This window comes from Falco biarmicus, chromosome 5, assembly GCF_023638135.1.
Source record: "Falco biarmicus isolate bFalBia1 chromosome 5, bFalBia1.pri, whole genome shotgun sequence".
NCBI lineage: Eukaryota > Metazoa > Chordata > Aves > Falconiformes > Falconidae > Falco > Falco biarmicus.
The window spans coordinates 33,205,877-33,270,073 of NC_079292.1; the positions used below are offsets into that span (position 1 = coordinate 33,205,877).

Consider the following 64,197-nt stretch of genomic DNA (forward strand, 5'->3'; position numbering starts at 1 on the left):
TGTTGGGATTTGTATTGCCTCACCAACTGTTCTATAAAAGGGTTAGATTTTTTTTCAAACCCACACCAAATCGTATACACATGCACGAGCATAAGAACAACCGCATGTTGTAAGAGTTAAAGTTTTGTAACTCAGATTTAGGTAGGTTTACAGAGAAAATATGTTGGCGATTGTAAACAACGTTCATGTGTCTGATTCCCTGTTGTTTTGCAGGTCAGGCCTTATCCTGCTGAACACTTGTGGAAATCATTATTCTGGTTGTGCTTTCTGTGTTTGCATGGTGCTTTTCCTTCTTAAATAATACCCTTGATTTACTTCATAGAGTCTTGCAACAATCCGTACACATAATTCAGACAGGCTGAAGGAGCCGTGGCCCTCCAGCACTAACTTAGCTATGCCTATCTAGGCTATTAACAGGAGTTGTGTAATTAAATACTTCTCTGTGTGCATGTGTTTATGGATGTCCACGCAGTACTAACTCTTCACGCTTTCCTCTTAGCTCTGCCATGTTTTGTTGACCATTTCATGAAAGTAGGGGCAGCTGTAGGAGGAAAAAAAGTGTAAGTGTACCTGTGTCTGTGTGTGCTTCTGGTGTTTTGGATCTTTCAAGGAAGGAAAAAAAGGGAGTCGCTAATTATTCTTGTTGGATAGGCTTAACACAGCCCTTACCAATGAACAGCCCTCAGAGGCACCAGAGACCTGGACAGAGAGGGAACTGAACAAGCATTTTCTTCCTCTTTTCTTTAACAATAGTTTCCTGTGCTTTGAAATGCTCCCAGTTAGATCACATTTTTTTTTTCTCTAATAAATTATTTATTTAAAAAAGACCAAGCCAAAGTGGTCAGTGAGAGAAGTCTAGCTACTTTCTCCTTCTCCATGGGGACAGCAAGCTGGGTGCAGGATGTTTTTGGTCCTGTCATGTCCTTGACAAAAGGCTGCATGAAACACTACTAACCCTCCCAAACTCACACCTCCCTTGGCAAGTAAAGGGGAGTAGGAGGTGAAGCACCCACCCTGACACAACCCCAGGACAAGGTGGTAGCCACACATGCAGCCCAACCATTGGCTTTTAGCTCTAATCGCTCTACCTGTTCCTCTGTCCATGACTGGCTTTGGCTCCATCCGCCCCCAGAACATGTATGCCATGGACATGACCTCACCTACATTTACTAGTCCACCTGCTGACTCTGCCTCCTGGTGTACCACTAACAGTGCCAAGGTCCCTGATCTAGCAGACATAGTTTCTGTTCTCTGTTCTCTTCTGCTGTCATGCTCTATCCCAGAAACTGTGTGTAGGCATTGGCAAGGCTGACAGGGCCTTCAGCTGTGATGGGACATTTTACGATGCACAGGAGGATGGCTTCTTGCTGGCGTTGATGACTGCTGGTCAGGCTGGGATGGTGAAGGAGATCTTGGGAGGGAGGTTTCTTGCTGTGGGTGCCATTAGCTTCTGTTATACCTGAGGACAGAGGTTGGTCTCTTCTGTCAGCTGCTTGCTTCTGGGCTACACAAAGACCCTCCAATTCACCATGTGCCTTCCTGAAGCCCACAAGGTACCATCCAGGTGTCAGTAAACAGTACAGGGGGTATGTGGAGCACCAGGTAATGGAGAGATCCTTAGATCAAAGTATGACAGGTCAGGTCATTACAGTGAATAGGCCCCTGCCCTGCTTCTAAAGTGTACAGAGAAGGCCTGTCCACTGTCCGTCGGCTGGGGTTTAAGCACAACAGAAAGTCACTTTGCCTCTTTTCTAAATCAGGGCCAACTGAGTTCAGTTCACTGCCAGTTGTTCTTTTCCCAGCTGAATATTACCTTGAAACTAGAAAGTAAGTACGCTTTATATTTCTTTTTCTTTTCTAATAATGACCTGCAATCTGTAAGAATCTAAAGCCTTTGGTCAGCTACACTTGATGTAAACCCATGATTAAATTACAACCACATGCAATTTGCACAAAAATTATAATTGCGCTAAAACTGCACTATTAATTTAGCAATGCAGTGATCTTCCAGCTATACATGCACGCAGCTGAAATTCTGTGCTTGGAAACTGAACTGAGATCTTTATGAAGAAGGAAATTCTGAGGTATCCAGGATAGTCCAGGTTGTAAAATTCGTTCCCGCAGAGATGACTCTGGCTCCATCTAGTGATTCTACCTACAAATAAAGCACAAGTCCAGCCTGCCCTCAAACATCTGCAGATGATGTTTTCACAAAATGAGAGTTATAATCCTTTGCCAGCTTTAATCAGTGGACCTTGCGAATCAGATGAAAATTAAGCTTTGGGATTTGGATATCACATTATGTTTGTCTGGACAATACAAGCATTGCCTGTCCCTGCATAGATCTCAAGTGAAATTTAGCACAATGAGCTGGGTATGGGCAGAAAGCTGTACAGCCCAATGATTTTGAAAAAATCCCCATGTTTGCATCGCTCTTGCTCACTTCTCACCTGCTTACAGTTTAAAAAGGCTGAAAAAGTAAGACCTCAGATTCTTAGTTTTTCCCTAATGTACAATTCAGTCAGTGGCTAAAGGCTGATGGATTACAGACTATTACAGATATCCAAGATGCCTGGTAATCTGTGAAATCGCATTCAGTTTTGTCCTCAAATCGTCAGCTTCCCCACAATATGTTGTTATTTGTGTTGGGGAATCTGTTTGTCCTTGACTTACTGGGTTCAGCTGAACAAACAGGAGTGGATCTGCTGGGTTTTCTTGTTCTGTCCGCAGGGTTAGGCAGCTGCACGATCACTTGGCCTTCCAGACCTGTGAATAAACTAATATTCTGCCATACATTGCTACTTCTATTATGCAATCTCACCTCAGGGCAAAAAACAGATTAAATGAAAGGATGGTGGTGGTACTGCATTTCCACAACTATTATTTTGTAATAAACTATTTTGTACTTATTAAAAGCTAAAAAATCTCATAATTATTTTCTAACAATGAAGTTGTAAACAGCCTCACAATTAACAGGAGAGGTCATCAGGATGTATTTGGACTGCCAGTAGTTTTACTGCAGTTTTGGTTAGGAGAACTTGTACAGTGCTGCTTTAGTACAACTGTGCCCCTTAGCCTAATGGAGCAAAACCACACTGCGCTGCTTGCTGCGTTCTCTCAGCAAAGTACCTGGACGTCATGCAGACCAAAGCACAAGAGGTTGTTGGTGGATGTTCTTGCCCCTGCGGTGCCCACCTCCTGTGTCAGGATGGCCCTTTATCACACCTACTTTGCCATCAAGGACAGTCTGTTTCATTCCTTTCCCTCAGCCAAAGGATAAAGGGAAGTGTAAAGCACTCACCCTCACCAGAGGCTGGCTCCTCCTTTTGGTGATAGCTTTGCTGAAGGCTGTGAGACAGACAGTCTTAATGTTGTGATATAATGATCACTCAACAGTGATAATGCTGTGGAAGAGGGCAATCTCTTGAACCATATAAATACCTGAAGGGAGGGTGTAAAGCAGACGAGTCAGGCTCTTCTCAGTGGTGTCCAGTGACAGGACAAGAGGCAACGGGCACAAACTGGAACACAGGAGGTTCCCTCTGAACGTCAGGTAACTTTTTTTACTGCAAGGGTAAGAAAGCACTGGCACAGGTTGCCCTGTGGACTCCTGTGGAGTCTCCACCTCTGGAGATACTCAGAGGCTGCCTGGACATGGTCCTGCACAACCGTGTCTAAGTGGCCCTGCTTGAGCAGGGGTGTTAGACCAGATGACCTCCACAGGTCCCTTCCAGCTTCAACCATTCTGTGATTCCTTGATGGAGCCAAAGCTTCAGCAGGTTGTGTAGGACAAAGGATTTAGCACGGTAACAACACAGACACGGGAAGCTTGTTACAGAGTACAAGTACACGCCTAGCTGGACAGGATCTTCAGTTATCTTCCTTGCCCTTCATACATGATTTAAATTCCTTGATCTTAAATTACTGTAATTTGTCACATTTGTTTCTTTATTTTTAAATTCAAGGTGTTTGTAAAATGAAAAGGCTTTTTTCTGCTGTCCATCCTAAGCCTCTTTTCACAGGATAACACCAGAAATAGCTGGTGCATGGAAGCAGTACGAAAGTGTGAAAGTTCAAGAACTGCTAAAATACTATTGAAATATTACAGAATAATACTCAGGAGTCTCCCGAGAGAAGACACAGCAAGCCATTACAGTCCACATCCATGCAGTTTCTAAAAAGGGCATCTTGGAATTAACTACAAGGACAATTATTCTCAGGGATAGGAATTACTGTGTTAACTATGAATTTCTTCTGGGCTATGTCACAGCTACAAGTAGGAAAATTTGTTTTAATAACTGAATGTAAATGGGGAGGTTTTTTTTTTAAAAACGCAGCATCCTAAAACTATGCAATATTAACACTTTAAAATTTGAAAGAGCTTTATTGTAGTACAAGTTTTGTATTTCAGGTATAAGGAAACTTTTTTTTTTCCTTAAAGACATCTGAAATTTAGCCCCAGACTAAGCCTTTCAACCCTAACACAGCATCTAAATAATGAATTTATCTTCAGAGATGGTGAATATCAGCAACTTCCAGGTAAACCAACGGGAACAGCTGCTACTCAGGGACTTTCATACTGCACATTTTTCTGTGTAGGAGCCACCTGTTTATGAGTTTAGGAATCTAATATTAGGCTTCTAGATTTGAAAATGTAATCCAAGTTTTAAATAACAGAGGTTCTATTTGAAAAGTCTGTTCTATATTTTTAGTAAGATTTTAGTAATTTTACAATACAAACCTTACAGAAGAAATAGCATGCCTCACTTAAAATTAATCAACAATAAAAGTCTAGTTTATTTTCTTTGAGACTATTCCTAAAGTTGAATTCATAGAAACTTCCTTTAAGCTCAGTTTGAGTTCCAAACTTTAAGAAAATCACAGAATTTTACTTTGTGGGGTTTTTATTTGTTGATTTTACAATAACGGTGAAACATCATCTAATAATAATGAACTTTTCTACAATCATACTGGCATTCACTAGACAAGACCAAGATACAACAAGGAAAAAATCTGGTGAGAAAAATAGTTTCAGGTTCTTGTATAAACTTTATCTGTCTTTTGGAGAAAGTGAAATTAAAGCATACTAATGAAAGGCTTCACTTCTCAAATATAGACGAGTAAAATCTGTGTTGATTAAATGGACTTGAGCAAGTTTCAAGATAATATAAAGAAAAATCATTATTAAAACTTCAGAACAGGAAATATGCTATGCATAAGTAACAGTACAATTTAAAACAAGGAATAATCACCAGGTTTAGAGTTAGTAACAAAATAATAAATCTAAAGCATCACACTGAATGAGGAGCAATAGATGTCCTGCCTCATAAATACCAAGCTGTACTAACTTCATAAACATCAAGACTTCTAAAACACCATCTTTCTATAGTATTCTTACTTTATATATCTTATTCAGAATATTCTGTGACTCTAGGAACCAAGACTGAGTACATAATATGATGCTAGCTTTCTCTCAGCATCTGAATTAAGCAATTGTGATTCCAAATATTGGTTTAGTATGAATTGTAACAGTTGTTTAATTGAAACATACTTTTCTCCTTGAATTCCAGGAATATGAGTATGTCACAATTTTGGGAAATTTTTTATTTAAAAATAAGGCTCCAAACCTTACCAGGTACCATCTTTAGCTTAATATTTTCCCAATACAGGAAATTTCATTTTTTTGGGCATGTTAGCTCTCTCTAAGGTGCATAAAATAATATCAACAAAATTATTGTCAAATTAAGTTGTCTTTAAAGTCATGTTGGTATGACTTTTTTGCTTAACTCATTGGCTAGTGTCTTCAGAAGGTAGTAGGCATTTGAAACGCAGTTAGGTGGACATACCCATGCTTGTAAAGCATTTTTTGATAAAATAGCTACCAAAGCAAGAAACATCAGCAATGCTTTCAAAACTATGAGGGTGATACAAGCCTCATCACATACAATGCTGAACTCCCAAGGGGGGGGGTGTTTCACTCCACAAAACACAAATGTCTAAGTATGCAGTCTTAGTAAAGACACTGGGATCCTTCCATGCTTAAGTATCTCATCCAAGTGGTGCCGAAGTGTTTAAGTATAAACATCAGACTGCAGTACTTACCACTGCACATTTTCAGAAAGGCTCCTTATACGTATAACTGCTGAAAACGATAACGCAGATACCATCACCCTGGCTGCCTATATTACACTACCAGGTAATGGAAACACAGTACCCAGTCTGTGCTGCATCCATTCAGAAGATGAAGCAATGCTGTGTTTCACAGCCTAATCCTGGGCATCCAGGGGCAGATTTAGTTCTTTAAAGGACTGTGGGCTATTCGGTTGGTTTGTAACTCTACCCACACCCATAGTGGGCACTCCTCGTAATTTGCACCAAAACCTGTGATAATTTTTTCAGGATTCTAAGTCCATATTTACCTTATACACCCTATATCATTTATATTTATAAAAAAATAAGTACCCACCAGGCATACAGATGTAAGGGTTGGGGGTTGGTATAATGCTGTTGTACAAGACAGAGGGAGAAGAACACCCCAAAAGATTACCTGCAACTTACTTGCTACTATTCTGCTTTGAAGCATCTTTTATATACTTTGCCCACAGGTAGACTGTTGGCCTGAATTTTATCCCAGCAGCATATACGGTGGCATATTGCAACCACATGCCCTGACATGCAGTTAGATATATGTAGAATGGGGATCTTCTGATCCCAAGAATCGAACATAGGTTTTGAACTTACGAGAGAAAAGCAGGGAAGAGAATTGGTTTTTTACATAAATATATATATATATAAAAATAAGTATCTCAAAAAAAAAAAGTTACAGGGCAAGTAATACATCTTTTGGGTGATTGACCATATATACATGCACAGCATGGGCGATTCCAAACCATAGCCCATATGGTTATCTTAAAAAAGGTCTCAGAATCCAGAATAAGAAAGACTGAAGGACCAAGTATTGTTTCTAGAAGCTCTGGCAAGAACCTAATGCCTCATAAGGGTGTGAAAGCAGACCCACTTGGTGACTGTGCATGTTTCAATTGCAGAAATGCAATACAAGGAAGCTACAGATGTTGCCTGAGCTGCAATTCAGCAAGTCTTTCTTGGTATCAAAGGCTACCACTATAAGTGATAATTACACTATTACTTCACACAGTTCATAATCCATTGTGAAATCCTCTTTGAGAAAACTGATAGAACTCTCAGCCACAGATCCAGAGATGAAAGGCCTTGCCTTTTTCTCCAAGAAGCCCTATCTTGTCATTACATATAAGTAAATGTACTTATCTGTCAATCTACAGATTGCTTAACACCTAGCTTGTAGAGTGCTGCCTCATTAAGAAGGTGTAAGGAATGGGAAGAAAGGCACAAATTTACTTCTGGATAGAGAAAAAAGTCACAAGGAACACCAGGTGGCTTCTGAAGACTATGCTACTTAAATGAGATAAAATATATGGGAGACTATCGTTTCAGCTTTAGTTTCACTTGTCTTGCTGGTTTAGGCCACAGAAACTAGTCTGTCTCCATGAAAGGTGACAGTATTGTGTTTTATGTTTTGCTCTTTAAGAGTAACCATTTAATTTCATCATTACTACTGTTCCATTTGCTTCTAACAGCTAGTAAGCACTGAGCTGACATTTTCCATAGTTGTACAGGTGACCACCTTTCCCCCTACATGTGCCACTTCATATTTACTTGCAGTGATTTTCATTTACCACTTCATTGACTAGCCACTGAGATCCTCTAACATTGCAACTCCCACAGCTGCTTCAGGAGAAAGTGAGTCCTAAAACCGGCAGATACAGCCACCTATCAGCGACTGGATGTCACTTATCTTCCTAGAGAGGTGGCGGAGACCTGAAAGGTCATATTCATGGAAAGGTGCATTAATAAAAATGTAATCAGACATTATTGTATTCCCAGAAGCATAGAAGTATCACAGATTATAGTTTTTTCTTACAACAGGAGAACTGACAGGCACACGGAGGCAGTTTTTCCACATCTGTTAAAAGTTGTGGTACATCTCTTGTTCTGAGGATGCCATGATCTGCTGAACAGGAAAATACGGATATCCTGTCCCTGTCAATATCCAGGACCTCAATTACTTTTCTGGTGAGAAAAAGTGAAATGACAGAATTTGGAAAGACAGTACTTGACACTCATAAAATACAGGTACTACCTGTGAGACAGACTGATAGGAATATGAAAGAAGGTATCTTCTGTTTAAAGGCAGCTTATTCTTTTTAACAGTGTTGGGATAACCTTAACCACTACAAATCCTAATCTGAAACTGTAAATACAGCTGTTCTTTAAGATCTGAGTGTGTCACCATCAACTCACAACAGAAAACAATTATAAAGTCCTTTGCTCTAAAATAAGGGGAAATCACCAGCTCCAAAACCAGGACAGGTTTCCCCTCTCCTGCTAAAGGAGACTTAACATAAAGGTTCCTAAAAAGCAGTAAAACAGAAGCACAAATAAGAGCGACAGCCTCAACTGAACTGAATAAATCTTCTCAATTACATCTACAGTCCATTTATCTGTGAAGGTATTTGGTATTTCTAACCAATACCAATTTCTACCAATTGTAATATATTCATCCTGGTAATTTTCATATACAATTTCCAAATGTGTGAGAGAAAATTGAGCATGAAGATGAAGACTTTCAGCTGGGATATTTGACTCGCATGCATTAAACTAGCTTCCTTAGAAGTCAATGTGTGATTAATCAATGTCTCCTGTTAAAGACAAGTGAAATGAACAAACCTGAAACAAGAAAATAATTCAAAAAGAGTTTGGAATAGGAAGCAGAGCTGCCACATGGTAGTGTCTAAGAAGGCATTTTTAGGTGTCTCTGTTGAGACTTCCTTCATAGTACAGTGTGGAAATTATGTGATTCTAAAATGACTTGAGCTTCATAAATATGTGAATATTGACAAGTTTCAGAACAAGCAACCCTCAAATGGAGGTCCTCTGGTATGTCTCCATGGGACTGGTGAGTGCAAACTCTAACTGGTACTTAAAAAACACTAGCACTCAACCTGAGAAGCCAGTGATTCACTGGATTTACTGACTCCAGTTCAGATTGATTCCCTGCCTTCACCCAGCAGTGCTGTGAAGACTGCAGAAACTGTCAGATATCAGGAGTTTTTTGACATCATGTAAATGTCACAGCACCCTGCATTCACATAATACGCACATCAATAATTTGATAGTTGTGACTGATACAGTATGTTGTAAAGTAATAAATCACACAGTATGTATCTAATCTTCCCTTCAGGATTCACCAGGTTGTTTACATTTCTTGCCTTTAGCCATGATTATAAAAAATGTCTAGTTTGTACTTTTTGCCTACAGTGCAGCAAATGAAGAGCTAAAATAGAAAAAGAAACTAGGTAAATGAAAACAACTAGGTAAAAGAAAATGACTAGTTGGGAAAGTTCTCTAGGATGGTTGAGAAGTATGTCCAGTAAGCTTTGAGACATCCTATAAGACCCTTTCAAGGGCATTTCTAAGATTCTGCTTGCTACCATTCAAACAGAATACTAAGGACCATCTTGAGGCTCCTCTCAGAGCCAAAGGTTTCTTGGACATAACAGATGAAGAATCACCTCCCAAGAAGAAGGTAGGTAGAAGAGATGGGAAGAACAGCATGACGAACAGTCTGGTAGCAAGGTGTGGCAGCTCACTTTGAGTATGCGAATGATGACAGGACAGGGCACGTTCCAAAGTCCTGTATGCTTCTCTTTAAACCGGGGGAAAGATACTCTGGGCATCTCAGACATGGATGGTCCCAGCAGCAGACTTTCAGAGAAGGTCTATAAAAGGACTACACTTTAAAACTGCTACACTGAACAAAGTAATTTTGGTGAGGTGGTCCGGTGCATCCTCAATTCTGAAAAGAAACTGCTGTCTAGCAAGGGTAACTGAGCACTAAGGATCCAAATCTCAAGAAGGAGTCATGATGGTCAAGGCTGAAAAGGCTGTTGCAGTATCTGGAGTGTGGTGATGACTGGTGGCAAGGTTAAGGTGTGCCTGTTTTTCCAGAGAGTTTAGGAAGGGAAAAGGCTATTAGAAGATGGTCTGCCTGCTCTAACTCCGCTTGTTTCTGTGACAACACAGAGATCAGTGTTCTTGGTATCAAGCTGTGAACAGAAGAGCAATGGCATGTTAGACCTCAATTTAAACAGGTATTCAGCTTAGCTATTGGTTCTCCAGGATGTGCAGAACAGCACAGCAAACCAAAATGGTATGTTGTTACAGATTAGAAAAATCTCAAGTGACAAAGCTTCACAGACCACTGTTGATGTCAATCAGCCATTATTCTGCACTGGCAACTGGAAACATTTTCATTCAGATTTCAAAAAGAAAACAACAAAGTTCCATACCCCAGCAAGTTTCAAAATAACAACTCAAGTACAAGTCCAGTTTTGTGGTACAGGAAAAGAGGTGGGCAGGGCTCAATGAGTTTCTTAGTTGAGGCAACTCCCCAGCAGAGGCCCAGGTTTGCTAGGAGAAAAAAAAAACAGCTGTCATGCAAGCTTAGAAGCTATATATGTTTTTAAAATGACAAACAGATTGCATATGCATGTGCTTGATTATGGACTGTGCATCATTATGAGACAAAATATATTTCAAAACTATCTGCCTCTGTGCTTTCAAACTCCTGGTTTAGTAACAGCACTGGCTGGGGCCTGTGTTTTTTCAGAATATCAATGTAAATGTAAAATCACATGTTACAGTTAGCTTTTTCTTGCTTGATCATTTATTGTTTTCTAATGGTTAAATAACATTTGGTATAATCACAGCTATTAAATAGGCAAGAAATTATAATGTAATTTCATTTTACCCAGTTACACAGAAAGGAAAAGCAACTGATCTAATGACTGTGCTATTATTTCTATTGCTTCTAAGAAGAAAAAAAGAAACACCATGTAAAAAGCTAAAGTGCATTTAAAGAAATGTATAACACCACAAGAGGTAATTCCAGTTCTGACAGTAGTTGCCTGCAGCAATTTTCTCATTTCTTGTATTTCACATGAAAAAGAAAATAATGAAGGGGAGCACGAGCTAAATTTGGGATTTATTTCCTTAAGATAAGCACAGAACAATATTTATCAGTAAAGTTAACAGATTAAAAAACTGAACCAGTACACATGCTAATGCTTATGGCAGTCTCAACTGAATTAGTCATCATTTTCTCTGCTTGCATTTACAAGACTACCAATAAATAAAGAACCCCATTTACTTTCAGCTAAATCTCATTACAATTGCTTTTTTTTCTTTCTTTTTTTCTTAACATTTAAAGCCACAACTTACTCTGGCAAATAGTTGCAAAAAAAAAAATTGCTGCATTTTGTATATCTGCAACCTCCATACACAGACTAACTGCACAGCCTATTTTATATGAAGTCCCAAATAATATGGGGGGAAAAAAAAGTTTTAAAATACATTAAAAACTACACTCAACAGTAACCTAGTCAAAAATCTAGGTTTCAATTATTTTCAGAGACCCTATACGTTATTTTCATTTTGCACCATCTGATCTTTTTACACACTTAAAAAAATCACTGTTAAACAAGGTTTTTAAGATGAACTTTTAAATATTCACCTCTCAAGACGAAGTGACCTATGCTGCAAGTTTCCAGAATCTTCTACACAAGAATTTCAATAAAAGTCATTGACTTTATGATCCAGAGGTAAATTCCATGGAACAAAAGGGAAATCAGCAGCAACTACCCAACAGCTCCTTTTAGTTAATTTCAACATTTGTAACTCAGGTCTGCAAGAAGGGCTTCTCCTGTGTGCTAGAAGTGGTCTGACTGATTACTACTGTAAACTTAAGTCTGAAAGCTTTAGCACTACACATTTTCAAACTGGTGAGTGTTTTCTGCCATACTAAAGAGAAGATGGTTACTATCACAGTTTGGGCACCTGATTTTTCTTGGCAGGTTCTTCCTCTAGCTTCTGCATAAGACTAACCAAACAGTATTGAATTCAGGAAAAATGTTTAACTACACACCTAGAAAATACAGATAATCATAAATTTCACTTCTGGAAAACTTAAAGACATACGGGATTACTCTCAGTATCTCCCCAGTACAAAAAGCACAGGTCTCAGACTGACAAACTGATCTGAACATCCCCAGAAGTTCCATCTCTTCAATTATAACTGCAAGAAGCAGTCATGTTCAACACACAGACCCTTCTTTAAAAAGGATCTTAATGTTTATTGTGGTGTTACCTGAATCCCGCACTGACTAAGCATTTCAGAGGCCTTTATGTAACAGCTTCACATGTTTTTTTTGTGATTTCCATCATTTTGATATTACTGTATCATGGTTCTCTTATCAGGTTTACACAGCCTATCCATTTAGGATTTCTAGATTTTTTCCATTTTCAATTTTGTCTCTGAGCCTTCAAGACCATGATGGCTCCTGCATCATACATAGTCTCTGATTATCAATTTTGATGACCTATGTATTTTTATATGTTCATTGGTGTTTAACCTACGTACTGTGCTTGGTTTTCCCAGTGATTAGTTTCCTTTGTAATTCTGCCTGAAATACTGCCTGAAATGCTTGAACATTTTGATACTATGTAACTTAACAAGAGGAGCAAGTAATATTAATCAGGGGAAAGAAAGCTTAGAAGTGAACCTAACTCCAATAGAAATATGCAAAAACTTCCAGAATTCTACACAGACAAGGCTGAAGAGCAAATTTTAAAATGCTAGGAACTGCCTTGCTATGTAACTTTTCATAATTTATTGTGCCAGAGAAAAAAATGAAAACTACGTTCCTAAGATATTGCTTAGTTCAAATCTTCTATTTACTGCTCAATAAACAGTAAAACTTAAATCCTCCAGTCTTGCTTTTGAGTTTGTTACAGGCAGAACCATGGGCAGAAAACAAGAATGAACACTTGAGGGGAAGTAAGTGAGAAAAGATATAAAAAGAGGTGCAAAAAGACCCAAACAGAAAATGCTTTGTAAATGATCCCGGTAACTTTAAGTATTTTCATTTCACAATCCAGTCTACTCAAAAAGAACCTTGCAGCTACCATTGTGTCCTGTAACATTTTCACTGTTAAGTATACTGCACAGTATTTTCATCAGTAATTTTCAGAGCGAGCTGTCTATGCATCTTTAAATACCAAGATAAGAAACTAAAGAGTCACTTTTACTAGATAAGATCTACTTGACGTTAAAATTATCATCTGTTTTAGATCAGTGAAATATTACGTGTTTGCTCATAGATGAAACTAACTACTGCAAAGCTTAGTTTTTAAATGTGGGAACAAATAAATCCATTTAAAATATTAAGTGTTCGAAGAAAAGCTTTACTTTCTCAGCAGAGTTAAGTCTATCAGAACTACTACTGAGGAATCAGAAATATATCATAAACTCCCTCTGTTTTTGTTCATTTTTTTTCCCCTCTTCCTTTTTTACAAGATTTGTAAACAATATAATTTACTTTGGCTGGATTTTCTCCTTCTGTTAACAATTCTACTAAGGAGTACCCACACCATTTTGCAATTACTGTGATTATTTCAAACAGCATCTCCAAACTTACAGAATTCAGAACTGTGTGGCTTCACAGCTAGAGGACTTGAAATGCTGTCTTACATACTTCATGTAGTACTGATACAGTGAAATGACGAGTTGAGATTTCAGTAAGGCCACTACTGTGGACAAGAATGGATTATTACACAAGACAAAGAGGTGTTAACCAGTGCAGGGTTAACTGGCAGTACAGCCATTGCTTGAGATTACAAAAGATGGTAAGTTGTCAGTCACTACAAACCCTATGTACAACTCTATATTATTTACAGCCCCTACTGATTCATCTGGCAGGCACTATACAGGACACTTTACCAAAGATAACTTTTACCTGAATGCAATAACCGCAAACCTTAGTACATTTCTGCACTGCGAAAATACAGAATTTGACCTCATCATACCATGATTTAATGGCATCAACGACATAGAATGCCTGATGACTTCCAACCCAAATACTCTCTCTAACAGATGTGAAATTAGGATGGCACTGATGTTTCTTACTTAAGTACACATTATGTTCAAAAATGCATTTATTTGCCCGTGCCCCTGCAGTATTTGCCAAAGCTGTATCCCAAGTTTGCAAAACATGAAAGATGACATAATTATGCAATGTTACATTATGACCAGGTCTTAAATGATCAGATAAAACCAGTCAGGCAGTGAAATACAGACAGATATCATATGCTGAGGTTTCATAAAGAAATACTTTCCCTTATTTAGGCAAGTACCCATTTTATTTTCATTGACTTTTCCTGTTGCAGCACAGACACATGAACTAATTTCATTAGACATGTCTTTTTCCCCCTCTTTGCTGTTGAAAATTAACTTTGTAAGAGCACTTGCTAGCAACAGAAAAGATGTCTGAAATGCACTTTTATCTTCAGATAAGAAATTACTGTAATATTAATTAAACATGAAACTTTTTTCTCTTTTTTGATGAACAGGTCATTGATTTCTATTTGGTACATAAAAATTATATTAAAGTAAAACTGCACAGCTACTGTAGATTCAGATGTATAAATATTTTAATTACTTTTGGAGAGCCTCCAGAAACAAACACTTACTCCTTCTATGGCACAGCTTTAAATACACATATCAGAGCATTTTACAAAGACAGTTTCATGAGGTAAACATGCTAATATTTGGCCAGTAACTCACACCGCTACCTCCTACTTCTTTGCAGTCTGCCAATGTTAACAAAATTTCTGACTTCTGAACGTAAGCAATCTTTGGTGTGCATCTTCCAGTCATGATTGTTTTTCAGAAAGTTTCTGCTACCATCAAAGTACCTAGTTTTATGTCTTATGTAAAATATCCAGTGTTTTATTGCCTAGGTTTATTGGTGTTTGTACATTTCAGTTCACTCTTATTAGTCTCCGTGTGGATCTTACAATAACTCCACTGGCTGCCAATACTGCTTTCTCCCTAAGGCCTTTAGTTTTTTCTAATTATATTTCTACATGCACCCCTTTACTCTTTAATTTTTCCTGAGTTTCCTGTTACCGAGTGCTAAAACTGAGCGCAGTGTCTTTCCACAAGCTTCTTCACTTCCACAGTTACAGCCCCTTGTCTGCCATTCTGGCTTCAAACCCACTCAAGCAAACGGCACTCTTTGCCATCAGTATCCGAGTACACGTGCCTTTCCAAGCCATCCTCAGGGTACTCATCCTTCAGCTGCTCACTGCTCAACATCCACTTTTTCTGCATCTTCTTCAGTTTTGTTTACAGCCTTCCCTGCAATAATTTTCTAGTGCAGTTTGTTTTGGTTATGACAAGCAAAGACTTCTTCCTTGCCACCAGAAATCCCCTTCAGGCTCAGTACTGCATTTCATATCCCTGCTTTTGATGGAGAGACTAACTCTTCTGGATCAGCCCTACTGCCGGACCATTGCTTCCTCCTAAGGTGCCATTCCTTGGGTGAAATGTGAACACCTTCAGCTGGCCTGGTCACTGCCGCCTCACTCTGCGTGCCTGTTGCTGCTGGACTCACCTGCCTACAACCGACAGAACTCACTACAGTGTTTCCTATCAAATAAACACGACTATATTTGAACACAAACCAGTGATGCCACCCTGTCCGCCTCACCCAGGGACTACCAAAAGACCCCTGGCCAACTGCCCCATGCCTCTGGCAGGGCCCTGGCGCCACCCACGCAGCTCCAGGCCTGTCCCCAGCGGGCTGGCTGGCCTCTGGTGCGAGGCTGCTGCAGGCACACGCCGTGCTCGGCCAGGGTCATGCCCACGGTGCCTGGCAAGGCAGGGGCGGCCCAGCTGCAGCCCCCAGCACCGACACGGCCAGGGCCGCGGCCCGGGGCCTCGCATGAGGGGCCGCCGCCGCCCACCCCGTGGCCCTTCCAGAACCTTCCCGGCCGGGGCTCGGCCCGCCGGGCGGGGGAGCGGCGCAGCCGCCGGGCGGCGCTGTGCGGGCGGGCGGGGCTCGGCAGCCGCGCTGGGCGCCGCTCCTTGGCGCAGGACGGCGGTTGGGCGGCAGGGCCATGGTGCTGTCGGCGCCGCAGCAGGTGCTGGTCTCGGTGGTGCTGGTGCTCTGCGTCTTCGTCGTCATGCCCAGGATGTTCGGGGCGGGAGGAGGCGGGCGAGCCGGCCGCACTCCGCGGGGCGCCAAGGCCGGCCCCGGCCATTACGATCTCCGTCAGCACCGCAGAGGTAGGAGCCGTGGCGGTGCCCGAGCCCGCGCTGCGGTCGGGGTTCCGTGCTCGGGGCCGGCTCGGGGGGAGCCCCCGGGCACGGGAAGGGCCGGGCACGGGCTCGCCTCCCACCGGCGGCGGCGGCGGAACGCGGCCCGTGACGGGGGGGCCTCGGCACACGGCTCCGGGCCGGCGCCCACCGCCTCCCGTAGCCATCCATCCCCTCAGCCCGTTTATTTTACGCTTTTTTTTTGTTCTTTACTGTTATGATTTTTGTCTGTGTTGTCTTAAGAAAATAATTTCTAAATACAGGTTGAGCCCCTGGTGTTGGAAGCGTACCTTACCGGGGCAGTGTAACGAATAATGCCTGCAGGGGCACGGTTAGGTACTGTGAACCTCTGCAGGGATGAGGAGCCGAGAGGTGTCGGAGGAGAAAGCTCACTGCGCATGCTGGAGTTACAGTAGGGAAGCCCGGCGCTACTGTTAGTAAACAATGGCACGGGATCGTATGAGATTTCTCAGGCAGCCTTTTTGAAAAAATGCAGCATGCTTGCTTGGAAAAGATACCGCTGAATGGGTTAGAGAGCTTACTGCTTGTTAAGGCTTGAGTGGTATACATGTATGTTAAGCTGTGTCAGCATACCTCAGCTGAGGGTTTAGCTCAAGGTCCAAAGGTCCACTTCAGTTTTGGAAGATAACAGAATGCGTGTATTCTTGATGTAGCTCTGTGATTCATTGATGATGCCTTCCAAGGCATTGTAAACCGAGAGAGAGAGAGAGAGTTGCTGTAATCCTTCAAGTTCTGCCTGTGCTTTTCCCTGGGAGGCAGACAAAGTGAGGCTTGAGTTGCTACCGTGTTCTTCCCAGCTGCTAGTCTGTTTTGCTTGATTACTTTTAATTTATGTGGTAGCTATCATTCCCTGTAGATCAAATTCCTTTAAAACCAGACCTTAAAAAAAGCAGCACTTCAGATGCCTCTGATTCTACTGGTATATTGGCCCAGCACTGCGTAAAATAAGTTTCAGGCAAATTTACATGCTGTTCTCCTCTTTGGCCAGTATCTTTTCAGTTTCCTCTGTGGGATAAACTTGGTGCAGGACACTGGACTCCATTCGGATTCAGCATTCCTCCTCGGTGCCAGGAAGGTGGTGGTTCCTTTGATCACATTCTTACTTGTATGACTTGTGGGAATTTTTTCATCTGTGATATTAGGTGTTTTAGTAAGTCTTCTCATTACCATTAAAAACAAATAGAACTACAAGTAAGGAAAGAACAGTGAGTGCAAACTTAAAACTAGTAATCAGTGGGAAGCATTCTGAAAGGAGGAAAACTGTATGTAAGATAAGGTGTGATTAGTTAGACTAGCTAGTGCACTTTTATTAAGTCTAAACCTGCTTGTGTTGAAAGGAGAATGTCAGCCTGAACTTGCGTTAAATGATTAAGATAGCCTGAGTTCTGGTTGTATCAGGTAGGACGTTCAATTTTTTATGTAACTGTCCAGTTCTGTTTTGAGTTCCAGTGAGTAAGCATAGAGGTGAAAGGCCTGCTCAAATGTGCATGTTGTGAACTGGTCAGTTACACATGGAAGAACTTGCAGTTATGTCTGGCACAATTTGGCAGCAGAGCTGATAGTAAACGTTGCTACAGTCAGAGTCTGAAGTCATCCCTAGAAGTCCGGAAAACTTTTTTGGCTAACTCATGTTGGACAATTCTAAAACACTGTTCGAGATCTCTTATCACAAAGTATCAGCTTAGGTTAGTAGAATTAGATTCCTTTTTCTCTTGTATTTGGAAGAAGTTGTAGCCAAGCATTTGTTTCACTAGGGGTTGTAACATAGGTTAATTTTTTTCTTTACCTGATGGTGGCTGTCTCTTGCACACTTACATTACAGTAAATTCTTGAAATGTCAGTGTTTCAGTATTAATTGATAAGGAGTGATTTGCATAATGGTCTTCTATAGAATGTGAATCTTGTTTTACCCATACTCATTCTGATAAATTATGACGAACTAAATGTTCAAAGGGTTTTTTAAGTATTAAGTGTAGTCAGTCAGTTGCGAGACATCAGTGTGAAACTTCACAACCCCCCAGTCACCCTGTCTGTCTCTGCAAGCATATGCATACTTCAGCTGTTAGCACTGTTCCTCATCTGCATGTCCCATGAACCCCAGATTTAACTACCAAATAATCCAAGTCAAGCAATGACACTGGCTGGCAAATTGCATGCGAAAATGCTTCAGACTTCCAAGGTTGCATCTCTTGCTATTGTGTGTAATCTTTTCCTGCTAAATACTTGATTTGCAGAGTTACAGCACTTCTAAGCCTGTGGGAAATGCATGTAACACGGAATTTACTGTCAAAATAGTGAAAGCAGCAACACAGCATGCGTATTTCAACAAAAACTTTTTTTCCAGGTCTAGACAATTCAGTTTGTACTTAACTCCTTTCTTCGTTACACAGGAAAAATATTAATGTGTAACTGTTCTCAGCATTATCAATAATTTCTCTGAGTATGCTTTAATTTCAAGATTCATGATGTTTCTTGTTACATCTACCTTTCTGTAGTTTGCTGTGGGTTTGCCAATGTTGCTGCAAAGGAAGAAGCTTGAAACTTGTATCTTAAGAAAACATAGAAACTTGGTTTGAGAGTCTTTGCTACCTAGATTTAACTTTGCGTTCAATTCATGAAAGGGTGATTTTTAATTTTATTTTTTTAAAAACTTTATTTGGAGGCAGGGCTGCCCACACCATCTTATAAGAGTGATGAACAAAGATGATCACACAAGAAAAAAACAATTTAATTCCAGTTGTGAAACTAATTGCAGTCTTAATTTCCTTTCTTACTTTGGCTTCCTTCTCTCCATGTAATTCTTTAAGGTAGCCCTCGGACAGTTCATCAAGTTCACCTGAATCCAGAACAGTCTGACAGTAACACTTACCAGAGTATTCAGCAGATGAGAAATGCAATGGAGAAAGAGATCAAGAGTGAGAGAACAAGAGGAAACGGCAGAGAGTTAGTATTCACCCTCATGCCATTGTATGCTCTTGGAGTGGGAGTGTTTGCAGCATACAAATTTCTTAAGGTAAGCCACATGAAAATGATTATATTATGGAAATTAGAAGGAAATGTAACTGGGTTTTGTTTTGGGTTTTTTTGTGCCCCACCCCAATTCTGAGCCCAAGTATGTGGTTTTCCAAAAGCCATTTTTTGCCTGATTTGACTTTGAGTGTGAGCTCCAAAGTTAAAATTTCAGTATATCTGATTCTTCCTTATGAAGGCTTCTGACATAACCCTTTTTTGGACACTTAAGGAAGTGTCTAAGAATCTTATACTCACCCCCCCCCCCCCAACCACCCCCACCCCCACCCTCAAGTAAGAATCTGAGAACCTGAACAGTGCTGTTACCTGAGACTGTAACTTAGTCTCATCAATATTTCACTTATTTTTGTTCTTCAGAATGAGACTGAATATGGAAAGGAGGTGGATGATTCCTGCAGGATAATAGTCTTAGATAAGCAATTAGTTAGAGTAGTGAGTATACTCAACTTTTTATTTGGACTGTTCATTTAGTCATGCAGCTGCAACGTAGACTTTTATCCATGAAATGTGATACCTCTTCAGCCATTAGTAATTTAAAAAAGGAGGACACATAACCAGTTGGGTTTGGGTTTTTTTTTAAAATCAGTCTTGATATGTATTATTTATAGCAAGAGATATTACAACACTTAACAATGCTGATAGTGCAGCTGGAATATTTTTGCTTGCCTTCAGGGAAAAAAACCACCTTAAACCCAAACAGGACTGGAAACAGCATCTTCATATTCGTAGTCAGTTTCATATCATCTATATGTGAGGAAAAATACCACAGCTTAGCAAAATGAACATAGAGGCTGAACAGTTTGGTTTTAAAAATAAATTTAATTAGGTTGTAAATAGGATTTAAACATCATAAAACCAGTATTTCGGGTGTTGTAACTCTTTACACTTGCGCTTGTGGGATTGAAATGTAAATATTTTTATAATAGCATCTTTATTACTTTAAGAAAGAAGTTTTACCTCCTAGGTAATGGTAGGAGACTGGATCCAATAACCTAGAAGGTTCTTCGCATTAAATTCTGAAAACTGGAGTTGAAACAGCAACCACTTTTTTTTTAAAAAAACTTTTTACAGCTTTTATCAGTCATATGGTCATTGCTTAAGATCAGAAGTATTAGTTTAAGATAGGAAGAAGGCATGGCAGGAGAAAATGTTAAATTAATGGAGTGCATTTTTGTGGTTGCTGTTTACTTTCAGTAAATGTCTAAATGCATTTTTATTTTTAATACGCAAATAGTGGTGAAGTATTTTAACACAATTGTATTTATTAAAGATGAAGTCACATGAAGAAAGCCTTTCCAAAAAGGAAAAAAGTACAGAAGACAAGGCAAAGGAAACAGGTAAGATAGATGTCCATTCAGAGTGCATATGTTCACCAAAAATGTGTATTTCCTGCTGGAAGAAACCTACATTTTCATTGATGCAGTCCAGCTGGATGAGAGCGTGTAATGTAAGAACCTACAAAATACCCTACCTTGTTATTCTGTGTGTTTGAAACATTTAGAAGTTTGTTTGAAAACTCTGGATGGTAATAATTCTTTTAAACAGCTGTAGTAATACAGTGTGATACTCTGCCTTTTAATGTCTGATGTTTCTCTCACTTAAGACATGTTTAGTTTTCTTCAGTAGAATAGGATGTTTAAATAGGATATAATAATCTTTAGCCTAATAGGATATTTAAAAAGGACATAATGATCTGCTTTAGAATTGAACTGTATTGATAGTGGAACAGGGTGGATAAATGATTATAGAGACTGTTAAATTTCTAGGCCAAATTTGAGACTTGTCAAAACCATTAAATATTTATAGAAGAGACAGAATGAATGATAATGTCTTTTTCTTCATGATACAAAGTACTGTCTAATTCAGTCTGTTCTGCATGTGCCAAGAAGTGGGCTTTCCTTTTGAATAAAGAGTTATGGCACATTAGAGTTAAGCTGTTTTTCATACTTTTTTTGCCCCTTGTGTAGACACATTTTTAGTTAGTTAAACAACTAGTTAGCAGCCTCTTTTGGTGTCTCTGCACACCAGATCTGTAATCAGGTTCAGCAATGATTTGATATGTTGCCTACTCACCATCCTTCCTTGTTGCACTCTTTCTTTGAAGTTTCATAGTATTTTAGGAGGAGTTATTCCTCTCAGCTTTAGTGCATTAAGTGTTGAATATATTTGTGAGGTGTGACTGGGCAAATTCATGACAGTATATTAAATATAAATATGCTACTTATAGCTCAAGAAGTCTTGGAACTGCATAGTTTTTGAGGCTGAAAAGGTAAGAGCCACGTTCTTGCTCAGTGTCTACCAAGGTGTGATCTGTGTGGACACTGTTGGAGTGAGGTTATTGGACGAGAACGGTGTCTGGTCACACATAGTAAGGCTTCTGTTCTTATCCTTACCACTCCCTTTTCATACTCTAGAATTATGGAGGAAAAAACCTTCCTGTTTCTGAATCTGTCCAACCAAAACTTTAATACTCTTTTGGTATTGTAAATACTTCTTTTAATTTTTTTTTTACAATGTTCTGTCTTTCCTGCCTGCCTTCTCCCCTTCTCTGTTCCTCCCTGTGCCTCCTTCTGGTTTTTATTTCCTTTCTCTTTGGGTTTTTTTTTTTTTTTTTTTAGAGCATCAGCTTTTAGAACTGGAGCAGCATCTAGCACAGACAGAGAAAATGTTAAATTCTTTATTGACTCAGTTGGATCCACTGTCAAACTGGTGAGTGGTCATAAAACATCTCAGTATTGTTTTTCTTTAAAATTAAGTTCTCTAAAAATAGAGTTCTTAAAGTGTTCCTTATATATAGGTAAGGAACAGTGTTTAGGAACCTTCTTCAGTTACTGTTTCTGTAGCTTTTTGCAGATAACCTCTTTGCAATTTGTAATCTTTTCAATAGACACCTCCTGTCTCTTGTTTACCAAACATAAGTGCAAAAGCTGAGACTTGCCATCACATTACTGTGACTTAACAAGTTAAACTTGAATATTGGTCAAGGAGGCTAATACTGAATACTTAAGCTCAGTAGCATTTGAAAGGCATTGTGGGAATTAGATCATAGTAGAAAGTTTCTTTTGATATGATTAAAGACAAAACTAGTTATCAAGGTATAGCTGCTTATTTTTGTGTTTTGAAATTAACCTATTAAGTGATTGTGTGTGCTTCAGGGAAATAAAACTTCCCTGTTGTAGTGTAACGAGGCAGTAAGTAATATAACCTCCTTGTAGTTTTAAAGTTCTTTTCTTAAGAAGCTAGGGCCTTACTCACCTACTAGAAATAAAAATATCCATGCAGTCCATTTTTGTAGACTGAGGTCCTTCATGAAGCCTAGTTTAAAACATACAGAATTTCAGGATTGTTCCTTTAGTGTACTTCTGAACTTAATGTGTACTGAAACTATTAAGTAGCAAGTTCACTGACCAATTTGCCTAACAAATTTCTAGTAGCAATGGGGAGGAGTGAGAGTAAACATAATTGAAAAAAATGAGAAAAGCCTCTAAACTGTGAAGTTCTGTATTAGGTATTGTTGTACTAAAAATAAAATTACTTTGGATAATTTTTTCTTTTAGTAGTCATTACTCAGCTTTGGCTGTTGGGGCTCCACTGTTAGAATTCAGTGACTAGATTATTCAGCAGGTGTATGTGATGGGCTCCGCACTTCTCAAGAGACAGTTCTCAAAGAAAAGCTTGGCCTAAATGTGTTACTAACTTAACTATGGTATCTCTCCACGGAAGGAAATAACTGCAGTCTCGTGCATTATTGTCAAGCGCTCACTTTCAAGGTAATCTTTCAGCTGTTGACATCTGTCTTTTTCTCCTAGTGTTAATGCTTTAGCTTGTGAGCAGAAAGATGAAATAATGACACAGCTCCAATCAATTAGACGCCTGATGAAAGAAAGTGGATTGGATAAATCTGAAAACAAGATGAAAGGTACTTTGATTTCCTGCAGGACAGATAACTAAATAGTTTATATTTAAAAAAAATATAAACAGGTCTTACTATAATAATGTTCAGCTCTCGCATCTTAGGTAATGTGTGTGGAATTAATTTCATTCTGGTGGACTACCATTCTTCCTGTTTGAGGTGTATCTAATTTTAGAATTTTGATAGGTCTTTTTTTTTTTTTTTTTTTTTATAGAATTAAGTTCTGAAAGACGTTGAACTGGGATAGACCACACAGTCACATTCTGCTTTGTTAAAATGGGCTTCTTGAATGTGACTTCCTAAGCAGTCTGTTAGTATTGGACTAACTTTAGTCTGAGGATTCCCAGGTGGGGAGTTCTGAGGCTGTGGGTAATGCTTGCATGGCATAATAAACAGCAATATGTATATTAGTTTCAACTGGAGACTTCGAAGAGGTGCATAGTAGTCCAAGAAAGATCTTAAATGTTAAGAATGGTTCACTAGAAATTCGGGGAATTTTGCATTAGTTGAGTCTTAATGAAAGAGAGAAAACAATAAATATTCTACTTCTGAACTGACCCTAAAATTTGGAGCCTTTCTGGTAATTTAAATGTTAATTTTAATATTTTTTTTGTGTGAATTATAAGATTTCAGCCACATTTGTAATGAGAAACTTGAAGATCTCATTCAGTCATTTGCTGAACATTCTCAAGAGAAAGAAATGGATGACAGAGATGACAGTAATGATTTGCTTGAAGATGTTGATAGTGATTACAAAATAGAAGAGCATGAATTAAGTGATGAACGTGAAGTACATCAGTTTGAGCCAGATGTGATAGAAGATGAGCAAGAAATTATGAACAAAGATGCTGTTGAATCGGAAGAGATGGGATTGAGGAGACGTAATAGACATGAATGAAAACTGCATATGTAAAACTTTCAAAAGTTTATGAATTATTTTTTTTATAATGTTTTATGCACTTTAAACTGTTTTGAATGAAATTATGTGCACTGCTGTATGCTTTATAAAGAGGGGTGTGATACTGCCTGTGCTCCTATTTATGATGGTTCAGTAACTTCAGTGGCAGCAGAATTTTACTCAGGATGTTTACATATTTTTTCCTATTTATTTTTTTCCTATAAAAATATTTCTGTACTCTGTATATGATGCACTATAACTATATCTGATGCTTCACTGAAATATTAGAATATATTGTAATTGAGACTATAAAAGTTTGATAAATGTAATTAGTAAGCATGGTGCCACTTGAACTTTACCTTCCTTGAGTTCATTAAAGAGCATGCACTGATGAATTTGTGGAAGATTTTTCTCTAGGGAATTACAAGCAATATGGGTTAAGTCTTAGAGATGCATTCATAGTCAGGTTTCTTTATTTAGAGAGAGGAATTTAACCACAGATAGTATTTTGAAAAACTATAATGTCTGAGTTTGCCATCTCCTCAAGAATGATGTATAGTTTTGTATGCTAGTTTAAACCTTAATGCATTACACTGAATCACTTAATTTCTTTCATTGCCTGCCACTGGTTACACTCAGCAGCTGCCTAAAAATTGATTGATACCGATTAGTAGTATATCCTTTTTCATATTTATTTTAACAAAATAGCATCTGGCCTTTTGATTCATGGTAACACGCTTTCCAACATTGGTATTGACAGCCGTATTGCTATGTATCATTCACGAACCCAGGGCCTTGGAGGTTTTTTTTTTTTGAAACATTACACCAACTTGAGAGTGGCTTTTTTGGGTCAGTGTTGAGGAGAGCATTATTGTCCTTTTCCAGAATCACTTTTTGTCCATACCTTTATTTTCTACTAAATTTTTGTTCACTTAATGCACATGCCAATGGAACTGGCACCCTTTAATGACAGAAATTACAGTAGAGGTAGATCTGACAGTAAAATGCTGTTAAATTTCCTGTTTTATTTAATTTTTGCTTTTAAGTAGGCCAGTTATAATGTCTGAACTCTTTGTCATCTTCATTCTTACAGGAAAATAACACGTGGGTTTGTTTTTATGGAGGAAATGTACTGTAGTTAAAGGGACCAAACCTGTTACCGTGTCTGGAGTGGAATTGTTGGTTCTTGTGTAGAAACAGGGCATGTCTTTGGTTCTGAAAAGAGATCTCGCAGGCTGAGCAGTAGCAGCATGCATAAATACACCCTTGGCATCAGTGTATTGGTAGTTTCGCAGTAAGTGAGGTTTTGCCTAGCTTTGGGAAACTGATTGACCCAAGAACCGGGGTTTCTCAAGAGGTGACAGATTCTTCCCCCAGACTGACCAGAACCGGTACTGGGACACCGATTATTTTTTAGAAGTAACTGACTGGAACCGTTGAAAAAAGCCCTAACTGCATGACCTCCTAGCTAACTGGTAAGTCTAATGTAAGTTAGTTTCAGTTCACCTTACAGGCTCCGCTGCGCGGGCGCGCCGGCACGGGGGCGGGGGGCAGCTGGGCCGCGTGCGGTCACCGCGCGGTGCCTCTCGCCTCCCGCAGTCTTTGCGTGCTGGTGCTGCCTTGGTCCACAAAAGCGACCTCGGGGTAAGTATTTCCGTGCTCCTGGCCCAGCGCTACAAGCATTCCCCGTGAGCCCTTTTGCTGCCGTTTTGAAGTCCCTGATTTCAGCCGCCCCAGCGTGTTGAGGCCGCGGACCAGCGCAGCGCCCAGGTGCCCCGCTGTCCCCGCGGGCGGCTGCGGGGCCCGCACGGCGCCGGCGGCCGGGGCACGGCTGGCAGGCCGGGGGGGCGCAGCCGCACCGCGGGCAGGGCGTTTCCTCAGGAGCGGTGGGCAGGTCGCTCCCCCTCGCAGTCGAGACGGGAACCTGCGAACCTCGCGGCTCGGGCTGGCCCCTCCGCGCTGCTGTACCCGGCAAGGCCCCCCCGGCGGCGGCCCGCCGGCAGGCGAGGGCGGGGCGGTACCGCGGGGCGCAGGCGCGGGGGGCGGGCGGTGGGAGCGGTTACTATGGGGACGCGTAGGGGTGGGCCCTTCCCGGCGGCCCTGCGCGGCCCGGCGGTGAGACCGGCCCGGCGGTGAGACCGCTCGCGGTGAGACCTCTCCCGGGGAGACCCCTCCGGCGCCTGCCCTGCCCTGCGCTGCCAGGGCCTCGGGCCCTGCCCCAGTGCGCTCCCGGGAAAACCTATCGTTTCCGTGGAGCTGCCTGAGCCCAGAATGTTTATTTTGCCTCTTAACAGTGTTGTTTGTGGTAAAGTTATTTCGGCATGTTAACCGTTAAATACAACGATGCTCTCTTCCCCCTCTGCCTTCGGCTGGGAGAGTGCTGCGCTTCATAAGAGAGAGCCTTGAGGGGGTGCGGGGACAGGGGCGCCTCGTGTGACGCCCTGAGAAGGGGACACGGCTGGCGGCCACCCGGGCCTCGGCTGCGATTCTGCTTGGTAAGGGAGAGGGTACTTGGGAGTTAAAACCGGCGCGGTGGGTAGAAATGCGTTCAGCTTTTGTGGATGGTGGTTTGAAGGTGGAGTGTCTGACTTCTGGGAATGAAATGCTAGGCTTTGGGTTCAAAACTGGCAGGGTGGAAGGGGAAGGCAGCAGAGCCGGAGAGTAGCGTACTGGTAAAATGTTGCCCTGGAGCCTTCAGAGGCTGGCTGTGCACCAGGAGGGCCCTTTCGTGTTCCTGAAGATACCTGATCCCAGGGCATGGTGCAACTGCGAGCCAGGCGGCAGCTCTAAGTGAAGAGTAAAAAAGGTTTGGTGTTGTCAAGGGATGGCAACTTAGTAATACTGCTATGAGAAGGCACTGAGAAGCATTAAGAGAGAGAGGGAGTTAAACTTGAGGCAAAGATGTAAATTTGAACGGGAATCTGGTTAAGCATTAGTAAGGAAAGACTGAAATTAAGAGGTGGTGAAGAAGGGAAGCCAGTAACACGTCATAGCTTGCTGAAGTCAATACCCTAATTATTGGTGATAGACATGCCCTAATGCAATAATGGTTTTTTTTGCAGAGTACTTGTATGGAAAATGCGTGATTTTCTCAGTAGCCTTTTCTCTTCCAGTTTATTCTGAATGCTGTCATTGAATTTGCATGGATTTGGAAGTTAAAGGAGTCACTGCATCCCCTAGAAGGCAGGCTCAGCTGTCATCAAGGGGGAAGAAATGTCAGGTATGTTAACAGAAGGCTTGTGGTTGTTTTCCTTCCTTACTTTGACATTTTAACAAACATTTCAATTTTACTTCAGGAGGTTCTTAGTTTGAGGTTATAATTCCTTCTGTAGAGAACAAAACTTTTAGAGAACTTATTTTTGTCAGAAAGTGATAGTTTAGTATGACAGCTTCTCAGATGAAGGTGAGAATTTTCAATAAAAGCAGCTGCCTTAACTGATATTCTGGGTACTTAACTGGGATGTGGAGAACTTTGGAATGAACTAGTGCTTGCAATTAAGAGCAACAGAGGCTTCGAACCTGTATGATGTGCTGTTTCAGGCTGTGGGTAAAACAGGTAACAAGTGTGTCTATGTTTCTGTTTTGCAAGACAGCAATAAAGCAACCCCCAAAACATAATTTCAAAAGACATGATTTCTGGTTGGTTTGTAAAATCAATCTTGTTGCTCTGCATTCAGCATGAAGGGGAATTTCGTTTCCCAGGTGTTCCTAGTAGTCTACATATTGAGATAATGTAGGTGTGCAACCCTCACAAGATCACTGTAGCAGAAACTTTTCAGGCTAACTTTTGAAAGCCTGGTCGCTACAAGTATGATCTTGGATTCTGAGGGCCATTGTTTTTATTATAGCTGAGGTAGATATTAATATTGTTAATAACAGTTGATTTTCCTCACAGATACTGTGTACTTTATGAAGTAAAGTTAATTGGTAATCTTCCCTCGTCCCCCAAGTACCCATTTAACTTCCTTTTTTGTTGAATGACCCCATTAGGAATTCTTGGACTTTGGCTGCCAAGTTGCAGTTTTCCTTTTTTGTTTGATTTGGAATCAAAAAGGACATTTTGTAAATGATATCACATCGATGTTACAATGCTTCCTTTTAACCAGTCTCTTGATAAGGAAATACCTGTGTACAAGAACAATTGGGGCATTTAGTGTAGGTTTTAAAAGAAAAGCCCATTTTTCTCTAATCTTTCATCCCTTTTCTTCACCAATTCACGTACCCCTCAGTTTCCAAATTCATACTGCCTAGTCCATGTGATCCTTGGTGGCTTACAAAAATAAATCTTAGATTAAAATCAGGTTGAAACTATGTGCTTCACCCAATAAATGAGGACATTCAGGATGATTTTTGTTTGCTTTATTCCCAATCCGATGACTTCTGAAAAAGGAATTACATTAAGACTTCAACATCTAGAATGTGGTATGCTCGTTATCTTATCACTATTTGAAATGTTACGCAAAAATTATGTACTTGCGATTTAATGCATGGCGTTTAGTTTTGAGAGTAAGCCTGAATTGTGTTAGGTTTCTTAACGGGTTTTTACATATTTGACCACAAGGTGGTGCTGTTCATTATGTGTGCCCTTACCGGAGAGAAACTATTGTTTTAAACATGAATACCCATTTTTGAAGGCGTTAGAGGGTAGTGTTGCTGAACTGTGAACTTTTTCAGGAGCAGGCTACAGAGGGGTGTCGCAAGAAAGGAGTTACAGTTTTGTGACTGCTTTCAAACTGTGAAAGGTGTTAGGGCACTGCTGGAAATAGGATGTCTGCTCAGTTCAGACTGTGATGCTGAGATCTCTAAGCTTGAGGAGTGTGTGTGTGGGGAAAAAAAAAGATGCTGGCCCTGGTTCACAACATCCCCGAACCATTTTTTTTTTTTTTTTTTTTTGTCTTCCCCTAGATTGGGAGGCCCTAGTTGGGGAGTTGGGGGAATTGTTACTGTGTGCTTGCCCCAGTCAGATTTCCCTAGGGATTTGGTGTTGGCTCTTTTCAGAAAGCCATTGTGGGGTAGATGAAGCTTTGGCTCGAGTCTTTGCTTCTTGCCATGTTCTTCTTGCTCAATTGAGTTTGGAGATCTGTGTGGGACACAACCATGCAATATAAACAGTGTGAGTACAGAAGCTGCCTTCTAGTCATCATCATGTGCTGCTATATTAAAGCTGAGATGATACAATTACACCAAGTATCAGGGCTTCTTTTCTGAGCTAGCTCCTTGTGAGCCAGCTGGCTGTCAGTGTTGCGGTTTTGGTTTAAGGGTTGGCTGAGGGGTAGGTTCCTAACCAACAAGGATAATGTGACCTAAAACCTTGTGAGCAGTGATTGCACAGAGCCTCAGGAACATGGATTATTTTTAATGCATTATTAATAGCCGATGTAGATACTGCCTTGATTCTTAATCGCTGGAAATCTTTCTGTAATGACATGATTTGCAAGAATCAACTTTCAATGAAAAGTTTTTGTTTTGTCCTTTTGTTAGTAGCATCTGAGTCAAGTATATTGGACAGATACTCAGAAGCATTGTTTTTAAATATTTCAGGGGAAGCTGAAAGAGAACTATGTATTGTGGTCCCAATCCCCATAGGTATATAATAATGTGTCATTTTTTTGTAGGGCTGGAGACCAGATACATGGGCTACTCATGGACCTCGCCCACCAGAGTAAGTCTGCTTCTATTTTTCATCAGTTTCTTTAATTGTGCATTATTAACACAATGCATTTCCATTTGTATTGATATGCAACTCGTGTTCCATGAAATTTGTTGTCATAGGTTTGTTTTGTATGATTTATATTTAGAGTAGAATATTTGATGCATTATTTACATTGGAATTAAGTTGATATACATTTGGTTGAGCTTGACAGTAGAATTGTACTCGGAGCTTTTATATTTATACCTAGTCTTTCTTGAATATTTTTAATACAGTGGTCTGCAAAAGGAGAAAACATTTTTAAACCATTGGCCTTCTTTGCAGGTATTACAGTAAAAGTTACAGGGAAACTGTTGTGAAGGGTTTTTACAAGCAAGGGGAAATTTTGTACAGTGCTTGTAAAATTTAAAACTTTACAGTGACTTTGACAGATAAGCAACATCTGATATTTTAAGGACCATGTTTGATAGCTTAATTATTTTTTTGTTTACTTAAATGCCTTAGATCCAATGTATCTTTCTACATTATTTTACAAGTATGTGTGACCATTGCCTGGGATTGTTCATGTCAATTTCTGTGTACTGTCAGTTGTTCTTTAATGGAAAAAGACTGGAAATTAAGGAGCTCTCTTACTCTGTGAAGTAATCTTGTTATAATAGGGCTGTTTGAAAAGTCTTAGTGGTAAAATAGAAAAAAATATTTATTCATGGTGCTCCAGAGTATACCTGGAATAAAGGCAGAAGGTACAGACATGCTTTGGTAAGTTGGAGATGTTTATATCTCTTTAAGCAGAATAAAATACTGAAGTATAGCTGGCTTCCACTGTGTTAATCTCTTACAAAAAGTTCAGAGGTTTTTTATCCCGAGGAGCTCTTGCTTTTCCATTGCCTATTTATTGACTGATTATAGAGGGATGTTGACACAGACCTGCTGTGGAAGGCAGGAATGCGGAATCCCTGATTTATGATCTTGTTGCAGAAGCAGCAGGGGTGTGAAGGGGAGAAGATTGCTGTGCTGGAAGAGAAGAAGGGCTTTGCAGAATCCCTTTTCAGCTACCAGGGTACTTTGCAACTGGGGAGGAGGACAAACTCGGTGGCCAGTTCCTGAGCTGAAGCAAGAGGAACTAGTAGGGGTTGGATAAGTAGGCCATCTCCAGTTGTAGTGAAACTGTTCGTAGCAGGGAAATTTTTGTGAGGGCGCTAATAATAATAATAATGACTAATAGGCAGCTTGCTTTTACTGTAATTGAAAAACAAGATAAAGTACTGCTATTAAAACTGTTTTAACTTCCTGCAGGGTGCCATGCCTAGATCTAAGGAGACTGGGAGATTCTGATGAAGAGGTAATTATAAATTAATTCTATCTTGAATAGTTTTTAGAACTCATGTGTTGTAGGAGTTTATAAAAATATCACTCTAAATATAAAAAAACCACAATTGCTTGTCTCCTCTCTCCCCCCCTTCCCCGTAATTTTAGGATGGGGACTCTTACACACCATACAGTGGAAGTTATCCTCATGCATGCTCTCTAGAGTCATCTTCAGATTGGAGAACATCATTACAAATGCCATATGCACATCATTGTCAGGCTCAGCAGGTCAGTCTGTCGCAACAAATACCTTTAAAATATGCCCCTTTAGCAGTAACTTAGAAAAGCACACTTAGTTTTCTTATACATGTTCTGTTTTTTTCTTTTGGTTAAACTCGTATCTCTGAGTGCTATTGGTCCAAAATGTTTTTGGCAAAGTACTTTTTACTGAGAAACCTCTACAATATTTCAAAAATCCTATTTTCTGACATGCCTTAGCTCTTCTTTGTTGGTTGATACTCAGTCTTTTCACTGTACTCATTTTTGAAGAGATGTATTAATAGCTAGCTTTATTAACAACTCATCAAAGCAACTGAAAAATGTAATACTTTTGAAGTGGAATGTAACTTTGGTTTATCTTTCTAAACAAACTGGAACTTACAAAACCAATAAAGATAAGATTGATAGTAGTCAGTAAGTGTATGATTGAAGACGAAACCCAAGTTTACAAACAGTAAATACTCTTTCTGTGGAGGAACAGTTACTTTTGGTGAAAAGAAAACTTTTAGAGTTACGTGCAGCCATTTTGTAGGGTTTTTCTTAAGTCTCTTTGTCTTTAAAACAGAATTGTGACATTAGCTTTGGAATTCTGTTCAATTTGTCAAACCACCTTTATTGTTTAAATTTCCTGATCACACATCAACATTTTTTTTTCCCTAGATGACTAAGAAACTTAATCACCACTAATCTTAAGTACTTTATAAGGAAAATCAGTAGTCCAGATGCTTAGATTCTGGTTTATAGTACAGTACAGCAGTGTTCAGGATCCATATCCCCTATAAAAATTTTAGGAATTAATTTAATTACTCAGTTATTACATTTTCCTGAATGCAGGAAAAGTTTTCCTTTGAACTCTTATAGCTGAATTAAATTTGTTCATTTTTAAATGTGACAGGTTTTTATTTGATCATGATACATGTTTAACTTCTCTTTTTCCTTCAGTTTAAACAGATGTCTAGAAAATCTTGTCAGAACAAAATAGAGGTAAAGTAGCTGTAAAATATACACTGACAAAATCAGCAATTCAGTAGTAGAGTACTTACTGCATTTTCAGACCATATAGTGTATGTTTTAATTTCTTTTGTGTGATAGAAACTAGCTTATTGGAGACTATTCTTAATCTGCTGTCATTCCGTTTAGTATTCTGAGTGTTTCAAATGTGAGAATTAAAGGGAAAATACCGAACTACTGCAAACAGTAATCTTCTGTTTGTAGTCCCTATATATTCAAGAGAATAGATATCCAGAACTTTTAAGTAATTTAGGAAGAATGCAACCTACATGATTATTTTCTGTCATAATCGCGCACCATATATAACAATGGTAAAAATCTTACTACTAGTAGTATGTTTTTATTTGATTAGGGTGCAGGAAATATCCTAACTTATCAATGTTATCCCTTTTTGGAAAAATTGGAAAATATAGTGTTTAAAAATCTAATATTTCAAAAATATTTAACTTACGTAAACCTAAGAAATATTTCAATGAATGCATTTAAAACAGAGGTGTAGCTAGATGGAAAAACAAATATTAATTTGCACGTAACCTATGCCCCTTGAAATGAATAATATGGCGACTTGTAGGGCAGGACTCCAAGTTGGCTGAAGCTCAAGGTGAATCTGCCAAGTTCATCATTTTCTTTGTTTCCCTAGATAACCAAATGGTTTCTCAACTTGAAAAAAACCCATTGCATTTAAATAAAACCTGAAATGGTTAAGTGTTGGGTTTTTGTGTTTTATTTTGTTTTTTAATAATGAGCTAGGAACACGCTGTTTCTCAGAATATCTGTGTGCCCAGCATAGGTATTTTTGTGTGTCTGAAGATGTAATTGTAAGCATTTAAGTACGGATGGGTGGTTTTCCTGTGTATTGCATTATAAACGTGCAGTGCAGACATACTTGAGTTGCTGTACTCTTTTGAGGTCTGGATGCCTATAATTTCACTACGTGCTTTACCATTTTTTTAAAACATAAAGTTCATACATATAATACTGTCTAGCTGCAGGAAGGCTAATGGAAGGTTGTATGACTTTCTCTGTTTCTCAGGGTCTTTCTCCCTTTCTTCTCTGCTTTCCTTTATCTCTTGTTGCTTCCTTTCTGCCTTCATTATGTCTTAAATGCTGAAGTGCTGAATATGCAGGAAAATCTTCCGTTCACTTACCCTCTTGCTCTCCCTCCCTCTCTCTCTCTTTTTGCCTGACTTTCCCCCCGCTTCCCTTTCCTGTGGAGAAGATTTTCAAGCAGTTCTAAAATATTTTAATGTGTTCCTCTGAGCGGCCTTTATTTCTGCATTGCTTGCTTCTGGGGCCCTGACTGAGCATTCCTTTAGCAAGATATATTCCAGCTTCTTCAACAGCAGACTATGTAAGTAAATCTTCCCCAAATAGGTCATTTATGTAAGAATAATTTAAATATAGTCTTACCATTCAGGAATTAACCAGTGAAGGGATGTGGATCCTCTTTTGAAAGAGAAAGCTGCTCTTTCGAGAAGATACATCTCTAGAGATTTTGAGAAATGGTTTTCTAGGACTGTTACACTGCTGTTGCAAGATGAGGTGTATCAAGCAGAGGTGCTAGATAAGGCTGTCTTAGTTTTGTTGGCATTGAAGGAATATTAAACATTGAAGGTGTTAGTTATTCAAGAAGAGAAAGAAGAATGGAGTCTTGGCCTTCTGTCATTGGCGCTGCTTCTACTGATCCAGCCTCTGTTGTGTTGAGCACTGAAATGGGCGTAAAGTTATGAAAGTACTTAGCCATTTCAGCTGGTGTTCTAGGGAAGGAAGTCCCAGTACTAGTACTCGTCTGCCATCCGAGAGTATTAGGTCTTCTGACTGAAAAAAATCCATCAGCTCATTTTCAGCCATGCAAAATCAAGTGTCAGAATTCCCATTTTAGTGATCTGTAACGTCATGTTATAGGACAGAACCACTAAATCTTGCCTTCTCTCTTTAAAAGTGATGTAAAACCATTTGGCTGTGTACTTTTTAAATTTAAAAATGGCAGAATATGAAGAATGCCATGAAAATTAAGCCTGAATAGGCAGTTATATTTGCATTTTTTTCTTAATGTGAAGCACACAGTCAAAAAGTTTCAGAAGTTACACTGGATGGGAATTATAAAAATGCTGTTCTCATGCAATAGGTTAACCACAGGCTTTTATATTGATTACTCGTGGGTTTAGAATTCTGTTTTGGAGCAGAAGACAATACCAGAAAATATCTGTCTGTATTGCCAACAGACAGATACCAACTAAAGTGTTGTCAGTATGAAGCAGATATGAAGCAAGAATATAAGCAGTATTCTCGGAGAATTGCAGAAAAGAAAAAAGACCACCTCCTGTGTCCAGAAGCTTCAATTAAGGTAGCTGGCAAAGAAGTAATTGCATTTTAAAATAACAGATTTATGTTGGCATTTCATTACAAAATTTGGAGAGGTTTGCGCCCGTGTGTAATTAATTTCTTCCATGTTCTTATTGTAAAGAGATAAAAACCTCTAATTTCAGCATCTATTGTGGAGTAGGAAATAAAATATAGGAAGCTTGTTTCAGTTGTTCCAGAGAGAGAAACTGAGCTGCTTGTGAGAATCTAAGTGTGCTTGTGTTCTCTAGTAAGAAATGTGGCATTTGCCCTCATAGTGCACCTCTAGCCTGAGCATGAAGATAGCGTGATTGATAGGGAAGAGTTTGCAGCCTAAGATGATGAAAGACAGTGGGAAGATTTTGATAAAATGTTTTCAGACAAAGAAATGCATTCAAGCTTTTTTTTTATTTTTTAAATATATTTTTTAAATTTTAAAATATTTTTAAATATAGAAGTATCTTAATGATTTATTGAATTATGACTGTATATAGGACTTAAAAAAGAAGTGAAAGATGTAATCTGTACCATAGAGAACTCTTAACGTAGAAAATGGAGAAGAATATGGGGTTAAAATAATGAGAGATATCTGTACATATGCTTTGATGTTGTGTAAAATCCAGTGCAGGTTACTGTAAGCCATATTCATTCTGCCAGGTTTCTGCTGTGTTTTTAAATTAATACTAAGATGCAAACAAGGGAAGACCAGTGGAGAGAAACTGGAAAACAAAGAGGTGAAAAGTCAACTTTCCTCTTGTTCTGGAAGAGATAGTGGGGAAGGGTGGTTGCACAGAGCGAGATACATCATTGTAGGTGTAAGGGAACAGGAAACAAAAGTAAGCAACAGCTGTGGGGACTGGTTGAATGCTAGACACTGCTGACCATTTAAGAATCCTAATGACAAGTTAAGTATGCAGATGTTGAGGGAACATACTGTGCTCATTGCTTTTCAGAGAAAAAAGTTTGTGATGAATAACAATGAGTTTACTGATTTTACTTACTTAATGTTCAGTAGAATGAAAAGAGAAAGTCTTACAGCCACACTTCAAGTGTTCAGATAAAACTTGGAGAACCTGCAAGAACCTATAGATAAACTTTCTATATACAGATAGAAAGTGAGCAAAAGAGTTGATTGAAAAAACTAGTTCTGTTATTTTGTTTAGTTTTATGTTTGGTGGCAGTTGCTATTTTGGGGAATTAGTTGTAGCATTACTTTTTTTTTTACTTTTTTTTTTTAATGATTCCGCTCTTAGGTACGTATTTGACACAGTCATTTCATCTGTTTTCCAATCAGTAACTCCTTTATATGCTGTACTGCGAGCCTATCAGAGGAGTATTTACAGGAACAGCCAAGTTAATCTGAAACTGAAGAAGTAGGTGGCAAGTGTATACTGGGACAGAAAAAGCAGGACTGACTTATTCTGGTGATTTTTGGGTTCCAGAAAGATACTTGCTAAGCACTAGAAGCCATGCGCATCAGTTCTTATGGCAGACTTCAATATAATGTCTAGCAGAACAATTTTCTATTAGCTATTGTTGCTACCTGACTAAATTAATCAAAGCCTTTTTAGATTTGAAGATACTTACTATTTTATCTGATTAGTGGAACTTGTAATAACTTTTCTTCTCTGAAAAGAAGCTGCTCCTAGAGGAGCATAGCTAACAAAACCTACTCTTGATTTCTTTCCCATGTTCCCCCCTTCTTGACTTCTGTAAACAGTCTCCTTTGTTGGTTTTCTTCATATCCTTCATGTAGGAAATACATGGATCTACAAGTCTGTTAGATCCACTTGAGCAGTATGCTTTGGCTTTTCCCTGTCCAGACTGTATTTAACTGTATTTTGATTGCTGGTCAAAAAGCAGCATCTCTGCAATGGTGAACTTTGAGCTATATGCGTAATGGCAAATTCGCCACTTTCTCTTGGCTGTTCTTGAGCAGAACAGAAAAAGATGAGCTCTTATCTTTTTCTGAGAGGTACTAACAGTCTGTGTTCTCAGATGTGCTGCTGATTTTTCACAAAGCTTGTAGAAACAAAGTATTCTTTTGATTTTAAAAATTTTATTTCAATATGGTTGAAAGATGGCAAGTATTCAAAAGATATAAGGAAGGACTAGAGAGTGAGATTTTTAAGTTCAGTTTCTGTAGAAAGCTAGGCTTAAAAAAATTCTTTACTTTTTCTAATTAGCATTAAGTGGAAGAAGTAGACAGTTAAATAAGAAAGAAAGAAAAATTTTTAAATTATTTGAGGAAAATGGGGGGGGGTTATTTTGTTTTTCTTAAAATTAATTAAATTTGATTTATGAAAATAATTTATTTTTGTTTAGGGTACACAGCTTGAAGATGGACATAATGATCATCTTACAGCTCTTGATGAGAAAGCTTTACTGCAACAACGCTACACAAGCAAGCCCTATAATATGTGGCACAGTATAAGGAAGTCGGAAGCTGTAAGTAACTGGGCTGTTATTATGCTGTTAACTGTCTAGACTTGTAGGATGACTTCCTAGATGTTCAACAGAAGTTAGGTCCGTGGTGATTCGGTTTTAGTATGTAATTGCACCCATTGAAATCATGGTTTTAGTATGTAATTGCACCCATTGAAATCATGGTAGTTTAAACATTTGTTTCAATGAGAGCTAAGGTGAGCAATCCAGTGAGCATTTTTAGAAATCATATCTGCAGTACTTGTATCTTATGCAGTAAGGTATGTAAATGAGAATGTAAATTATGAATAATAAATACAAATGTACACATACGACTAAGATTAACTGAGTTGAGTGAAGCTGAGTATTGTGTTACGTTTCCCCTGGTCTGTAGCTTTTGCCAGAGCCTGTATACCATCATCCATGGATTCCATGATCCCATCAGCTCATTGATGTGTTTCTAGAGTAAACAGGCTGTTTTCCCTCATTAACTTCTGAAATGGAGTATGTGATGAGAACTGGCTTTGTAAGCTTATGAGCTCTGCTGATGGTATTAGATCGGGTCAACTGTAGCTTTGTTTGAGTCTTCAAGCTCCAAGGGTGGTGCTTCTACAGCATCTCTAGGCAGCACCTTCCCGTGATAGGCTACTCTCCTTGTGAAGAAGTTCTTCCTATTATCCATACCAAGCCTCCCAAGGCTCACTGTATAACCTTCACCTCCTGATGTACTGTTGGGCACTGTCAGAAAAGTTTGGTTCTGCCTTCTTTGTAACATCCTTTTTGTTGTAGGATGTTTTCAGCATGCCTCACAGCTGCTGCTTGTGCAAACACCCCAAGCTCCTTTAGCCTCTCCTTTCAGTTGCTTTGGCTCCAATCCTCTGTCGGATCCTTCCCAGGTTCCTCTCATCCCTATTGATCTTTGGAAGGAGGGAGCCCTGAAAACTGGAAACAAGTATAGCCTCACTATGATGTGTAGAGGGGAGTTAGAACTTCTCTTATATGGACATACCCAATATGTTTCTTTAATTTCTTACATAGACACAATTTTTACTCTTTTTAGGACTGAACAATAGAAGTCTTGCCCATCTAAGGCTAAGCCTTGAATTTAGGAGTATCTACAATAATGAAGAACCTTGAGATTTGATATCACATGATTTGCTATTTACATATGCAGAGTCGTGGCTGTCATAATTTGTTTTTGAAGGTATTGTTGAACAGTTAGCATTCTAACTTTCTCATGGAATACTAAGCCATGAGAAATTTTGTGATATTGTAGAAGTGCATAATACTTTTAATTTATTTTGCTTGCTTATCACTATGCACTCAATTTTACATCACTGCAAACATTTATTTGATTTCTAGTCTCATCAAAGGGAACGTGAATCTTGCACTACTGCGGCCACTATTCATTTTCATGATAATATCTTTTCAGAAAGTACCTTCTATTAAGAACTTGAGGAACCTCTTGTTATTGTTAGAATAAATTTTAAAATTATACTATAGGGTGAAGACATGGAAAAAAATTTGAAGTATCATTAGAGTAACTGCTTAATGTTAAATCAAATATGCTGAAAACACTGAGAAAGAGAGCAGTGCAGGACCACAAAATAACCGGTACACTGCAGCTGGCATGCTTTGAAAGGAAGTCAGCAGGTGTTTGAGCGAGCCCTTTTGTTACTGATTAGCACTCACGGTTGCACAGGCTGTCTGTCTCCTTCTAGGAGCATGTCTTAGGTTCTGTCAGCTTCAAGCTTCTGATAGTGGTCAGAATAGTAGGAAAAATCATAGTAACTGCATACATATTAATTCCATTGGGGGTACATTGCTTCAATTGCTGGCATTTGATTTTAAGATGCCTTAAAAATTTGCTTAAGCATACACAGTGTTAAAATTTCCTTTTACTGTAATTGTTAACAAAAAAATCTAATGTTACAGTAGCATTTCTCTTAATTTTTCTGTGGTTTGGGATGAAAGTCCCCTTATTCAAGCCAGATTGTAGCACATATGTAATTGCCAATAGATGCTATAGGTTTTTTTGGAAAAGATTGGTTTTCTATGAATAATTGTATCTTGTGAACAAGAGTTACTGCTTTTTAACCAGTGAGTGCTGCTGCAAGTTAAATGTTTGCCTCAGCAGTTTTGTAAATTCGTAGTACAGCTTTTGTCTAAGTTGAATGGAAGGTATTTCATGTTAAATTTAGTGACCTAGTATTCAATTGAATTTCAAGGCATAAGGTTTCTTTTTAAAAAAAATCAGGTTATTTTCAGCATGCTAGCTGGTTTCATGCTATAAGCCTGGGTCCATGCAATATGTTGTCTTTTAACAAACACTGATGTGTATTGTCACTTTGTCTTCCTTTACGTAATGCTTTTTAATATACCTGTTGCAACAGTTAATAGGCAAAGATTCAGTAACTTGGAATAAAGCACCATGTAGTTCTGATAGGTGCAAAAAATGAAATATGAAAGCAAACTAAAAGCCCCCTATCTCCTATAATTGAGAAATATTTAAGGCTTAAAATCCGTTCAGAGTAAACACCAACTGGTCTGGTGTTATATTATTTATTTGGTTTTTTTGGTTTGAAGTTTGTGGTTTGGTTGGGTTTTTTTTTTGACTAGTGGCAATCAGTATTTACTTGAATGTTGTGAATTATACCCATAACATCTCTGTGAAATTAAGGATTATCCCTTACAGTTACCTGCTGTCTGGGAACCAACTTTTGGTTCTTCTTCAGCAATGGGAAGGCCTGATCTGATCTATCAAGAATTTGGTTTGCACACAAGAATTGTGTGGAAAAAATAACCAATCAGAAAAATATCTTAATTCTTCAGTTTCGGAATTACCTACAAAGTTGTCAAAAAGGTTGCGTGAACTCCCTCAGTAACAATAATCTCTGTTTTCTCATATATATAACTAGTTATTTTTTTGGGGGGGAGGGGGGAATAAGGCAAATTTAAGTGCAGTGAAAAATTTCTGAAATCTGGAAGATAAAATGGAGAGAGGTGCTGGGGCTTGGTTGTTGCTGGCAGCCTACATGCTGTTCCGGGACATCCTCTTGTGTTTTGGTTTCTCTTTCTACGAAGCAAATGATGATCAATGCCTGAGCACTTTAGAGTGAATAGCACAAGGTTATGATTCAGTGTTACTCTAATAAAAATAATAATAATAGATCATGTTAAATCCCCTTCCCCCCTAGGATGATCTTTCTTGAAACATATTTCAGATTGGTCTGTCTCAGCAGAAAACTATTATGGCATGCAGCAAATAAAAAAAAGTCTTAAAAGATTTTTTTTTTTTGACTACATATTGCTGGCGGTAAAGTTTCATTCTCTGAACTGGAATCTGTGTCAGCCGTGAAACCTGGAATAGTGTGAGTTTCCTCGGGCTCTATTGTACTTAAAGAATTTATTGGAAACAATACAGAGATAATAAGGATGCTGTCTATCAATAGAAATACTAGAATTCTCATATTTATTGAATGCATAGACAATTTGAGTGTGTAGCAGTGAATATTATTTGTCTATCTGTTATGCAAATAGAATTCTACTAAAAAAGATGGGGAAAAAAGATTAATTGTGACATTGGTAAGAATGTAACCTCTGAATGCTGTCTTAAAGGGTAATTTATTACGTGAAGTGTCTGGTATATATTTAATTTGCTCTAGTCAGTTTTTCATTGCAGGAGGATGTTGCTGTAGAGAGAAGAAAACGGGCTGTAGTAGAACAAGTGATGGTTGATCAGTTATCTAGGTAAGTGAATTTATAATGTAAAATTTAGGTTATCCCTAAAGAATTCAGATCTGTGAGTGTGTGACTTTTCTTGCCTAAGAGGTGTTTTGATCATCTTGTTCCAAGTCTTATGCAGTCTTATGTAGGGCTATTATTTGCAAAAATTCTTTAAGTTTTTTTAATTTAATTTAAAAGATCAGTTTAAAGTCCTACGTGTAAGTTCATTTTTTTCCTGAGAATAATTTTTTATTTTATATTTGAACCTAATTTATGGGCTTTACAATAGCACTAGTTCTCAGAAATAACCTTCTTGCACCTCACTAAAATATATGGATGCCTGCTTTTATGAATTAAGCTTTTTCAGTATTTATTTTCTTTTCTAAGAAACTTAGCTTTATTAATATTGACACAACATCCCTCAGGCATAAAGCAGTATTGTACCAACGTTGGGCAGGTAGGAAAAAAGTGCACAATGATGAATCAAGTTGGTCAAGGCTGTACAGGAAGGCTCTCCTAACTTCACTGCTATCCCTTTAGCTCCAAGAAGGTTTTTCGTCTGTGTAGGAAAATCCCTTTATATGTTAAAGGGGGAAGAAAAGTAACTTGCAGGTAAAGATAAGTATAGTAAAACCATCTTTCTTTATTATTATTATTCCCATAAACTTGTTCTTATTTTTAAGCATCCTTTAAAAATTCAAAGCTTTATCCAAGTTTACTGGTTATGGCAATGTAGAATGGTGCAAGCTAGTTTAAGGTAACATGAAACTATATTACACTTGTAAAAAAATTATCTGGTAGGTCTTGCAGTACGTTGTGTTCTTTGCTTAGTTTACAATCTCTGTAGTCATCTGTACTGATATTATAGCCCATCATACCTCAAGACTTTGAGGTTGGAATGTTGCACTTCACCATCTTATTTGTTTTCATTTGTACTGCAATTTAAATGACCTATATTATTTAGAAGTCTATTAATGCTTTTATGCTATTTAAAATCTGAGATATCAAGAAAGTTGCCTGAAGGAAACAGGATTGTCATGAAACACAATGTTAAATTCCAAGCATCACTGTAGCAGGATTAAAAATACGGAAGTGTTCAGAGCAGAAATCCCCAATTTTCTAAGAAATGCTTGTTCCATGTCATATCTACAAAGATACAGGTAAAGCACATGATTGCAGAGGTTATCTTAAAAATGTACTGGTTGTGTTGAAGTGTTTCTGTTCTAGTGATGTTGGATTAAACATACAGATTTGTTCATCTTGGATCATGGATGTTCATTCTGTGCTTAACCTGCTTCAGCTGCTTTGCCTTATTTTCTCCATTTATTCCTTCTCCTACTCAGAACCCTCATGTTGACAATGTCAAAACAATATTTAGTAGTGCTGCAGCTGCATCAGGGTGAACTTTAATTTAAAAAAATCTCTCTGTTTATGTTCCAAATATAACTGTGCTAGTACTGCCAAACAAATTGGTATCAGAGAACAGGATGCTAATTGGGGATTAGTTCAAAACTGTTGCATGAAAAAAATCTATTTTGATTTTTTTAATTATATTTTTTAGTAGAGCCAATCTTGCAGTTAAATCAGTGTAATTGATGTCTGCAAAGGTGCATCAGAGAGCAAGTTTATAAAACTATTAGCTGTGCAAAATTTTTTTCCCTCTGATCATGAACCATTTCAATAATGTAAAAAGAATCTAATTTATTTTTAAAGGGTCTCTTCTTTTGTTTACTTGTTGAACTGTTACAGAGAATATAAAAATTTTCAGAAACGGGTTCATCTATTTTTTTTCTGCTTGATGAGACTTTGGGGTCTTATGGGCTGTGTATACAGTGCTTTGGGAGAGGAATTGCCAGTCTTTTTGCTGGATGATGTCATTGGCCAGTATGACTAACTGCTGTCACTGATTTTTGAGGGAGCTGTGAATAAAGAATATCACTGATGGAATACTTACAGAAATAGTCAAAATGAGGAAAAAACACCTTTGTAATTCTAAGATTTGCCTTCTATATACATATATAAAATATACTTCAAATAATACATATATACATGTAAATTTAGAATATAGTAGTGCACTGCCAGAATATTATTGCATATATTTGATTTTGAGTAATAGACTTCAGAGTCTGTAAAAACAAACAGAAAAATAAGCCCACAGTTTCATGCAAGCTTAATGGGTAACCCCAAGATTTTATTCCTGTGTTATTCTTGGGTGTTTTCTTTCCTGAGGAAGAATTTGTAAGGTCTGAAATTCAAGCTTACTAATTTTCAGAGGGCTTCTCCCTGCTCTTTCTGATCAGAGCCATTATAAGTGACCCAGAGCAGTCCACACGTGATGATGCTTACAAGGAAGCTGAAGGAATTCTGGGACTTGGGAGAGCACCAATGCATTTTAGAAAAAGAATGCTCCATGAAACGAAGTAAGCTTTCTCTAGTGGTCTGGTTTTTTTGTTTGGTTTTTTGTTTGTTTTTTTTTTTTAGAAATAGATCTGCTGTGTTTGCCATTATTTGCAGCTCTGCAAAGTCTGTTTACCTTTCCAGATATTTTATTTCTGGCTTGGCTCCACTAGCTTCATGTGAAACCTTTTTTGTAGCCTCCCCATGCTTATAATTATGTGTAGTGGGACCTTTTTTTGTGGATCCTCTGGAAGAACATTCTTAAGCTTATATTGATATTGTTCATCATAGGGTCTTGCCAGCCTTTTCTGAGCTGTGGAATGCTTGTAATCTTGTCATATCCTTTTAGAGATTCCTATCCTGAGGTGCATAAAATTGCATAAATATGCATCTGTAAGTGCTAATGTAGATATTAATGATATAATCATACTTTTCTTTCATGTTTTGATTTCTGCGGCATTAATTAACCATATTGGTGTTTAAATGTCATTCCTGGCTGGTGAGCATTGAAATAGTGATACTAAGGGCTTGAGAAAAACTGAGAAAACACTGTGATCCATAAAATTAAGTGAATCTACAGGTCCAAATTCTTTTCTGCTGATCTTTCTCAATGTGCAGGCAAACATCTCGGCACATTTTAACATCCTGCTCTAAAGTCTTTCTCAACAAATATCATCTTTGTATTCTTAAAAAGGGGGACACACACACAAAAACAGTTTCAATCTGTTACACCTATCACATGGACAAATCTCCGTTTCTGGAACTAGTAATATAGAATCATAGAATGGTTTGTGTTGGAAGGGACCTTAAGGATCATTTAGTCCCAGCCTCGCTGCCATAGGCAGGGACACCTTCCACTAGGCCAGGCTGCTCAAAGCCCCATCCAGCCTGGCCTTGGACACTGCCAGGGATGGCATGTCCACAGCTTCTCTGGGCAACCTGTTCCACTGTCTTGCCACCCCCACAGTAAAGAATGTCTTCTTAATATTTACTCTAAATCTACCCTCTTTCAGCTTAAACCCATTCTCCCTTGTCCTCTCACTAATGCCCTTGTAAAAAGTCCCTCTCCAGCTTTCTTGTAGGCTCCCTTCAGGTACTAGAAGGCTGCTCTAAGGTCTCCCCGGAGCCTTCTCTTCTCCAGGCTGAACAACCCCAATTCTCTCAGCCTGTCTTTATAGTTGGGGTGCCCTAGCCCTCTGGTCATCTTTGTGGATCTCCTTTGGACTTGCTCCCAGAGGTGCATGTCTGTCTTATGTTGGGGGCACCAGAGCTGAACGCAGGACTCCAGGTGGGGTCCCACGAGAGCAGAGTAGAGGGGTAGAATCAGCTTCCTCATCCTGTGGGCCACACTTATTTTGATTCAGCCCAGGATATGGTTGGCTTTCTGGGCTGGAAGCACATGTTGCCAGGCAATGCTGAGCTTCTCATCCACCAGCACCCCCAAGTTTTTCTCCTTGGGGCTGCTCTCAATCTGTGCTCCACCCATCCTGTATTTGTGGTTGGGATTGCCCCAAGCCACATGCAGGACCTTACACTTGCCTTTGTTGAGCTTCATTAGGTTCCCCTCTGCCCAGCTCTCCAGCCTGTCCAGTTCTGATACACCAGAATGGCAGCGCAGCCTTCTGGTGTATCAGCCACTGCTCCCAGTTTTGTATGCTCTGTCCCTTCAGCCAAAGGTCACTGATGAGCAAGTTGAACAGGACTGGACCCAGTACCGACCCCAGGGGCACACCGCTGGCTACAGGCCTGCAGCTGGACTCTGCCACTGATCACAACTCTGAGCTCTGCCCTTCAGCCAGTTCTCGATCCACCTCACTGTCCACCCATCTCACCCACACTGACTGAGCCTACCTATGAGGATGTTGTGGAGACAGTGTCAAACACCTTGCTGAGGTCAAGGCAGACAACATCCACTGCTCTTCCCTGGTCGACCCAGCCAGTCACTCCATCAGAGAAGGCTATCAGGTCGGTCAGGCACCATTTTCCCCTTAGTGAATCAATGTTGACTGTTCCTGATAACCTTCTCTTCCTCCACATGCTTAAAGAAGTCCCAACGTGCGTGTTTTTGCAAGAAAACACATCGATTCATGGAAGGATAGTGAGTGGTAGAGGTTTAATTCTTTATATTAAGTTTATGTAAACAAACGATCTCATTCATATCTATGCCTTCTGTGAATTTACTCTCATATAATTACAGAACACATTTCACATTACAACTCTTGAGTTACTTTCTAATTCAACTACAAAGGTTCATCTCCTTAGCCAGTTGCCAAGGATACCGTATTTCACATTTTCTGCTGTTTTGAAACAGTTGATTTTTATGTAATGTTTTTCTGTGAGCATATAGGTATCATTAACATGCTGCATTATTTTCACAGAATAAGGACCAAATCAGGATTAACTGAAAACATGCTCTCTAACAAACTGCGCTTTGATAGTAGGATTATATCAAGGTAATCACAAATTTTGTGAAACCTTTCAACTCTATGAATTTATGAATTATATTCTTTACTCTATTGAACTAATTAATTGCACTGAAATTTCTGTTCCCTATGTTTAGAAAAAACTATGTGCTGTGTGGGTATATATATGCATACATGTATAATACAAATTTTGATGTGACTGATGGATAGCGGCTTTACAGTCCCTTTGTAGAACATTAAGATGCGTAAGTAATGTTACGTTACCATCGTACCTGTAGCTCTGGGCAGGATGGTTAGCACAGGGACTGTGTATAATAGTGCTCGTACCTGTTGCGCTTCAGCTGAATGAAAAAGTTGTTTTAGCCCTGTCTTACTATGTGGCAACTGCCATGGATGGAAAAGATGGGTTTGTGTCTCATTTGTAGCTCCTTATGTATTAAAGTTGTAGATTTAGGGCATCTTTGAAACTGTTCTGAATTGAGTAGTGGTGACATGACCATATTCTTAAACTCTGAAAGTGGTGCTTTTCTAAAGCAGTGAACTGTGTACTTGTTAGATGTAGCTGAGGGTTCAGCCATGTAGCTTCGTATATCATAGCTTCATATACCATAATGAATGCAGTAGTCCTGGTGGTGTAAGTAATCCCTTAGTCGTTGAGTGAGAATTATGTTGGTATCCTAAAACACGAAGCCTTGAAATATATTTTTAACATTATGGAGAACGGAATATTGCATTAAAACATGTCCACATATAGAAGTTGAATTCCATGGTGGGTTAAGATAGCTCTTTCAAAGAAAAAGACTGTACAACATGCAACATTGGAAATAAAATGCATATTCCAGAATAAATATGTTTTATGTTTGCATTGAATTGGATTTATATAGATGCAAAAACATAAAGGTGCTTTTCAATTTTCCTTTTAGAAATGGTCATGATGCTTGTAGAGAGTTGATTGGATTTTTTTTCACATGTGACAGATCCCTTACTGTGTACGAATTTCGGCAGTTTGGAAAAAATAGGTAGGATAAATTACTTTTTTTTTAAAAAGGTTTTAGAAAACTTCTTGCAACTGTATCTAAGAAACTTAAATGTAATTGTTTTACTAGCACTTTTGAATTATTTCACAGAACAAATGCCTTGCCTTTCATTCAGAAGGGAATTTATCAACATGAACGTGGACAAAGGAAGGGGAAAGCTTATGACCTTAGTGACTTCTATATTGTAAGTGTTCTGCTGAATGTAAGGCAATTTTGTTGGTGGTTTGGAAGTAATATTATAGATACTTGAGTTGAAAATTGTGATCTAACTTTAAGAGAAAATAGGATAAGGGGTAATGGCCTTAAGCTGAAAGAGGGTAGACTTAGATTAGATATCACGAAGAAATTCTTTATTAGGAGACTGGAAAAACACTGGAACAAGTTTCCCAGAGAAGCTGTGGATGCCCCATCTCTGGAAGTGTTCCAGGCCAGGCTGGATGGGGCTTTGAGCAACCTGGTCTAGTGGAAGGTGTCCCTGCCCATGGCAGGGGGGTTGGAACCAGATGATCTTTAAGGTCCCTTCCGACCCAAACCAGTCTATGATTCTGTGATTCTTTCCCTCCAGTAACGTTTTCGAATGAAAAGATTTTCAGGAGTCTGGATTATTTTGCTGTCCCATGTTTTAGGTTCCGTTTTTGGCTTCAGATTAAGCTGTAGTTCCCGATATTCCCACGAGAGGGCACAAGACTGCAGACAGCGTAGACCTCTTTGTAGGCAAAATGAGCAACTCGGGAAGGAAAGTCCTGAAAATGAAGTAGAGCAAAGTAATTGATAAAAATTAATAATCTTTGCAAGGTCTGCTGACATTTTTGACGCGATAAAATGATAAAATGCATTTTTTTAAACATGAAACTAACATTTTAAACTAACCTGAAGTTTGAAAATGTGTACTACCAGCTTTTTAGAGAGCACTTTTGAAACAATGGTAAACTTCATCTACCAGATAATTTGGTGACTGACTACAAATCATACTGCATCTTCTGTACTTCTGTACTGAGTTAAGTGTTCCTGGTTTATAAATACTTGAGCAATTTTTCAAGTACAGAGTGTTTTCACTGAGTTCGTCATATCCTCCTGCAAATCTTGAGTTTAGAGCAAAAATGTGTTTGAATTAAGTATTGAAACTAAAAGAGGACAACATTAGTTCTTAGTGTTTTGTCTAACCACCTGCCTAATTCTAACTGTTTATATGTGGCTATGATGTAAGAGTTTCCAAGATGAAATAGATTACTTTCTTTATGGTATGGAAATTGAAGCTATTTTTTAGAGGTTTGGGGTTTTTTTAATTATTATTATTGCCCTGTGTATCTTTGTAACCTGCAGATAGAAATGTGTTCTGAATAAAGATGCATCTTAAAGCCATTCAGAAAATGTACTGTTGCCAAGTTGGATAGCTCTTCAGAATAACATCATATCTGTGAATCTCCAGATCTGCAAACTGGGTTTCTGGGCTGACATTAAGATGTAAAAATCTCTCACAAAATCCAAATGTTTGAGACACTTGCACAATAACAGTGTCTCTGTCCCCTTCCTAATTTATGAGTTTTGGAGGCTTTATAACCCAAGCCTGCATGGATATTACAGTTAGAGCTGCTGCTTTTTTTGCTGCTTCTCAGCATCCTTTGGGTTTAGTTTGCTGCTTTTCTTTCTCTCCCCTTCCCTCTTCACCCAAACCAAAAAGCATCCTGAACTTTGCAGAATATATGAAGTGTTTTCTCTGTCCCCAACTTGAAGGGAAGGGTGGTTTGTAAGACTAGAAGAAACTATGCAGGGTAATAGAACTGTGTGCTACTAATAACATTTTTATTCAATATTTATTCGTGAAATTTGGCAATTTTAAAGAATAACTTTATAGTTAAACTTCACAGGAATGATTTGAACTTTGGGAAGGCTTACTTTTTAGTGGTTATCTCAAGTATGATTTTAGGTTATTGAAAATAACTGGAGGGTTTTTTCTGCTTTAAGAGAACTTTGCTGTCATGGAATCAATGTGGCACCTTCTGTGACTATTCTGTGGTCCAGTGAGTTTTGGATCCCATATGGATGAAGGGAGAAGAAAAATTGAAAAGTAGAGCCTGGCTGAGGGAACAACAATCTCTAGTCTTGTGTTTCTAAGCTGTAGATTAGGCAACAGTAGTCCCTCTTACTAGACAAACCTCTATGTAGAGGATAATGTGTCACCTTGGAGCCTGCAGCTGTTGTTACTTAGTACTAGAAAGTTAAGCAGGTTAACTGACCTTAGTTGCACTTTTCCATCACTTCATACCAAGGTTTTAAGAATGTATTTTATGAAATACATGACCTGTTTGTAAGTTGTTGTATGCTTTGCCAACAGGGAGCTAACCTAACTTTCCGAAGTATTGATCATAACCTTCCAGAAAGTGTTAAGCAGAACCCAGTTCTCACCCTTCGTGTGATAAGTATAGATGAAGCTGCTATGGATTTTCTAAAGTAAGTGCAGCTGTTTTTCAAACTACCTTTCCTTCCTTAAGCAAAAAAGTTTTTTTACTAAGAGCTTCTAATATCTTATACTGCTAAAAAAATAAATCTGTATTTAGGCTGTTGTTAGGAGACTTTAGTAATAGATGTTAGTGGATGTTCTGTAATTCATTAACTTTCTAGAATGTTGAGAGGTAATTTTAAAATAAATACATTATAAGTGCCTTGTTTGCTTTGTTTGAAGTCAGGTGTTTTTATATACAAGTCATATACTGAAACTTTTCTTATGTAATGGACTAAAATACTGCATTTGGGGAAAATCTGCTTTTTTGTGATCAGCATTATTATTATTGAATCTTTTGTGACAGTTATGTTAAAAGCTTGTATCAGTCATGATAACACAAGTATTTCAACATAGGCAGGGGAAGGACTGGGGGTTTCTCTCTCTGTTTTTTCTTCTTCATTCCTTTCATTCCCCTTCCTATCCCTTCATTCTTCCTTCTTCCATATATTGCCACATGTTGAAGACTTCAGGCAGTGGGACAGCATTTCTGCGCTCTTTCAAAAAAAGGTTTTGGTAAATTATGTTGTTCCATAGTCTGAAAGATGGGAATTTCTTAGAAATTTTTTAGATGGTTAGGTAATTGGTTAATCTTTGAATATGTGTTATTTTTGAAGGTCATTCTCAATAGCTATGCAGAAGTAAACTGTCTAGGGAATAAAGCATCTTTCTCTGGCGTTTCTGGCTTTTATTGTGAGTATACTGGTTTCTTAGCACAAATAAAATCTTGGTATAAAATTTATCACCCTGCTGTGTTGCCTGAACACAGAAGTTACTTAAGTGTTGGAAATACAGTCAGAGTTTGATTACTCAAATTTTGGTGAGGAGTGTTTGTTGATATCAGATGTTGCAAGGCAGAAATTTTCATAAAATCACAGAATCATAGAAAGGGACCTCCAGAGGGTCTCTAGTCCAACCCTGCTGCTCAGAGCAGAGCTTGCTACAGCAGGCTTCTCAGGGCGGCTGCAGCCAGTTGAGTTTTTAAATATCTCAAAATATGGAGACTCTGCAACCTCTGTGGGCAACCTATTCCAGTGTTCAGTCACACTCAGTACAAACATGTTTCCTGATGTTCAGAGGGAAGCTCCTTTGTTTCAGTTTATGCCCACTACCTCTTGTCCTGTCACTGGGCTCCGCCTAGCAGATCCTGTCTCGGTTATCTTTACTCCCTCCTGTCAGGTGTTTATACACACTGGTAAGATCCCTCAGGCTTTCTTTTCTCCAGGCTAAACAGTTCCAGCTCTCCCAGCTTTTCTTCATGTGTCAGATGCTTCAATCCCTTGACTGGGACCAGCAATAACACAATTTCAATTAAATATGTTTAGTATCTAAAGACTACTTTTGTTTAGCACAACTTAACCAACTATTATTTTTCTTTCTGCAAGTGTTTAGATGCATGAAGCTTGTTCTCAGTTATGGTAATATTCACTTTAAGGACCTTTTACACTGAAAGCTTTGCAAAGGAGCCATAGTGAGCTAACAGTACATAGAACAATAAATTCAAATGTAATTTGTTATAGAAATATATAGTTGTATGATGCTTAATGCTAGTGGTTCCCTTTCTGCAAGTTTTCCATGAAATAAAAGACAATATGTTTATTTTCAGATAGTTTATGTAAGGCATTTTACATCTCAGAAGCCTATTGTTCTGGTAAACAGCTTTTTGTTTCATTTGTTGCTAATCTTATACCTGTGAAATTTGGAGTTGATCCAATGTTATCTCTGAAGGCTGCAGAAAGAAGACCTGCTCATTGGATTATAATTTTGCATTTTTTTCTACCTGTGGTGGAACAGATTGTTTCTTTTTTATATTTGCTCTCTGTGTTCTTTCCATTAGTGACTAATTTTCAGATTGTGAAGTCTGTCTTTTTCTTCTGAATGGGTGTGTTATTGAACTCGGTACAATCTGGTGCAAAACTCTTGAACTGAGTCTTCCTACCTCCATTACGGTACTCACAGAGAATTCTGCTCAGGTACAGCCCGGAAGGTCTATTGCAGGTTTTCAATGGCAGCTATGCCCTGCTGTCACAAGCCATGAGTCTTGTTTTACATGTGTTTTGGAGAGAGTATGCTGTCCTCTGTGTAGGTGGTCGTTGGCTTTACGGTTTAGGTGGTTTGATATAGGCAAGCTTTTAGGGACTTCATAATGGGAAGGTACCCAAAGCTGAGACGAAAAGTCTTTAATAGGCAGCAGAGAGGTCTCAGAAAGCAGCAGGGGGAGTACTCTTCCATAACAAAGCACTGGCAAGCAAGCAGCTCAAAGTTGACCGTACTGCGTTTCTGTTTGCCCTCCTGTTCTGATAATTATGACTTTTTTTTTCTTTTCTTTTCTTTTCCTTCCAGTAGGTTCTTCCACAGTATTTTTTTATCAACCTTTACAATAATTTCTGATGGAGTCTTCTGGGAAGCCCTTTTCAGAAGGGAACTTGTCAGACAAAACACAAAATCTCACTATAATTCCTAGATCACACCTAAGATATGCTGATCCAGTTTTTAGTCCATACCCTTGCTTGTTTCTCTTCTAAAGAGAAACTTGTAGCTACTTCATGTTATTTTCCTGATGGTAACGAAATGTAGTTGTTTTAACAAGCTCTTCCAGTGGCCTGAGCTGGAGATTAGGACTCTTTTGAAATAAATTTCTGGAGTTTTTATGCACAGGAGAAATTATCTATAATTAATGAATTAGTAGAGGAGCTGCTAATGGAATATTGTCAGAAAGGAATTTCTGTATACCTGCGGCTGTTCAGCAAGGGTGTGTGCCATCTCAAACCCAAGCAATTGGATGCAATGCTTAAGGGTAGTATAAGAATTAAATATAAAGTTCAGTATGTTTTTTACTACAGCTGTTTTAAATTCAGTAGTATTATATGTAATTTCACCAAGCAACATTAATTTTTGTTATTTTAGAGCTTCTTCTACAGAGTTCAAGCAAGAGTGTTCCAAGCAAGTGGTTGATGACAACAAAGTTTTCAGGAAGATTCAAGGTTAGTGTCTAGCAGAACCTATTCTAATTTCTGCACCTTTGTCTTTTCAGGTCAACACCAAGAACAATAGTGACGTTATAAAGATTTTATTTGTATAAATGAAATTAAACAAAATTCAAATGTTTATCAAAATATTTTTGGAAGTGATAGCAGCATAAATCAACCACAGGAATAATTTCTTCTCTTTTTCTTTAAATAAACAGTCAGGCTAAAGATTGTGGAGACAGTACAGAATAATTATACATGTAATCAATAAAATGTTAATCTCTGTGTCAACATAATCTCTGAAAACATGCTGAAACATAATGCTGATCCTATGTTAAACTGGTATTAAACTAAAAAAGTTATTGGCAAAATGTACAAGCACAATCTCATTTTTTTCCAGTTATTTTTCTGCTAGATGCTTCTTTTGGCCATTATTTCTATCCGTTAATAAGTTATTTTTGATAGTCTTTAATGTTATACTTATTAGAGTATGTAAGTATAATTGAATAGTATATTCTGGAATATGTAAACAATTTTTTTCAGGTTCCTACCTACAGTCTTTAGGACAAAAGCATAGCTTTGTGTTTAAAATCACGGGAAGATGTTTATGCAGTGCTGTATATTGTCTTTGTAACCTGTGGTCAACCAAAACTGTCCAGCTTGTATAATCTCCATTATTTATTGTCATTAGCTAAACCTGGTTTCAGTTGGCACTCTTTGGTCACTAAAATCTGCTTAGACTTTTAATTTTAGAAAAATTCTTGGAATAATAATTAGGGATATTTCTACAATTTTATAGTTTTTCCATTTTTTTTCCCTTGCATAATAGACACAAATTGATTTCTCAGTTGTCGGACTACATCTAAGGTTGCTGGTGTAGCTGGGAAGAAGGTTACATGTATGTGCTTCAAGACATCTTTTAACATACATCTGAGTTTGAACTTCACTTGAAAAAAAACTTGCTTCTGTCACCCTCCCCCCTATTTTGCTTTATAATTGTAGATACAAATAATTTGAAGATATACTATGATAATCTCTTAGCAGATTATCTGTTAAGAGATTATGCTAAGAAACTCAGGCATCCCTAAAGTAAACCTGCTACCTAAAGATTTTGATAAGGCTGTCATTTTTACTGTAGAAATAGTTCTCTGCATATCATTTTGGAGCAATTTTGCAGCATTACTGATATTTGTTCTTGTTTCCAGATGTATTTAACGTGTTTGTACAATGAAGGAGCAACTCTGTGTCCCATAATGGAATGCTTGTATTACCAAAGTAGTGTTCCTACATTGTTTTGTATGTTGAACAGTGGTCTGTAATCAGTTCTAGCAGAAGTAAGCAGTTTATAATCTGAGCACGTAAAGGGTGTTAGCCATTCTCCCTTTCTTTCTCTGATCTCTGAAAAAGTTTAGTAAGATGTTGCTGCTGCTTTATATTATTTTTACTCAAATATTAAGTAACTGATAGTTTCATTTTGATCTGACATTCTGTCATCAAAGATAAGGGAGCCTGGATGCGTGGATGTGTCATTTTAACCAGAAATTTCATAAGTAGTTGTGGGTTTCTTTACTGTTATATCAGCTCCATAGCAAGTGACCAACTTCAGGTAATCTCTGTGTCCTTTATTCCTCTAAATCCTCAGGTATACTCAGAGAGACACTAAGTAAAAGAGGAGTTCGGGTTATAACAGGCTTAGGAAAGTATTTCCGACAAGTAGACAAGAACAGAAATGGTTTTCTCTCTCAGGCAGCCTTTAAAGAAGCTCTAAAAGTTTTCCATTTGGAAATTCCTGAAGAGGTAAGTCTAGTTGGAACTGTAATCATGGGTGTTACCTTATTTTAATTTATGGAATCAGTTATTTTCTTTGCTTAAATCTATAGTTTAATGGCTGTTTTTTGCAAGGTTGTTGAGTTTAGGGGTTTTTTTCCCCCCTTGTGGTATATTGACATTTCTGCATTAGGTTCTGTGTGAAATTCTTAAAAATAAAAAGTAATACATTTAAAAACATGCAACCTTTTTAATCATGAAGAAGCAAGTGGTATTGCAATCCATTTTTTTCTTATTTAGCCTTGTAAAAATAATCTAGAAGGTGCTGTTTACTTATCTTTTTTTATATATATATATATTTTACATTTTAAAAATAACCTGCAGCTACCAGAAATGCATATAATGTGAATTATGCTCATCTGTGATTGATGATGACTTGCGTTATTTTGAAAAATATTTTAATCAGTTTGGATTTGGAAGGGTTACAGAATACTGTAATTTCCTATTCTAGTAATTGTTTTATTCTAGGACATAGTGAAGAACTCCAGCAAAATATTTTTAAATTGCAGGACTTTGAATCCTTATGGCTTATTCTTGATGACAGCAAGAGCGATAAAGTCGATTATGGAGAATTTACTCGTGCCATATTTGGAGAAATGAATGAATATAGGAAAGCATTTGTAAGAAAAGTAAGTTGTTACAGATATTCCAAGTATAGATATTTTGCAGTCTAACTTTGGAGTTGGTTATTCATCATGTTCTGGTTATTGGTTATTTTTGTTATTGTTGTTTTTCTTAAACTGTGCATCTGGTAATTGACTTTTTAAATTTTCAGATCAGTTCATTAAAACAAATATAAATCAGAGGACTGCATGCTGTTTCATTGTAGAATTAGTTAATTTTAAACTCTAGAATTAAAATTCCTTTATTATTTTGAGTTTATGCATATGTGTGCTATTCTTACAGATCAGTCCATGAAACTATCTCTTTCAGAAGTATGTTTCCTTATTTTAGCAGATCACTATATCTGTGTGCAGATTTTTTTCCCCTCAGTGCCAGAAATAGGTGGCAGTAATACTTGGCTCCTTTGAGACCTACAGTTGGGATTGTTGTATTCCTGAGACTATTTATATTTAAAATGCCATTTATTATACGTCTATAATGTAACGTGGAACTGTTTGCAGTATGAAACACTGATCACAAATCAATCGGTAGAGTAGCAACTGGATATCAAGATCAAAAGAAATTACATACTTTCATACTTTAGTCACAGAGGATCTGACTCCCTTAATCTTATGTATCAAGCACGTGTATTTGAGTAAACCGGAATGAAAATGAAGCTGCTCTTAGCAGTACTGAAGAGGCTGTGTTGAGGCCTCTGTCAGAATGATGCAAGTATCTTAGTAATTGGAGGAGGCAGGAGGGAAGCAGCTTAATTCTGATTCTAAGGATGAACTAGAAATTTTGGAGAGAATGATTTTTTTTTGAGTTAGTGAGGGGACCACATCTGTTATGAGAGCTGTTGAGATAAAATAATCATGAAACTCCATAATCTAGAATAATTTTCTGGTATCTGGTGCCTTACATAAAATAGATAATTTCACATAATCCATTACACAAGATCTAAAACTATGTGCTAGGTAGTTAAGTATCTTGATATTTAATCTAAATATTTGATCTTTAAGTTTTTCCGCTTTTTTACTCTCTTCTTATGTGCTTATATGAAACTCTTTTTTTTTTTTTTTTTTTGTCCCCTTATAGGCTTATATGAAACTAGATTTCAGCAAAACTGGGAGTGTGCCTATGGTAGATATCAGAAAATGTTACTGTGCAAAGAAACATCCTCTAGTATTGGCAGGTAATTCACGTGAACAAAAAAAATAATAAATCTGTAACTACTGAAGTCATCTTGTTAGCAGAGATACCAGATCCAGAAACTGGTTGCAAATACAAACTGTTTTCATATTGGCTTAGACTCGAGCTGGTAAGGAGAATCTTTTTTTTTCCTCTGATGACCTAGAACGTGTCTATCTGGAACACAACTACGAATAATAAGGGAGTTCATAGACACAATTTTAATACTTGCTTTTTATCAAGCTGCTAATACTGCATATATGCAGAATAATTCCTTTCCCTGCCTGTGTAGAACTACATTTAAGCAGCTATTTCTCAGCTTTGGTGTGCAAGTTATCAGTGACACATATGATGTTAGTAATTTCATTTAGGAGGATACTCCCATTTCATGTTACTGTCTTCCATCAAACTGTGCAGTTTCCAACTGACACTGAATGTACTTGGCACTTGAAGTTCCTTCTGAGTAAGTTACTCATTTACTTCTGGGACAGGATTGTCATCCTCTACAGAGGAAATGTTGGTATCTTCTTTTTTTTTTTTTTTCCTCAGGATTCTCAAAAATGTTTAAACTCTATCATTGAAAAAATAGGAGTCTAAATATTTGTGTGAGTTTTTAAAATAACATCTCTATGTACCAAACTAGTAATTGTGAAAGCCTCCTTAGTGTCCTGACTCTTTCTATTTTACCTGTAGAAGAGAGGATGTTTTTTTTGTATTGCTGGTGTTTTTAATGATAACACATGAAGATACATGGTGGTATAGGGATTTTACACATACAAGTTTTTCCAGTGTTATAGTGCTATATTTTTTCCATTTTTTTCCCTGAGTGCTATGAAATAGTCTTGAGTATATTCCTTATTAAGTCACTAAAACACATGTAAATTGCAGAACACATTTCAAATGCAAACTTGCATTTTAATATTTTCCTAGAGCTTTGAACTAGTATTACATTAAACATATGCTTTATAGAAGATAATTTCTGAATTACCAGAATTTTAGTTTACAAATGCATTACTCAGTTTTTGCAGTCATTTGAAGAAATCTTCCTGATCTTGTCATTCATTGAAATTGACCGTGGCCTCTGTTGATATTTAATGCTATCATGTTCTATTAAAGAAAAATCATTTCTGCAGCTGTTACTAAGTGAGACAGTGACTTAATTCTGAAATCAGAATATTGAATTTGTTCAAGAAAATAATATTTGCAAGCTAAAATTTGGAAGTTTCTTGCCTGAAGTATATTCAATGCAATATATTCCCTGTACTTGAAAACATATTTAATAGAAAAATATACTTTCACAGGCAAAGCTACAGAAGAAGAAATTAAATCATCGTTTCTAGAAACATTAAGAGAGTCCTGCAGCAACCCCAGTGAAGTGTCCTATTCTGAGTTTGAAGATTACTATGAAGGATTAAGTATTGGAGTAATAGATGATGATGATTTTGTTAATATCTTAAGGAACCCTTGGGGAATTTAGAGTGGAAGATTACAAAAATGAAGAAGGGACGTTTTCTACAACAGGGAGTGAGCTAAATAAGGGAGGATTTAGTCTTGATGTGCATTACTTCATAATTAGTGTCTTAAACTGATTACAGGGACTGAAGATTTTAGATGCTTTCAGAATAATACATGGCAAATTCCTTAGAGGAGTGTCTGTTGAGCTATGCTAACCACTTTTTAAATATAAATTATGTTCATTCCTTTTCATTGGGAATAATAAAGGCTGTTCCCCATACTGAAAGGCATCATTGACTTGGTGTTAAAGTGACCTATTTTAAAATAAGAGAGAATTAGACTACTGAAGTGCATGAAAGGGTATATGCAAGAGGAAATTTAGTTTTACGACTTATTGTGAAAAGCTTTAGATTTGACTGCATAAATATGAATGGTAGCTTTTCTTCATAGTTTTCTTATGAAAGCAATATGTGTGTTCTTTGTGTCATTTTTTGTTTGTTATGCTGGTACTGAGCTTGAAAGAGAACAGGTCATCCTTTTCTGATTTTGAGGATATCTGCAGTACTGAAAGTGCGGAAATGTTCACACCAATTAGCCCTTTGGCCTGTGTACCATCTTGACTGATCCTTTTTCATTATGGTCTGGCATCTGAAGCTGAGCATTGCATCTCAAACATTTTAATAAGCACATATATATTTTGTAATGCACTTCCTCCTTTCCTGTATTTTGCTAAGTGTGTTTTTTTTGGAAAAAAAAAATCTTTACTTTCTATTGCTTTTTTTTTGTAATTAAAACTTTGCAATTATATCCTTTGTCAAGCTGATCTATAGCATTTCCTATCAGCTCTAAAACAGAAAAGTCTAATAAACCCCCCCAAAAAACCAATCAAACCCAAACCAACCACCTCTGTCACAAAAAATTAACCCATGAATTAAAATATTTCTGGCTACTTCAAATATTCAGTGAGGTACACTTTTCAATGTAATACATCTTGTTAATTCTGTACAATTCTTTATGTTAAGAAATTAAAAAAAATGTATTATTAATTATATAGAGAGATAGATAGCCTTTGGTTTCAACATGCCTGTCGCCAAAACTAACTGTATGTTGAACTGCATTTCTTGAGCAATTGAAATATATTTGTTTCCCCTGTGCTTGTCTGCCTGGTTTTGTATTTATAGTCTATGGTTAAACCTTCCTCTGAGACAGAATTTGTGTTTCATAGGATGGTAAGGGCAGTGCTGAAATGAGGGACTTTGGTCCCTCTGTGGCTGACTGACTTATTCTAGATACAACACTTCCTTGTTCTAATAGCTTGTGCATTGTTACGTTTTGATTGTTTTACCCTGTCCTCAGATGTAACTAAAACTGAAGTTTCTGCTCTAAATCCTCAAATGAGAGACTTTGGGGCGTTCTTTTAGGGCTACAAAAGTCTGTATGTATTGGTTTACAGAGAAAGGCAAATTCTCTGCTATTCTAAGAAGAATTCTGATGCGGCTTATTATGATTTTCTCGCTTCCCATTCCTGCTGGAATTTCTCTTGCTGGAAGGATTTTGTTAATTAAGTGTTCTTGGAATTGCTGATTCTGAAAGGGCAATTTCAGCTGGTTTTACAGGGATCTGCTTGTTAATGTGTCTGTTCAAATAGCTGAAAAATACTAAGTGGCATTTTTATTACTTTTTCAAAGAATCACTTGCTCTGTTCAGGCTTGTTCACTTGGGAGAATTGTACTAATGTATAAAATTGTAGCTCAATTTAATAAATGTGAAAGTGATTGTGAAATGAGTTATTGACATATTTCTTTTTACAATGCTTAATTTTTTGGTGATGCTTTTAAGCAGGTTATTCCACATTATCCTATGAAATGGAAAAACTGATGACAAGTGGATTTATCCTTAGTAGGCCTGTTTATTAGCAGAGGCTGTATAGGTCACACCTGCTGCAAATTAAGAGTTCTTTACTTTTTCCTTATCACTACAATGAGGTGCTGTTATAAGAACATTAATTTCATAGCTTTGGTAGTCATGCATTTGAAGACAGATCCTTAATCTAATCTAAGTAATTGAAGATAGATTCTACAGGTCAGAAATTGCCTGAAAATACAAGTAGGTACTCTGGTAATTACGTAAAACCTGCTTGGTATATAATTTCTATAAATACAAGGTCAGTTATGCATCAGTGGTTGCCTCAGAACTTCAGGTATGATGTCTGTGGTGAATTTTTAATGGCGTTCACAAAAGCAGTTTTCCACCTACCTACTGTTTTTCGTTAGCTAAGCTTAAGACTGTGACAAAGGATTCAAACCAACTTCTACCCAAGGCTGGCCCGCCGTGCTTGCTTAATAGAAAAACACAGAAAATGTATTCAAATCAGGGTCTGGGCGTCTGACTTCATTAACAGTGGTCCCGGTGCAAGGTTAATTGCATTCTGATTTGCTCTTACTTGTAAACAGGTAATGAACCTCAGTCCTTTTCTTTGATTGATGCTTTGTAGCTTTAACATTTTTTGGAGGTGTCCACTGGTGTTTACTGCCTTTAAATGTGTTTCAAACTTTTTCTGCCTTTGCTACCTTTCTCAGAATTGACCATGTTTTCTGAAATAGGATGTATTCTTAGAAGTGGCATTCTCAGAGAATCTGGCTGGCTTCTTTCCTGACACTGCTTAGTGGAAGGAGTTGTCTTCATGCTGTTCTGATTTACACTTCTGCTAAAAAGTCTTAGCAATCTGCCATAACTGAGAATATCAGAAGTGCATTATGCTGCGAACATATTTTGTCCTACTAGATCTGCACACTCCCAGAAGACAAGTGGAAATTAATGAAGTGCTGTAACTCCTCATTCTCAAGGTCTATGACCACTTCATCAAATGGATATGCACTGGCAATGTTTAAGAGCGTTTTTAAAAAGCAAAACTCAGACACTTGTGCAAACCTTCAGTAGTTTCACTTCGTCAGCTAATGGAAATACGGCATCCTTACTTGGGATAGGTTTGTTGCCGAGAGGAGGTATTCTTACTGATTCACACCAACAAACTCATTTCTCTGCCATAAGAATCGCTGCCAGCTGATCAGGTTTTGTGGGTCTTCAGAGCCAGAAAAACAATAAGGTTAAAAAGGTTAAAAGTCTAGTTACCACTGTGTATGTGCAGGTGCTGTTTAGTTTGGGGCAGTTGTTTGGGATATTTTGGTGTTGCAGTGGTTTTGAGGTTTGGTTATTTGGTTTGTTGGTTGGGTTTTGGTTTTGGCTTTGGTTTGGTTTTGTGTTTGTTTCGTGGTTTTTTTTCCTTTTTCTTTGAGCATGCTATCTCTAGATAGTAAAAGAGAAAGCCTAGAGCTGATTTCTTATGTGTTAGTCTGTTAAGTCTATAGAAAAGCAAAGCAGGTAAGTTTCTGTGGCAGAAAAAAGGGAAGGTACAAAATCACATGCTTTTTTTCCTAGATGTTACTCTAATTTATCCTTCCTTCATACTCAGCAATTTAAAGACTAATTCTGTAGCTGCTTTTCATGTTGTTAACCATCTTGTCTTTGAGAAGTTGAGTCAGAAGGACTCTTGTAATCATGAGACATCTCCAGTGATGAAAGAGGCAAGTAGTATTTCCTTCCAGATCTATTTAGGCTATTTTTTCCACAGAACACACTTCAAAATATTAACTGAGCTGGAAGGTGCTTAGGAAGGAAATGCAGTAAGATGGCACCTTTGTGATCACCCTATGAAGTATTTTGGTTTATGGCTCCTCTACTTTCATTGCACAGCTTCTTGATTGTGGGGAACTAAAAGCTTAGGGATGATAAAGTACCTTTCAGAAAAAAAGAAAAATATGTGTTTATCATGGGTTTCTTAGTGTTTATTATAGCATCTCTTGTGCGTACCTGGAATTTATAGTATCTGGGTACCTGTTTTCTGGCTTTTTTTCTTCCTCACTCATGTGCTACGGTTCGGATGGAATTAATTGGATTTGTGCATGGAAACTTGTTTGTTGCTATCGGCGGAATTTTGTGTGTCTAGTATCCCCAGAGAAGCAGCCTCCAAAATAAGAAAAGCAATAGCCATTTCTTTATGGTTTGATTATTTATTTATTATTTTTTTTTTAGGCTGTGTTCTCATGAGAGATGTATAATACTTTAGGGCCTTTTCCTGGCTTGTATATTTTTTAGCTTGTGTCTCCTGACCTTTTGCTGTCATTTCACCTCCCTGTTTTAGGAGCAAAGATGACCAATAGCAGTTTTGTGGATGCATCTTAAAGCGATATTCCCTTTTCTCTGTCAAGTAAGTGAACACTTAATAACTCCTATGACTAATTCTGGGATCCTATGATTTGTGTTGGCATGAATTAAACCCTGCACTCTCACTGGTAAAACTATTCCCCTGGAGTAATTTCTTTTGACAGTAGTATTTGCCTTGCAGATGCTAGTGATTAAACGCGGGTTTCAGTTGTGACTACTGCAGTTGTTTTCATCCACTAGACGTTCTTGAATTTTTCTTTCTCCATATTCCGTGACCAAAGGGAACAGCATCAGAGGTCAAACCAATGCTACAATTTCACTTTTTTTTTTTTTTTTCCTTTAAAACCAGCATTGTGGAAGTGCCCAATATAGTCACACAGTTTAAACCAGGTTATAATATTCTGCTTTTTATGGTTTTAATATGCTTTTGAAAATACCTCTTCTAGATATTATTGTTGCATAGGTCCAAGTAACCACATGGAACTAAGCACTCAGAAAAGTTAGTTAATTTGTTTATTTATTTATTAAAACCAAGACAGTGAGAAGGGATCAGTTGTCAGTGCCAGATAATTAACTTTCCATATTCCTTGTGTTTCTTTTCTGAAACCTTACTCCTCCTTTCAGACTATGTGATTTCTAAGTTCTCTTCAATTTTATCTTGATATGCCTCCAAATTCCCTTATTTTGAGAGCATCCTTCTTGAAAATAAGCTTCTTCAGTAACAGCCAAAGTGCTAAACAATTTTCTGAAATAAATCAAAATACGACATCCCTGAGGGAGAGGATAGGAGACGGGGCAGAAAAAAGTAAAGAGTAGCTGTGATGATATCATTGCTCGTTAATATTTTTTGTCCATTCATATCTTTTGACTCTTCCTTCTGGAATGCCATCTGTGAAGATAAGCCTACCCAGTAGTATAGGTCAGTGTAAATACTCTTCCTTCCCATAAAGTCAGAAATCAGTCTGGGAGAGATTTCACAGGGCTGCCTACTCCATTACCCCACATTAGCTGGAAAAAACAGCGTGCGTGCCACCTTCTCGTCTGTGACGGAGACTCCACCGTATTATCAGGTAATCTGTTCTATTACTTCACTGCAGTTCATGTTACAAGTTCCCTGCTGATTAACCTGAATCTTTCTTGCTACAGTTTAAGCTGACTGCTGTTTCTGCTATCTCATCCTTTCCTTATGCAGCAGCTTTGAAAGCTACTACTACATCCCCTTTGATGTGAAGTCTGCTAAATATGACTGGTTAGGAAAATTACATTAACTGGACCTGTTTAGTCAATTCTTCTTATTCTCCCTTAAGTGCTGGTCAGTGCCTTTCTTGTGTTGAATGCAATGCCCCACACTAGACACACTGTTTTGTTAAGGTCTTGCCAGTGAGGCACTTGTCTTACAGATTTTACTCGTGAAAGTGTTTCTCTCTCGGCAACAACCTCATGTTATGAAGTATTGCTAAGGTTGCGGTAAGTTTTAACCCACAAATTTTGTTCTCAAGAACTGCATCATTTCACTTAAGAAACAATGAATTTCTGCCATGCTGTAAGATATAAGGAAATGTTCCTGCTGGAAAACCTGGCCCTGGGTGTCTCAGTCGCATAGGAGCTTTGTGCTTATGCTTCTTTTCATATGGCTAACATGCTGTCGTCAGTTTTACCTGAGACTAGGAGCGTTATTTTTCCTTCCTAGTTTTGCTTTGTAGGATATATGTTAGTGAAATCCACAGCATCAACATGAAATCATACAATGGAAAATAAAGAAGACCCAAACAACAATTTATTTTTTTTTTTAAAGCAGGGGTGAGGGTAAGGGAAAGCTGAAACAAAATGTAAGGTGTTTAACAGCAGCTCTTTCCACACTGTATGTAAATGGTCTCTTATGCAATTAATAAATAATCTTTGCAGGAATTTATTAGAATAAGTTTTAGCATTGCTTATTTTTGATGGCATATGGAAAATCTTTTGTTGCAATTGAAACATATCTTTATTAGATTTTGATATGCATACTAATCCCTGCTACTGCCTGATGCATAGCAGTGCAGATAGATCACCTTCAGTCTACAGTTACTTTACTGTAATTCCCAAGCCAAACCTTGCTTCTCTTCAACCGTGTTCAAGATGTAGGACTTCTACTATTTCCTGCTGCTCTGTTTTTCCTTCTTTTACTTAAATTAGGCTGTGTCTAGTCTGGTGAACTGAAAGGCTTTGTTCAGTAAACATAATGAAAAGTCTCACCTGGTGACAGCACTCTTTCTTCAGCCCCCTTGTTAACTTACTACTGTATTAGTTTCTGCAGTGCCTTCCCCCTCCTCCCCAATGAATTAACTACCATGAATAATACATAAAATTATGAACTGCCTTTCACCCTGAAGGAGCAGACCAGAAGGTTGCTTTAGTCACGATTACGTCAAGATTACTAACTTGTTAGTATTCTTCTTGGCTCAGTTGCATTTTTCTCTCACTAAAATGAAAACAGCAGTAAAAACAGTGGCTGTATTATTCCAATTAACCATGGGCTTCAAACTGTTCCTTTGCACTTTTACTTCAAAGACAGTCTTTTTGATAACTTGTTAGATTGACTTGTGCTCTTGGGCTGTAGAGAGTATTTGATGGCAGCAGTTAATGTAGGTACTGCGTTTGTAACTCACGTGAGTAGTCTGAAGGTGGAAAAAGATGGTTCTGGCACTTTAAAAAAAAAACCCTCGGAATGATG

The 64,197-nt window shown here is 38.1% G+C and overlaps 3 protein-coding genes across 9 annotated transcripts; 2 read left to right on the forward strand and 1 right to left on the reverse strand.

The window, feature by feature from the left end:
- Nucleotides 1–5,832: 5,832 nt before the first annotated feature.
- LOC130149767 (GLIPR1-like protein 2) lies at nt 5,833–15,268 on the reverse strand. Its single transcript, XM_056339752.1, is given in 7 exon segments — nt 5,833–5,873; nt 5,876–5,977; nt 8,341–8,450; nt 11,320–11,345; nt 11,348–11,421; nt 13,889–14,190; nt 15,156–15,268. Coding segments are annotated over 7 exon segments (768 nt in total).
- Nucleotides 15,269–15,978: 710 nt separating this feature from the next.
- Nucleotides 15,979–24,508, forward strand: CCDC107 (coiled-coil domain containing 107). The gene is made up of 6 exons (XM_056341539.1): nt 15,979–16,225; nt 19,084–19,289; nt 20,577–20,643; nt 21,925–22,015; nt 23,116–23,225; nt 23,846–24,508. Exons 1-6 carry the CDS (start codon nt 16,057–16,059, stop codon nt 24,115–24,117), a joined length of 915 nt encoding a protein of 304 aa, XP_056197514.1. The 5' UTR covers nt 15,979–16,056; the 3' UTR covers nt 24,118–24,508.
- Nucleotides 24,509–25,663: 1,155 nt separating this feature from the next.
- On the forward strand, nt 25,664–59,043 carry CAPS2 (calcyphosine 2). Of its 7 annotated transcripts, none has more exons than XM_056341706.1 (18): nt 25,664–25,761; nt 27,231–27,337; nt 29,733–29,779; nt 31,064–31,109; nt 31,244–31,363; nt 32,297–32,338; nt 37,034–37,156; nt 40,815–40,882; nt 43,159–43,278; nt 45,634–45,708; nt 46,602–46,697; nt 46,806–46,899; nt 49,051–49,166; nt 52,123–52,199; nt 53,827–53,981; nt 54,521–54,640; nt 55,713–55,809; nt 57,107–59,043. In XM_056341706.1, the coding sequence occupies exons 2-18, from the start codon at nt 27,260–27,262 to the stop codon at nt 57,280–57,282; spliced, it is 1,650 nt and encodes a 549-aa protein (XP_056197681.1). In that variant the 5' UTR covers nt 25,664–25,761; nt 27,231–27,259; the 3' UTR covers nt 57,283–59,043. The 7 variants fall into 7 exon arrangements, with proteins under 7 accessions (XP_056197681.1, XP_056197680.1, XP_056197683.1 ...); XM_056341705.1 differs by lacking the exon at nt 25,664–25,761 and adding an exon at nt 26,248–26,612; XM_056341708.1 differs by lacking the exon at nt 25,664–25,761 and adding an exon at nt 26,248–26,612 and having other exon boundaries at nt 46,656–46,697.
- The last annotated feature ends 5,154 nt before the right edge of the window (nt 59,044–64,197 follow it).

What these genes read in the sequence shown, in the direction of transcription:
- CCDC107 (XM_056341539.1), top strand. Translation starts at nt 16,057, where the DNA reads ATGGTGCTGTCGGCGCCGCAGCAGGTGCTGGTCTCGGTGGTGCTGGTG. An exon ending in CAGCATACAAATTTCTTAAG is followed by an intron (nt 19,290 to 20,576) that starts GTAAGCCACATG and finishes TATTTATTAAAG; the next exon opens with ATGAAGTCACATGAAGAAAG. An exon ending in ATCTGAAAACAAGATGAAAG is followed by an intron (nt 23,226 to 23,845) that starts GTACTTTGATTT and finishes GTGAATTATAAG; the next exon opens with ATTTCAGCCACATTTGTAAT.
- CAPS2 (XM_056341706.1), top strand. Translation starts at nt 27,260, where the DNA reads ATGGATTTGGAAGTTAAAGGAGTCACTGCATCCCCTAGAAGGCAGGCT. An exon ending in TGGGAGATTCTGATGAAGAG is followed by an intron (nt 31,110 to 31,243) that starts GTAATTATAAAT and finishes CCGTAATTTTAG; the next exon opens with GATGGGGACTCTTACACACC. An exon ending in GCTGCTATGGATTTTCTAAA is followed by an intron (nt 49,167 to 52,122) that starts GTAAGTGCAGCT and finishes TTGTTATTTTAG; the next exon opens with AGCTTCTTCTACAGAGTTCA.